We start from the raw sequence: 72,089 nt of genomic DNA on the forward strand, positions 1-72,089 counted from the left end.
TTGTGTATAAAGCACTTTGAGACATTTTGGGCAATGATTAGGTGACATATAATGCTTGTTTTTCTTTGTGAAAAGTAGATTTGATGATGGAAGTTGTTTTTACAGGAGATATACATATTCGTAACAAAATGTGTTTTGATACAAGAAAATTGTATTTGTCGTATTTATCAGCACACATAGATTAATTGATAATTCATCAGATGAAGACCTGATAGATTCAAATTTTCAGCTGAATACTTTGGTGAATAATTGAGTTGTTCAATATGTTAGCATATTTTTCTTTTGCCTCTTGATATTGGGTTCAATTCCAGAGAGATAGAATTAGAGTTTTTGCTTTCTATCACCATATGTTGATTTGTTCAGGCTTCTTCAACCCAGTTCTGCATAGATTTGGTTTTAAAAATACCCACAGACAAGCCCTAACTTTAAAATAGCACTTAAGAGATCCTGAGGATGGTTGGCATAGGCAATGGTGTAATCATGGACAAATGGTCAGAGCAACACATTAAACCTGGTCATTAAGGCACAAATTGCCTCAGTCCCACTTAGGTCCTGCCCATTGATGCAGTCCTGTTAAATGATTAGCTGCACTATTTTTTTCATTTTCATTGGCAAGTAGAACTGTCAATCACATTGTTTTTCTAGTGCTACTGTCACAGCCTCAAAGGACAAAGCCATCTAATCATCATGCTGCCAGTGGTATGAGAACAGAATCATTCCATTACAGCACTGCAGCCAAACATAGAGCTTTCACCAGGGGCACTGTAGGACAAATCAAGCAGGAGAGTATGGAAAGAAATAATTTTGATGTGTAGCAAGTCTGCTGTCACCTTGGTGCAGTTGTGCTCCAGATGCTGAGTATCAGAAGCTGAGTCAGCAGACCTGTGTTTTACTGCTGACTGAGTTTCACATTGAACTTAATGGCAAATAAACTCTGCAAATGCACGCTTGGGTGCTTGTGCAGACTTCCAATCACTGGGTAGTCAATTTTTTATGTCATGAGCAAATGGGTGAGAATGTCTGCTTTTTTTCTGCATTGTAATTACAACATAGAAACAAGCCCTTTGGCCCAACCAGTCCATGTTATGCTTTATCCTCCACCAAAGCAGTATCCTAATCCCATTTCCCATTCACCCTGTTCCCATTTCTCTTTATCCTTCTTTCCTTCAACTACCTGTCTAATCTATTGTTAAATGTTGGCATGCTCTCTGCTTCAATCGCTAACTCTGAAAGTGAATTCCACAGCCTTACAACCATCTGTGTAAAAACTGGTTTCCTTGCTCTTTGCCCTAAGTCTCTTACATTTAATTTTATATTTATGTCCTCTCATTCTGGGCCCCTCAACCACTAACAGAAGTCTTTTTCTACCATGTCCCATGCCTTCATAATTGTCAAACACCTCTGCCAAATCACCCCTTCATCTTGTCTGTTCTAACAATTTTTCAAGAAAATATTCTTAGTCTCCGAATCACCGAATTGAAAATGACTCCAGAAATAAGGGTGCAATGGGTCACCAGATCATCTTTAAAATATGATGTCACGTCAACTTGGAGTTCTATTGTGTTCAATGCAAACTCCAAAGGATATGACACTGCATGCTCAAGGTGGCCTCATACCTTTGGCTTTAGAGCACTCAGGTGTGTTGCTAACTTGACTTCTCTGTCAATTTTATATCAATACACATCTAAAATTCCTTTGCATTGATTAAAGAGTGGCAATATAATGGCTGAAACCAGTGACAAAATTAATCTTTAAATAGAGTCATAGAGTCATAGAGTTATACAGCACAAAAACAGGCCCTTCGGCCCATCGTGCCTGTGCCGGCCATACAGCACCCAACTATTCTAATCCCATATTCCTGCACTTGGCCCATAGCCCTGTATGCTATGGCATTTCAAGTGCTCATCTAAATACTTCTTAAATGTTGTGAGGGTTCCTGCCTCCACCACCTCTTCAGGCAGTGTGTTCCAGATTCCAACCACCTTCTGGGTGAAAAAATGTTTCCTCAAATCTCCCCTAAACCTCCTGCCCCTTACCCTAAATCTATGCCCCCTGGTTCTTGACCCTCCACTAAGGGAAAAAGTTTCCTCCTATCTAACCTATTAATGCCCCTCATAATCTTGTACACCTCAATCATGATCCCCTCAGCCTTCTCTGCTCCAAGGAAAACAACCCTAGCCTTTTCAGGCTCTCTTCATAGCTGAAATGCTCCAGCCCAGGCAACATCCTGGTGAATCTCCTCTGCATCCTCTCCAGTACAATCACATCGTTCCTATAGTGTGGTGCCCAGAACTGTACACAGTACTCCAGCTGTGGCCTAACTAGCATTTTACATAGCTCCATCGTAACCTCCCTGCTCTTATATTCTATGCCGCGGCTAATAAAGGCGCGTATCCCATATGCCTTCCTAACCACCTTATCTACCTGTGCTGGTGCCTTCTGTGATCTATGGACAAGTACACCAAGGTCCCTCTGACTCTCTGTACTTCCTAGGGTCCTACCATCTATTGTGTATTCCCTTGCCTTGTTAGTCCTTCCAAAATGCATTACCTCACACTTTTCAGGATTAAATTCCATTTGCCACTGCTCCGCCCATCTTACCAGCCCATCTATATCGCCCTGTAATCTAAGGATTTCCTCCTCACTATTTACAACACCACCAATTTTCGTGTCATCTGCGAACTTACTGATCATACCTCCTATATTTACATCTAAATCATTAATGTACACTACAAACAGCAAGGGTTCTAGCACCGATCCCTGTGGTACACCACTGGTCACAGGCTTCCAATCGCAAAAATAGCCCTCGACCATTACCCTCTGCCTCCTGCCACTAAGCCAATTTTGGATCCAATTTGCCAAATTGCCCTGGATCCCATGGGCTCTTAACTTCTTAACCAATCTCCCATGCGGGACCTTATCAAAAGCCTTAGAAACCCATGTATACTACATCTACTGCTTTACCCTCATCTACACATCTAGTCACCTCCTCGAAAAATTCAATCAAGTTAGTTAGACACGATCTACCCCTGACAAAGCCATGCTGACTATCCCTGATTAATCCCTGCCTCTCCAAGTGGAGATTAATCCTGTCCCTCAGAATTTTTTCCAATATTTTCCCAACCACTGATGTTAGACTCACTGGCCTATAATTACCTGGTTTATCCCTGCTACACTTCTTAAATAATGGTTCCACATTCGCTGTCTTCCATGGCTATGTCATTGCAATCAACTTATCAGACACTTATTTCTGGAGCAGTTTTCTTGAGAAGAAAGGAGCAAACCAGATTCTTGTTCTCACTCTCTGTACCAACATAAATAGCAGCAACTCAAAAATCCAGAACAGCAGCAACAAAGGAGATATTGTCACCACTACCAGCATCAGATAGTATTCCTCCACCCCAGACAAATAATGAAGTAGGTTTGATGCCATCAGCCTGTGAGAGCTTCCCATCGACTGAGGAAACTGATGGAGCAAATTTGTTAAAGTAAAAGCATTTTAAAACCTAGTTGCAGTTTTGAACACATAGTTATATAAAAAAGTAAAGCTTTTTTGTACCAATAATACAAAAAACTTCAATTTATATAGAACCTGATCACATTTTTCAAACAGCCCAAATATCCCAAATCATTTCAATGTACCAAAATATGTTGTCAAGATAATGGAAGGTTAATGAGCTCCTTGATATTTATTCATAAATGGTACAATCACCTCAGGCAAGGAGCAGATGAATGGTTAAATGTGAATATCCAAATGTTGCTTTTTGAGTTACAATGCTTTGTCATTCGCATCATGCGAATGACATCCTGTCCTCAGTCTCCCCTATTTGTAGGAATGTACTGTATTTTCCCATTAAATTTCTATTAAACACATCACAGAAAGTTGTGTCTTGTCATTATGATAACAGAAACTTGCAATTATATAGCACCATTAACATAGTAAAACATTCTAATGTTCTTCCCGGGAGTGTTAGCAAACCAAATTTGACAATGAGCATTATAAGAAGATATTAAGACAGGTAACCAAAAGCTTGGCCCAAGTGGCAACTTTTACGGAGCATCGCAAAGGAAGGATGAAAGAGGTAGAGAGGCAGAGAGGTTTGGGGAGGGAATTCCAGAGCACAGAGCCAAGACAGCTGAAGGCACTGCCACTAATGATAGAGTGATGAAAATGGGAGACATACAAGAGGCAAGATAACTCATACTCCTGGCTTGTGCCTTGGAGATGATGAACAGGCTTTAGGGAGTCAGGAGCTGAGTTACCACAAATTCCCAACCTCTGACCCACTCTTGTAGCCACTGTATTTTCATGGCTGGTCCCCCAGGATGTTGATGGTGGGGGATTCAGCAATGGTAATGCTGTTGAATGGCAATAAGAGGTGGTTAGATTCTCTCTTGTTGAAGATGGTCATTGCCTGGCACTTGTACAAAAGCATGCACAAGCATACACTTGTACCCAAGTGTAAATTCTCTGTTTAGCAATGTGGTAAGTTGACTACCAATCAACCTCTCTGGCATCAAAAATTAACTATTGCAAGTGTGGAGTCTCACTCCTTCAGATTTTTAATTTTTCAGAAATTTAAAAATGTCAAATGATATATGTAATTTTCCCTTTGTGCCTCTTTTCTTCTCTTTCTTTTAATTCAGTCTTTCTTTTGTGCTCTTTATTTTTCTTTCTGTACCTGATTTGACATTGAATTCCCCTCCTTTAATTTGCCCTCCTTTTCAGCCCTTCCTGTGTTTATTTCCCAATGCTTTAATCTCAGTGGTTAAAAAGAAACCCTGCTGGCTGCCCTGTTTCCCTCACTGAGCCATTATCAACTTTCACTTTCAGCAACTTGGTGGGCAAACATTTTTGAGCTGAAGGAGGCAGGGGCACATCTAACTAATGACAGTTGCTTTTAGATGCCCTGCTGCAGCAAATGTGAATTGAAGTCAATGGGAATCAGGGAGAAACCCTCCAATTGTCTGAGCCATACCTAGCACAAATGAAGATGTTAGTGGTTTTTGGAGGCCAATCATCTCAGCCCCAGGACATTGCTGCATGAGTTCCTTAGGGTTTTGTCCCATGTCCAACCATCTTCAGCTGCTTCATCAATGACCTCGCCATCTAAAGGTCAGAAGTGTGGATGTTCGCTGGTCATTGCACAGTGTTCAGTTCCATTCGCAATCCTCAGATAATGAAGCAGTCTGTGCATGCTTGCAGCAAGACGTGGGCAACATTCAGTCTTGAGCTGATTAGTGCCAGGTAATGTTTGTGCTTCACAAATGCCAGGCAATGACCATCTCCAATAGGAGAGAATCAAACCACCTTTCCTTGACATTCAACAGCATTACCATTGCTGAATCCCCCACCATTGACATCCTGGGGGTTACCATTGGCCAGAAACTTAACAGGACCAGCCACATAAATACTGTGGCTGCAAGAGTGGGTTAGAGGCTGGGAATTCTGAGGTAAGTAACTCAGCTCCTAACTCCCCAAAGCCTGTTCATCGTTTCCAAGACACAAGTCAGGAGTGTGATGGAATACTTTTCACTTTGCCTGCATGTATGCAGCCCTAACAACACTTAAGAAGTTTGACATCATCCACGATAAAGCAGCCCACTTGAGATGTCCCCATCCACCATCTTAAACATTCACTCCCTCCAGCACCGGCACACAGTGTCAGCAGTGTGTACCATATACAAGATGCACTGCAGCAACTCTTGTGACGGCAACTTCCAAAGCAGATAGATGAGAAAACCACCACCTGCAAATTCCCCTCCAAGTCACACATCATCCTGACTTGGAACTATATTGCTGTCACCTTACTGTCACTGGATCAAAATCCTGGAACTTCCTCCCTAACAGCACTGTGAGTATACCTACACCACATGGACTGCAGCGTTTTAAGAATGTGGCTGGCCACCACCTTTTCACGGGCAATTAGGGTTGGGCAATAAATGCTGATCTTACCAGCAATGCTTTCATCCTATGAAAGAATTTTTAAAAATCTGAGAATTTTAAGCTCATTCTGGATAGATGGATAAATGATCTAAGATGCAACATATGGCCTTATTTATCTGTCATTAACCTTTGGACCTATTTTTGGAGGTGTTGATTGAGGGATTAATGTTGGCTAGGGCATTCCTGGTCTTCTTTGAATACTATCATGGGAATTTTAATGATGAATTTAGACTATAACTATAACATCAGTGTGAAGCGATTTCACTGCAGACAGGACCCAGCTAGGTACAGGAATTTCATTCCATTTGGCTTTGGAATCAGTTTGAGCTTTAGCACCTGATTTACACTACATGGAATTTCTAGGGAGCCTCTCCTGATCTCTCCTGCTGTAACTTCAAAATGTATAAGCATTTACATCATTTCTCCTGCTTTTCTGCCAGTCTTCTGCCAAAGCTATGGTTGGAGATGGAGAGAAGCCAGACATTCCAGACATATACATTTAGCATTACTGACTGCTTTGCATGAATGTTAAACTTGTAAAGAGTGTTTTCCAAGAATGTGCCACTGGTGTGTGCTCAGAAAATGATCCCTCAAGTATAAATCCATCCTTGCATCTACGTGAACTGCTGGATCAGCCAGAAAGAATCTTCGTTCAATATCTCATCCAAAAGGCAAGACTTTTCCCAATGCATCATTCCTTCAGTACTCCACTGGAGTGTCAATGTGCTCAAGCCCTGCAGTGGGACTCAAAACACACAAGAATCAGAGACGAGTGTACTGCCAGATTAGGCGGACTAAGCCATGGCATGTTTTGATCATTGGCCTCTTCTGATTGTGTTTCAAAGTATTTCTTTGCAGCTTTCTTCTCTTTTGGTGTAAAACACAGTAACAGGTTGGAACCAGTGGTATTATTGGCTTGGGTAGTAGCTATCATAATGCAAACATGTTTCTATTTGTTAATTTTCCCCCCTAAAGTTTCAGTTTACAAATCCATTGTTGTAGTTCAGTCTACAGTTGGTGATCCGTAACAGAACTGTAAGAATTTCCAACCTTCTCTTTGTTCATTGTTCTCGGACTTAACACATGGATCAGAATTCAGTGCCTAGAGACAGCAGCTCAATGACCAAAAAAATCCTACATAAAATGTTGAGAGACATGCTGATGAGCAGCTGAAGTTCAGACTGATGCATTTTGGTTTTTGCTCTCTCATATGTACACCTCTCATACCTGCTTATCCTCTGTTCAAAAGCAAAATACTGCAGATGCTGGGTATCCGAAACAAATCTGAAAAACGTTAAAGCTGTTTCTCTCTCTACAGAAGCTGCCTGACCTGCTGAGTATTGTCAGCATAGACTCTGTGCTCAGAATGTTAGCACTTCATGTGCAAAACATGTTTGTAACTGCACTATTCAATGATGCAGTAAAAACTGAAACCAAACTTCCAAAATCTCCTTTGCTAACCCGCGTTAATCTCTTTCACTATTTCCTTTTTTAACTTACACCTCACTACTCCTTTGACATAACTTGCGCAGACAGATCTGAGGTTGTTACCACTTTCTATATGAAAAGAATTTGCCAGCAATGGCGGTGGGGTTGATGAAGAAATCCGTACATAATCGACAATTGTAACGTCGAGGAACTAGTGTATTCCTCATCTCTACAAACTTTCTCATGTTAGTGCTGCAGCGCTGTGACAAACTACGACTCTTCAAAGAGTTTCTTTTCACTTTCCCCCCTCTTTTTTTCCTCTGGTTAAACCAAACTCGACAGATAGCACACGGACATCTGACCAGATTGTCCTAATACGACTTTATGATGCTCGTTTACTTAACCTCTTCCTGGCAGCTTAACCTCTGTCACAGCGAACACATCACTTTAAATACATAGCACAAAATTAGAATCGTTTCTATTTATCAACCGTAGGGATTGTGATCTTATCCTGCACCTTTGATGGACTGGAGTCACGGAAGGCATCCTAGTAAGTACGAAACTATATACATAAATTTCTTGTGAAATTCCACTAGCTATCTTTCACTATATTCCTACCCCTTAAAGTGATATCTTTTTTCTGAAGTGTCATGCGGATCGACTTGTGGTTTGTACTCTGTAGGTCAGCGCCTTTCTCTCTTATCGACCCCGAGTGGATTGAATTTCTTATTTCCAACAAGGCTGACTGTGCCGATCGGCGAAGTCCGCCTATTCTGTGATACACAAACTATCCAACTGCCTTTAACTAAGTCCATTTTAACCTATTAAACACGTTGCCTTAATTAGAGTTAAACTTTTCGGATTAATTCGCCTGGGTTTATTAGCGCATCTTTCTCAGTAGTCAGACAAGGATGGCATTTGTTTTAATCCGTTCCGAAATGAGTTGGTATTAGATGTATGAGAAATGATTTTGGTTCATTTAATGCACCCTACAAACTCAGTTACATACGAAAAGAGACGCATATTTTAGCTGGTCCAGCGCGCGGGAAGCACATCAATTCGAATATGTTTGGTGTGAGGTAGGTCGAATTGACAAATTGTGGCTTCTGTTGATGATATGTAACACCGTACTGCATGCCACATTTCAAACATTTCAAATGCACCCTGAGTAGACTCTCGAAAATAAAGGTTTCAGCTTGCAGATGGGAAATGAGGAATCTGTTTTATGAGTCAGCTCATACTGGGAGCTACCCAGGAATAGTTATATAAATACAGACATCACAACCCAAATATTCCATTAGAAAGTTAGTACTCACTGCTGAGAATTATACAGCGACCTGGCATGAAGTGGAAGCACAATATAGTGCAAATCTGTCTCTAATACTGATCGCTGTATAGTGAGCACCAAAATTTGGTGCACACTTCAACAGATCGCAGTGTACTGCATCCCAATGAAAAAATGCAGATTCCAATGTATGTTTAGCACAGGAGCGCGCATATCATTGTCAGGGAATTTGCCCTATTCAATGCATATTGTTAATGGCGATCACTGGAGTGAACGGCACCATTATTTCTTTTTTCTTTTGGGCCTCCTTATCTCGAGAGACAATGGATACGCGCCTGGAGGTGGTCAGTGGTTTGTGAAGCAGCGCCTGGAGTGGCTATAAAGGCCAATTCTGGAGTAACAGGCTCTTCCACAGGTGCTGCAGAGAAATTTGTTTGTTGGGGCTGTTGCACAGTTGGCTCTCCCCTTGCGCCTCTGTCTTTTTTCCTGCCAACTACTAAGTCTCTTCGACTCGCCACAATTTAGCCCTGTCTTTATGGCTGCCCGTCAGCTCTGGCGAATGCTGTCAACTGACTCCCACGACTTGTGATCAATGTCACACGATTTCATGTCGCGTTTGCAGACGTCTTTATAACGGAGACATGGACGGCCGGTGGGTCTGATACCAGTGGCGAGCTCGCTGTACAATGTGTCTTTGGGGATCCTGCCATCTTCCATGCGGCTCACATGGCCAAGCCATCTCAAGCGCCGCTGACTCAGTAGTGTGTATAAGCTGGGGATGTTGGCCGCTTCAAGGACTTCTGTGTTGGAGATATAGTCCTGCCACCTGATGCCAAGTATTCTCCGAAGGCAGCGAAGATGGAATGAATTGAGACGTCGCTCTTGGCTGGCATACGTTGTCCAGGCCTCGCTGCCGTAGAGCAAGGTACTGAGGACACAGGCCTGATACACTCGGACTTTTGTGTTCCGTGTCAGTGCGCCATTTTCCCACACTCTCTTGGCCAGTCTGAACATAGCAGTGGAAGCCTTACCCATGCGCTTGTTGATTTCTGCATCTAGAGACAGGTTACTGGTGATAGTTGAGCCTAGGTAGGTGAACTCTTGAACCACTTCCAGAGCGTGGTCGCCAATATTGATGGATGGAGCATTTCTGACATCCTGCCCCATGATGTTCGTTTTCTTGAGGCTGATGGTTAGGCCAAATTCATTGCAGGCAGACGCAAACCTGTCGATGAGACTCTGCAGGCATTCTTCAGTGTGAGATGTTAAAGCAGCATCGTCAGCAAAGAGGAGTTCTCTGATGAGGACTTTCCGTACTTTGGACTTCGCTCTTAGACGGGCAAGGTTGAACAACCTGCCCCCTGATCTTGTGTGGAGGAAAATTCCTTCTTCAGAGGATTTGAACGCATGTGAAAGCAGCAGGGAGAAGAAAATCCCAAAAAGTGTGGGTGCGAGAACACAGCCCTGTTTCACACCACTCAGGATAGGAAAGGGCTCTGATGAGGAGCCACCATGTTGAATTGTGCCTTTCATATTGTCATGGAATGAGGTGATGATACTTAGTAGCTTTGGTGGACATCCGATCTTTTCTAGTAGTCTGAAGAGACCACGTCTGCTGACGAGGTCAAAGGCTTTGGTGAGATCAATGAAAGCAATGTAGAGGGGCATCTGCTGTTCACGGCATTTCTCCTGTATCTGACGAAGGGAGAACAGCATGTCTATAGTCGATCTCTCTGCACGAAAGCCACACTGTGCCTCAGGGTAGACGCGCTCGGCCAGCTTCTGGAGCCTGTTCAGAGCGACTCGAGCAAAGACTTTCCCCACTATGCTGAGCAGGGAGATTCCACGGTAGTTGTTGCAGTCACCGCGGTCACCTTTGTTTTTATAGAGGGTGATGATGTTGGCATCGCGCATGTCCTGGGGTACTGCTCCCTCGTCCCAGCACAGGCATAGCAGTTCATGTAGTGCTGAGAGTATAGCAGGCTTGGCACTCTTGATTATTTCAGGGGTAATGCTGTCCTTCCCAGGGGCTTTTCCGCTGGCTAGGGAATCAATGGCATCACTGAGTTCCGATTTGGTTGGCTGTATGTCCAGCTCATCCATGACTGGTAGAGGCTGGGCTGCATTGAGGGCAGTCTCAGTGACAGCATTCTCCCTGGAGTACAGTTCTAGGTAGTGCTCAACCCAGCGGTCCATCTGTTTGCGTTGGTCAGTGATTATGTCCCCCGATTTAGATTTGAGGGGGGTGATCTTCTTGATGGTTGGCCCAAGAGCTCTCTTCATGCCATCATACATTCCTCTGATGTTTCCGGTGTCTGAGGCCAGCTGAATATGACTGCATAGGTGTTGCCAGTAGTCGTTTGCGCAACGCCTAGCTGTTCTTTGTGCAGTACTTCTGGCTGCTTTAAGTGCTGCGGATGTTAAATCGCTGGGGACTTTCTTGTAGTTCAAAAGTGCAATGCGCTTAGCGGCTATGACAGGTTCCAGCTCTTCATTATGAGATTGAAACCAGTCTGCATTTCTCTTCGCACTTTTGCCGTAGGTGGTCAAAGCTGACTCATAGATGGCGTCTCTGATGTGGGCCCACTTGGTCTCAGCATCCCCTGTGGGAGTGTTTTGAAGGGCTGTTACAAGTGAATTTAGAAATTTTTGTAACAGCTGTGGGTGAGAAATTCTGCTCGTGTTGATGCGCGGGTGGCCCTTCTGCTTGGAATGATGCAACTTCTTTGGTCTGAGTCTAACCTTGCTGCACACCAGGGAGTGGTCGGTGTCGCAGTCCGCACTGTGGAAGCTGCGTGTGATTTGAACACTGTTTAAGGCGGCTCGCCTTGTGACAATGAGGTCTAGCTGGTGCCAACGACGTGATCTTGGGTGCCTCCATGAAACCTGGTGACAGGGTTTAGTGTGAAAGAACGAGTTGGTGATGCAGAGGTTATGATAGGTACACAACTCAAGCAGTCTCTGCCCGTTCTCATTCATCCTTCCAGCGCCATAGCGCCCAAGGCAGGAGGGCCATGAGTCATGGTCGGCCCCAACCCTGGCATTAAAGTCCCCCAGCAGGAATAGGTGTTCGGTGTTGGGGATGCTGCTAATGATGTTATGGAGTTGTTCATAGAACTGGTCTTTAGCTTCAGGTGCGGAACAGAGTGTTGGAGCATAGATGCTGAGTAGGTGTACTGGACCAGAGGTGGTGAGCAGTCGGATGGACAGTATGCGTTCCGAGCCATTTGAGGGAGGCTCTATCATGCTGAGCAAGGAGTTTCTGATGGCGAAGCCCACTCCATGCTGTCTTGGTTCTTCAGGATCCCTGCCCTGCCAGAAGAAGGTGTAGTCTTGCTCTGCTAGAGAGCCACTCGCGGGGAGGCGAGTCTCCTGAAGTGCTGCAATGTCCACATTGAGTCTACTGAGCTTGTTGTTAATGATGGCGGTCTTCCGAGAATCGTTGATTTGTGTAAGGTCTTCCGACAGGCCAGGACACATAGTTCTGACGTTCCAGCTTGCAAAGCGAAGGGCTGGTACCTTCTTTCCTTTTTTCATGTTGTTTGGTGCGGTGTATCAGTCCACCTTTCGGGCAATGACCCTGAGCTCCAAGCACCCATTGAAGCAGGCAGACTGTGGCGGGACAGAACCTTATTGACCGGGGGCTGCCCGGTTTGAGGCGGGCGGTAGCTGTCCAGTGAGGTGCAATGACCTCTCCCACCGACAAAGGCAACCCGTGGCGCCCAGTTTCTACGCCAATTTATCTGGACTTATAACCCGTAACTCGCCTTCCGTGTTGTTTCAGTCGCTGTGAGGCAACTATGGAGTGACCTCTCCATGGCGCATGCCTGGGCAAATTTATGGAGGTTGAGAGTTGCCCAGTCGTCAAAACCCCCCTCTCGGCCTTTCTGGTGGGGTCCAAAGGAGTGCAGGACACGACGTTTGGCACCAGTATGGCTGCAGGAACTGCCGGAAACATGCCAAAGGTGACACATGACCGCCTACGGGGTTTTTTGCAGTGGTTTAAATAAAGGCATGCAGCATTGCCGACAGTGCGCTGCAGATGCTCTCCGAGCCATCTCCCGCGGGCGCTTTGAAGTTGCGGCCGGGGGGGGTGCCGTTCGTGGATGTTTTGGGTGTTCGGGGCACCTTTTCACAGGACTTCTCTCGGGTCCCGCAGCTCCTTCTTCACCTCAATGGACTTACCATTATTTACCATTACAATTAACAACTGAGCATTCAGCGTCTATCCAAGCGACAGCGTTTTTGCCAATCTTTGTTTTACTAATGGCGCACTCGTTTATTTTTAGAATGTCCATACAGCTATAAAATGGCATTCCTGCAATGTAGTAATTACCGTGAGCATATAACAGATTCAACATTCATTGCTCCATTAGTCTGTATCCTTGTAAACCACAAGAGCCTCCTTGCCGATACGTCCACTTCGAATCTTACAGCACAGAAGGACGCCATTCGGCCCATCGTGTCTGCGCTGCCTCTTTGAAAGAGCTATGCAATTAGTCCCATTTCCCGCTCCTTCGCTGTAAACCCTGCAAATTTTCCCTGGAATATCTTTGTAAATTGATGTTGATCAACCGAATGAAGCAATGCGATCATCTCGATTGGTTAGCGCTGAAGCTGTTACAAAATAACTTCATCTTCTTCCTGAAACTGGTGGAAGTTTGGTCTTGCAGCCTAACATAACTGCTCTAATATTGGGGGGGGGGGGGGGGGGGGGAGCTCTGGAGACAGCAAAATGGATATACATTTTATAAGACAAACGTGAAAAATTGCTTTACTTGAGGACAAAAATAAAATTACTTTCAAACCGGTTTATAAAGGATGTGCTGATCATTTAATTGTATGTAGCACGCAAAACTTTTTAATAAGTGTTTATGAAACTTCTCGATTGAAATAGGCTATAACCAGTTAATAGAAAACGTCAGCCTATGTTATCTTCTATCGTTTCTTTCTAAACCTACAAAAAGACGGCAGAATGGGCCATCCCAATATGTTATTTCCCCCATAGACCACTGCTGCTTTTAATAAATTCCTCGGGACACGGGGTTACGTCTTATTTTCACTTAGATAGGATCATAGGCTGTGAGGTTGAATAACTTGATAGCTTCCTCAAGAGAAATGATGCTGCTGAAATATGTGTTAAACGACTGCGGTCACGTTCGATCACCATGTCCACTCTTACACAGCGTGGTCCTTGCAGCAGGAATAAGGCATCAGCCCCAACCAGTCACTCAATCATATCACCGCTTGGAATTTCCTCGCTCCATGAACTTTTGTGCTTGTATCTCCTTCCCCCTTTCTGGTAGGCGATGTGCGCTTGAGCCACTTATATAACATGTGAGTGATCTATAATCCATATTCTCTCTGGTTGAACTCGAAAGGAGGCTTTATTTTATGGCTGAATTCCCATTCCTTTGTGAACGATGGTATACAAAGGAAAGCTAGTTTTAAATGGCGTAATCTAACACGATGCCCTGGTTCATCTACCGAATGGGGCAGGCAAATACGGTTAAAAGTGACTCTAAGACAATGTCGAAAAGAACTGTTCGGGGGAAAATGAATAATGTTTTTTGGTTCTGATTGGAGCTTTTTTGATTAAATATTGCTATTAATATATATAAACTGGTTTCACAAATAATGCAAATTTGTGTAGTCCCCATCTCTGCTTGTTTCCAAACTATCGCTTGCAGTAACCGACGCGGGTGATCTTTACCAGATCATGAGATTTCTGTGCCCCACACAGTGGAATTTAAGAGCTTCTACAAATTGTCAGGGTGCAGTTCTAGTGTAACTACTGCTCTCAGACTGATGAAGTGTGACGTCTAGTTAGCAGAGGGGAGATCTATTGCCGGCTACATTTTGAAGGAATTTGGTAGATAGGGAGAAATTATTTCTACTGGCAGGAGGATAGATAGTAAAGGACACAGATTAAGCTGAGTGGCAAAAGAACCAGAGACGGGATGAGGATTTTTTTTTCAATACAGGGAGCTGTTATGGTCTGAAAAGCAGGCCTAAAAGGGTGATGGAAGCGGATGCAACTGTAACTACCAAAAGGGAATTGGATATATTCTTGAAAAGGAAAAAAATGCAGGTCTATGGCGAAAGAGCAGAAGAGTGGGACTAATTATTTCAAAGAGCCGGCACAGGCATAATGAGAGCGTGGCTTCTGTCTGTGCTGCCTCATTCTGGGCTAAATGCTTCCTCGTTTTAGGAAGGCCAACATGGAGGTAGAATTGGGCATGCGGATCCGTGCACTTCCCTCGTTCTCGCTCATTTGGTATTGAGGCCCACCCAAAGCTGCTTTGGGTCAATGCGAAAATAAATATTCCAGTGCAGCCTTACAGTATTACACTTGTAGATCCATTTTTCTTATTATTAGCTTTAAGCAGCGGAACATAACGTGCTTGGCAATAAATATGAGAACCATTGGGCAAGCCTTGTCCCTGCAAGAGACTACATCTTAAAGTGAAAACTACATAAAATGCAGTACTACCCTTCTTGAAATAATTATTAGAGTGTCGAACCCATCGTGGAAAACCGAGATTTTATTCCTCAAAATAACGGTTACAATAGATAAAACTGTAAAGCTGAAATATCGAAGCCTATACAATTGTATACAGTTTTAATAAATCTATGTCCATGGCTATTATACACATATAAAACTGAGCTCTGTTTAGTGGATTCTCACCTCTTGTGTTATCTATAAACAGATAGATGCAAACAAATATTTAATGTATAATGTTCTGATGAATGGTCACTGGCCTGAAACGTTAACTCTCTTCCCCCTCCACAGATGTTGCCAGACCTGCTGAGTATTTCCAGCATTTCTTGTTTTTATATTAAATATTTAAGGTTTGTTGACTGTGTGCCAACTCCATCTGCCAAAGGTTGGAAACTGTCATCAAAATTCCACAGAATTCGAGGCAATGAAATTGGTGGGACGGGCTGCAGCATTGGATTTAAAGTCTCAATTCTGATGCAATGTTATATATTTACTGAAGGTCTGAATCAACCAACTAGAGAAAACAGTTTTTACATCGACACAGACATGGAAAGTAATTATAATGACCAGCCATTTCGATGTCTAATAAATTAAGTATTTGATCAAGTGGACTTCTATTTTCCAAATCTGTGAGCTCCATGTTTGTGTCTTTGCTATTATATAATTTACTTGTATGTCTCTTATCTCGCCAAATCATGTTAGTGTGTATACCTGAGTGTGCTTATGCTGTGACGGTAGCCACAGAATCTATTCCAGTTTAGCATTGCCAAGTTATGCTTCCTGGTTCCTAAGCGAATTATCAGGAGCGGGAATGAGTTTTGTTTCTGTGCATTTACAGCTATACGCAGATCTTCGTTCTTGCATTTTAAATATTTTAAGTGGTGAAGGAATATTCGCTTATTCATACCTTTATTTTAGTATTTCCTTCAGTTTACAAAGTGCCTCGCACGTCTAAGGATCCCTGAATACTTTTAAAACTGGTTGGCGCCGCCCTTGAATTCAACTCCATGCGGAGTTAATTTGAAGTATGCGATTGCCTCTTTCAAGGCGTCTCACACGGCTCAGCTTATTATTCATAAGTGCGATTCAGCATGGGTGAGAAAAAAGGGGAATCTCTTCAGTTCTCGTACCACTTCACTCTGATGCAAAAAGTGGCAGTAGAACTGCGCCCATAGATGTTTTGAGACAGACGTGAAAATGATTACACCCTGTTCTCATTCATATTAAATCTCATGCTTATTCTAAATAAGCCTCATTCTGCAGATTTTAGCTGATTGATCGACTTTCATCTCAATGAACTCGTATTTTTTTTTCTTTTGCTCACAGCTTTCACTTGTCTATTGTCTATGTCCCTATAACTTTTAAACGCCTACAATGTTGCTACTAACAGGATGCCAAGTATCGATCAACTTTCATTGTACCACTACAAAATCATTTCATGCATCGCAGAAAAATCAAGTCAAAGTATTCAAGCCGTGTAGAAATGGTGGTCAGTTAGGAGTTCGAGTTATATCATACCTTATAAAAAATATCATGTGTGTACTGGATGTTTACAAGGAGATGTGACCTAAGTCATTCCAGGATTTCCGAAACATTTTCAGTATTCTGTATCGAATACACGCTTATACTTTAGTGTAAAACTATTACTGTGTAATTAAGATTTTAATGGTTTTAAAAGTACTCCTTTACATATTTTATGTCCCAGTACATAAGTTCACGGTAGATACTTGTTAGGAGCTTATGACAATTTCATAACCTAACGGCAGAAGTGGTTAGCAAATAAATCTGTATAATATTCGGGTACTGTGTCTTTCTTTGACATATGGAAGTATCACCTAACAGAGAACTGAATTGCCAGAATTGTCAGTGGAAATTATATTAAGTAGTTGCGAGTGTGAAAAGGGCTGAATAGCCTAAGTACAGGTCTTCCTTCCTTGTGTTTATCTAGCTTACTTTATATTAGTGGCATGATTCTGACATTGAGTTGAAATTTAATTTAAAAGCCTAAAAATGTTCAATATCAATAATTAAACTGTTTAATTACATTAGCAAAGAAGTGTTATAAGCGACCAAAATTTTAAAGCATGATTGCTGGTTACAATCTGGCAGCTGAAAAGGCCTATTGCTTTTAATGGTTGTTGATGACTGGCCTGATATATTGCAGCCCACACAGGGTTTGTAACGCTTTCGGTCGCAGTGATTCACATATAATGAAATAAAACACGAATCTGAAACATGTGTTTTCACAATTGTAAACAATTAGTTAATAAAGAATTTGGAGCGATGCTGTATCGGTTTCTCTATTTCAAAACACACGTTGATCACAGCCGTTCGCCATTGAAAAATTCCTAGTCCTATAATTGAACTGGTTTGCTCTCTGCCTGTATGTTTTACAGCTGCCCCGCGTACTTCAGTTTCATTGTAAAAGCGACTCATGCCAGATTTGTAAAATTATTGCTGTGCTGTCAATTTTTCTCCTGCGCACCAACGATCGATATTTTATTTCCGTCAAGGTTCAAAAGTAAAACCTCTTGATTGAAAATTCAATAGGAATGGCGGCGTTTTAATACTCATGTCTAGTTAAACCGGTCTCCCTTGTAGTATGATACCGAATAACCTTTTCAAGTCAATGTTTGTAATTGTAATGCATATATCAACATTGAAAAGCAGTTTGGATTCCAATGGTTTCATTTTATAAAGCCTATATCTGTAATTGTTTTAACATTAATTAGTTTTATTGATATATTTTATTTTGTTTGGCGTATGAGAAATAGCAAAGATGTATATGTAACGATTATTCCATTACAAAAATGGAAAATTCATGTAAAACATTGATATATTTCCCTTGCGATCACCTCATAAATATTTCCATTAAGAGACTGAGATAAAAATCCAAAGCAATTTTCCATCTGCCACTATTATGTTAATTTTCCCCATCAGTGTCTAAGGTATAAAATCTCAAGATTTCACATTTTTCAGTTATTTAAACATCAGGTTATGTACATTGTGGTCAACTCCTACATGCGCAGTCATGCTCCAATAAATTAAAGGCTGAATAATTGCTTTGAAGGACAAGTCAAACCATAACAAGTAATCTGCAAGTTGGCATTATACAGCAAACGTGGCACCTCCTTTATGAGTATTTCATTGTGAACTCTTTATGTGTGGCTATACCCGCTTGAATATTGAATCTCCGCTCGTCATGCTGCATAGGATTGTATTAAATTTAAACCCCTTTCTCATGCTGTTGGGGAATCCTAGAACATTCTGCATAAAGGAAATAACATAATGTACACATGGAATAAACACTTAAGTTTATTTACGATGAAATATTTCCCTTCCTCTTCTGTTTTAAGCATGATAGACCATCCGAAACCAATTACTATTGACGATCATTGAGCATTTGCAATTATCCTCCTTGTTACATTAGGACCCCAAATCTATATTTGTAGGAAACAAATGCAGCCTTACAAATATTTTCACTTATAGCGCCGATGCTTCTGAAATATAATTATCTTTAAATACAATTTATTGGAAGTGACAATTAACCGGTTTTTGCGAGGAGCGCTCTCGCACGCATGTGAGCACGGATTGAATTAGACAATTGCGTGAGAGAGGAGAGGGCAAGCTCGGGCCATCAGAATGACAAATAACGTGAAGCTGCAGTGCCCCAAGGTTAAAACAATTCTCTGGTGCGCGCTATTTTTGTTATTAAAGCCGTTTCAAGAGTGCTTTATATCCCCAGTCTTTCCATGGAGTTACTATAACGGTGCAGTTCGGAGAGAAATATTTGCATCATACGTTGTAATTTCTTTTAATCTTTTGCAAATATGAGTGATATTTTATTTATTCCTGGCGTGGATTTCAAAGACTTTAGACATTTATTATCGACTCTTTTCTAAAGTTAATTTATCTCTGGTTCATCAAAATCATTACAGTTTACTTCACTGTCTTCTGAGTGTCAGTTATTTCTAGAATTTGGTATGAACGTTTAAACAGCCATTAAAGTTTTTTATTGATAGTTTTAACAATTTCTTGGCAGTGGTGCAGATATTGAACCCTTAAATTAAAATAAAATATAATTTGCAAACCCACGTAAATCTATGCATAGATGGGCGGCACAGTGGCGCAGTGGTTAGCACCGCAGCCTCACAGCTCCAGGGACCCGGGTTCAATTCTGGGTACTGCCTGTGTGGAGTTTGCAAGTTCTCCCTGTGTCTGCGTGGGTTTTCTCCGGGTGCTCCGGTTTCCTCCCACAAGCCAAAAGACTTGCAGGTTGATAGGTAAATTGGCCATTATAAATTGTCACTAGTATAGGTAGGTGGTAGGGAAATATAGGGACAGGTGGGGATGTTTGGTAGGAATATGGGATTAGTGTAGGATTAGTATAAATGGGTGGTTGATGTTCGGCACAGACTCGGTGGGCCGAAGGGCCTGTTTCAGTGCTGTATCTCTAATCTAAAAAAATCTAATCACATATAAAGTATCTACCTGCTAATATTGATAGCATCAATGTTTTTTTTTAAATTAATTGATTTTGTTCAAAACAAAAAATGCTGGAAATACTCAGCAGGTCAGGCAGCATCTGTGCACGGAGAAACAGAGTTACCTTTTCAGGTCAGTGACCTTCCGACAGAACATCGACCTAAAACGTTCATTCTGTTTCTCTCTCCGCAGATGCTGTCTGTCCTGTTGAGTATTTCCGTAGTATGTTGCTTTTGTATCGGCACTTTAAAATATACAAAGACATTATGCATTGTGGCTCTTTCTATCCATTCCCAAGCTACCTTCCATTGATTAAATTACAGCAAGTGCAAAAATTATCAATAGGTGTGATTAAACATGGTAATTGATTTAAGTGAAGTAGAGATAACCTACACGTTTCTATTCTTGCTAACTACCGGTAGCCGCAGGATGGTATGGCTATATAGAAATATAACTTTCCATTAAATACAATAAAATACAGCATCACACGCTTTGTAGGCGTCGAAAACAAGCAATTCTTCCGTTAATCAATGCACTACACAAATGTTTGAAAGTTTAAGAAGAAATCTTAGAGGTTCAAATTCATCTGTATTCGATCTTTTTTTTCAAAAAAACTATTGCTTTATCAATTTATAAATATGACGATCGATGTGCAATCGGCCGTTTACTAACCATGTTAGTTTATGCTTGTTCACTGTTTAACACAATCAACCTGTAAATGCGAAAATCTTGCTGAACCGGTCCAGTCATTTTTGTTACGCTTCAAGCACTGCACGTTTTAAAACAACGGTTAAGCAGTAACACTTACAGTTCAGATGCACTCCACCATTAGATGTCCGTATTTTAAGGCTATTTCGGATGAGTATATTGGATTAACTTTTGAAGCTTTTAACCCGAAAGAATGTGTTCCACACGTGAACTGACGAGTAGCCAAAATTTCGCTACAGGAACCTGGTGAACTGGTAACGATACGCCTATGCCGAATGTCTGACTCGACTAGGCATTGGTAATAAAAGATTGAGACATCGAGAAATCGGTATCTTAAAAACATATTCAGACAGAATAAATACTGTGGTTGTGTTGCATTCTTCAGAACAAAATGCATTTCGAATTACACTGTTACCAGAATGACGGTTAAATACCTAATTTAAATAGAACGCATCAGTTCTGTGAAAGGTATAAACTTTATTTTCAGAATCATGGCTAAATTTTCCATTATTACATTGCTCGTTTTTTTTAACCAACACGAAGAAAACTGCAGTATTGACTCAAAACAATGTACAGTATGATCACCGGAATGGTGGTATGGCAGACACTGGAATGAATACAGATTACATTTGTTTCCAAAAGCACCTTATATCACAAATAAAAACAGAAAATGATGGCAAACCCTCAGCACGTATCACTCTGTCGACAAATGCTGGCTGACCTGCTGACTGTTTTCCAGTATTTTCTGTTTTTATTTCAAATTTCTAGCATCTGCGGTATTTTACTTTTTTAATTATATCACAATCTCTGGCTATGTTTATCCCAGGATGTTTAGCGAAAGGACAGGACTCTTATGCATATGTTAAGTTTCCTTCTGTAATTTTCAAAGTCTGTTTAGTGATGTCAGAATTATTTCCTATTTTGTGGAGCGAGGAATCTGAGTACGAGGGAACCATGTCATGTCATGTGCAACAGTCAGGGTCATACCAAAAAAATGTTTAAAACTAGACTTGTATATAACAGTGGTAAGTCTCAGTATTGACCAGAAACGATTGCTTAGATCGGATTGGCATTCACGCAGGACTGACTGGGTTAAAGCATTAACGATATGACTATCGATCTAGTTCACGTTGGCTCGTTGCACAAACCCTGCATGTAGGTGATGATATTTTTGTTTTGTTTTTCAGAAGCAGGCATTCTAAAAGTGATATTCCTAGCACCATCGAATATTGAAGGACCAACTAATAGAATTTGTCTGGGATAGATTTGTGTTTATAATACACTCTAAGGAAAAATTGAAACTTGCTAACGAAGTTCCCTATGTTTGTGTTACTGTGAGACTCAAGTTTAGAATAAAATTAAACAATCCTAATTCTATAATTGTCCAACAAGGCATAAGACAGGAATGAGCCGTCCTGTGGGAGTAGTGCCCTGTAGTATGGTACAAATGTATTTGCATACAGTGAGGCGGCGGGTTGCATTAAGTCGCCCCAGATGGGCAGAAAGCCATCCCGCTCATAGGGGTCCAGAGCCTGCGGCTCGGCGTCGAATTGTGCAATTTCGAGTTCAGTGGCAAGCTCTCGCTTCCATTTATTCCGTCGGTTCTGAAACCAGATCTTGACTTGGGTCTCTGTTAGCTGAAGAGCGGCGGCTAGCCCAGCCCTTTCCGCGCTGCTCAGGTACCTTTTCAGGTCAAACGTGGACTGCAGCTGAAAAACCTGATTCCGAGAGAATACCGTCCTCGCCTTCTTCTTCCTCTCCTGCACGTTCCTCTCTTTGTTCTGTTTTCGAGATTCGCAGGCTGGCTCAGTCTTTTCACCCTCAGCCTCCTCCTCCTCCATTACTGTTAAAATATTCACAAAGCGTGTGATGCTTGTTACTATGGAACTGTACGGTTACTATAGTACGGTACTGCATTGGTACTGAGGGCCACTACGGAACTGAACTGAATATGTGCCCTTCGCCAGAACGTAAAGATTGCAGAATACTTCCGTTAAGACCAAACACTAAAACGAGCAGGTATCATTCCAACAGAGCCCTTCCTAAACCGCTGTTCGAAACTAAGCACGGAGTAGGAGGTTGTCAATACTACGCCAGACAGCTGAATGGAGAAGAGAAGGAAAACTGAAGGAGATAAGGTTAAGATTGTCTACCGCATGCATCTAAATGCGTAGGAGGGACGATATAAAGAGAGGCTGAGGAACCCCGAAGCGAATGGATCTATGGAAATAGTGCGTAGATGCCCCCTTAAAATAAGAGTGAAACAAAATATATTTCAGTAGTACAGCCGTACTTGTCTCTTACCCGAGTGTACAAGGATCTTTGCTTTGATGCTATTCTGCAAGGTATTCTCTGAATATCTTGTTGCATTTTCTGCACTATTCCCAGACTCTCCTAAAATGCGATTTATGGAGAAGAGCACGGAGGAAGAGATCTCAGCAACCCGCGACTGCTCCATCCCAAGACAGCTTTCATTCCAAGCAGCGCCTTACGTGCCTTCTCTTTGTATATAAACGCGGTGCACTTCATAAAATATGTACAAAGCTCGGCGTGGACCCAGCCTGAAGCTCAGGGAGACCACTGGGTAAAAAGATATTCGTACAAACCATCGATTTACGATTTGTGAAGTTACTGGGTTAACATACAACAATAGTTTTCTAGGTGTCTATTTGTTTCGCCAGAGGGAATTGGCAAAAAGCTTGTGAGCTATTAGCAAGTGACACTGAATCAATAGCAGCAATACAAAAAAGGCGCCTCTGCGCGGCTGTGTGCAAATTCAAAATATTTTTGCAGTTGCCAAGTTTGCCAACAAAATTGAAAACATGTCTGGCATCCAACTTGTAATGGGTTAGATTCACACCAATAAAAGCACGTATGTGATTGAGTATGAGTAATAATTGTGCAGGGTAATTTTTTGGAATTGTCCCGTTGACTATAGCTTTAACAGCAGCTAGAATTGCAATGGATGTTCCCTTCACGGTTAGAACGAGATGGGAAATGTAAAATTGTTCCAAAAAAATTCAGTAGTGTTTCAGTGTTCAGCACCAATCTGAACAAGGGTTTATTTCATGAAAATTTCTTTCTGTTTTTCTAGTGATTCATTTATTGTAAATGGTATGATTTTTAATTGGGCGTTGCAAACGTTTTAATTAGTCGATTAACAAGCACTTGGATATTTGAAGACACAGGGAAGGGCACGATTATAATTTCAATTCACTTCCATATCCCTATACAAAGAACAGGCCATAAGTTGGCCAAAATTGTTCCTGTGAAAGGAAATGGTCAAAATTATCGTTTTTATGTTGCTCCCTGATTTTAAATAAACAAAGAAAAACCGATAATTCGACGACGCCCTTTCACTCCAGTGTTTGGATATCAATCCAGACCTGACTTCTTTATTTTTTTTATGTAACTGTCCGATTTTTGACTGCAAGTTAAGGCACAACCTTGAGCTGATGGTTATTTGGACATTAACCCGAACAAGTTTGATCAGTGTAAGAAATCAGAAAATTTGCAACAATTACGATTGCAAACACATAGAGGTACCCTAGTAAGTTATATTCATTTTCGGAGAATGGGTGTTAAGCGAAGATTGATGAACATATAATGTGGACTCACTGCTCAATAAGCAAGTTTTCAAAAATAAATATTAAAATATATTACATAAAGGAGTGATTGCAATACTTCCACGTAAAATATGTATGAATACGACACAATTCTGATTTTCTAAAAGTTTTATTGAGCTATTGCACGGAATGATAATGTATTTCAAGTGATTTTTTTCATAAAACGAATGTAACTGCATAATTTAACTGCAGTTTTGTATTTAAACGTTGACACTTTGAAATGATTTATAACTATAAAGCATTCGGCAGTCACTGTAATGCAAGATAAATATTAATCATTATGAGCTGCCAAAAATGTGTTTAACTTGATCAGTTTCAGATGTCTTACAACGGCATCAGGACGTGATTTGTGTTATGAATGGGTTGCAGGAAGCATTTCTGGAAACCTCATTTGACTACATAGTCCTGTTCGTCATTACTTTAATTAACCTACTTAGCAATAGTTAAAGTGAGTTTTACTGAATTTGAACACGGACAGACTTTTTCGTATATTTTCTTAGTGCTGATGCAGTTTATTCAAACGGCCTATAACACGGGAAATATAATTCGATTGTTTATTAGTTTAACCTGACCATGAACGGTATCAATTGATTAATGCAGTTTTAACAATGATTATGTTCGATATAATTTTAATTTTAATTCTCGTGATGTTGTCGGTCGTGTTTATGTGAAGAGGACCGAGCGGAGTTATATTAGATCTTTATTGGGTCTTGTAAATGTGCAGTGCAATGCATAGGGAGAGATATGTGTTCAAACTGTAAACACGAGTTACAGCACATGCTGTATATTTGTGTATATTATATTTATATACAATATATATGAGATTACTATATGGATAAAACGTAATATATTGATATATTGCATTAAAGAAAAGTAAGAACTTTATTTGTTATAATGTCTATTATAAACTAGATTGCCGCCGAAAACGACCTTGGAATCTTATCCCACAGTCTGCGGGAAATGTGCATCAAGCTGGTACATCCTACTACACCCCATGTAAATCAACATATATAAATCGAATATATATATAATATATGTTGTTTATATATACTATCTATTGTGTCTATTCTATTTAGACATGTTTCATGCCATTTACAAATCTCTTGTGCAAATTCATATATTTTCAAGTCTTAAACTTATCACTATATCTGGGATATTCTTCATACAGTAATTTATCCACTTGACTGAATTTGATCTAATGTGATTAAACTTACATGGCAACAGAGAGGATATGCAAGCTAACCAAAAGCGACATAAAAGATGAAAGAGTCTTGTCTTAATGCGTGCCTTGAGGATAGCTGGGTACCCCTGAGCGGCTTGTTTTGCTAGTTTTTGTCACGCAATTTCTCTGTCGTTGTGCAGAGAATGCTGAGTGCTCTATCTGCTCCTGTGACCTGAATCTATTCCTTGTGACAAGGTGAAAGTGATTTTTTTATTGCCACTAAGTTAGCGTGTACCAATAAAAACAATTTCTGATTTTAAGGCATTTTAAAGTGCAGTTGATTTATTGTGGCTGTTTCGTGCATTGTTCCACCAACATTTTGTCTTTTTCCCCAGAAACTCTGCGCGCAAAAGTATTTGTGGCTTATTTTCCAAAAGAAAAGTCAGGGGTAGAGCTAAGAACCTTTACATTGTTAAGTGCATTTTGCCTTATGTCTGTTTCAACGTTTTTTTCTTTAAGGAGACCGGCAACTATTTATGCTGGCGCCATAAGCGGTTGGTTGAAAATAATTATCGATGATACTAGCAAAATATTATAAAATGAATATTAGCAATTGGTTGCCAAAACTGCTGAGGTTGTACTTATGTCAGGTGCCACTTGTATCAAAGTAAATATCAATTTTTAACATCATTCAGTAAAACAGCTACAAATCGATATTTAAGCCTGATCGATATTGTCAGGAAAAGGAGAGAACAGGATTTCGTCTATCATATGAAACCAACGAAAATTGGGATATCTGAGGATCTGGAAATCCCAAATTGGCCAGCCTTGTCTCTGAAGGGTTTTCTTTTCACTGACTGGTATCTGTCGTTTATTCACATCATATATCACAAGTTTCAATGTTGTTTCTGAAGCTGCTCTCGCAGCCGCGGTGAAAATATCCATTATCTTTTTTTTTACTTGTTTTATGTTCGCAGTCACAAATTATGCCTTATTGTGTAATTGGGTGTGGCTTTCAATTTACTAAAATACAGATTAAGAGACATTACATTTAGCAATTCCACCTCTAACGAACCACACGTAAAGTGGAGTAACTTAATTTTCCAAAAAATGCAGCGAGGTGAAGGGTGGTTCCATTTATCCACATTTATATTTAAATTTGTGGCAATATATTAGTTATCGTATAGATCTGCAGTTACTAAATTTTTGTTACTTTATCTCAAAGCATGCTAGAAGTCTCTTGCAAAATTGCAGCTAATGCTAACATGCTATTTAAAGTTGCTATTCATATGAGCATGCAGGTTCTGCTCTAAATGCCCTGTTATGCAATCTCGGTAAGACGGTAATACTGTAATATATAGCCAGAGGTGATTGTGGGTTGTTGCTGATATGTCTGCAGAAATGGTACCATCGGATGATTTTTTTAAAAATAAAAGGCATAACGCACCGTCAATGCACAAGGCAAATGTGGAACTTACGTTTATTGCACCACAAAATATTCCTTTTCATTACAATTGGCGTTCCCTTTACCTCAATATGCCATGGTGCACCGGGCCTCGGCTGATTCCGGTCACTTCAATAGTCACCTATTTAGTTTGGAAATTTTTGCCATATTTTTAAGTAAGTATATGAGCAATAATACACTTTTTAGTTCAAATTCACAGACTTGAAGAAAAGAAAAAAATTCAAATATTCGCATTATTTTCATTCAGCGCGCTGTAGCTAGAGATTTCCGTTAGTATTTTCAATATTTTAAAAATAATTTCGTGTTTAGTTGCAGCAGCAAATAATACCACTCAGACCACTCTCAAATTTAAAAAAAACGTTGTAAGGTAACTGTACAAATCTTTGTAAATTTGGGTAGTGCAAAGATTTCAAAACACTAGGGTAGAGTCCAATTTATTTTTTTAATATTTAAACAGCATTAGCTTTCACGTTGCTCACGGACGAAAAAAAATACTTTGTTTAAAAAGGTGTTAAACAGAATAGTAAAGTAACACGTTTTTCTTTAATTGTTTGTATTTCCAGATACATTTTAAAATGTGTTTTTCACCATTTGCAAGTCTCGTTTACTTCTGCGTTAAAGTGATTGCTGTTTTCATGGTTCCTTGTCGTGCTCTAAAATTTGGTTACTTGTAAAGTCTACATTTATCTTTGTATTTACTTGTTTATGGTTTTGAAAATAAGATCTCAATTCCTTAATAGCATAAACGGATGAAATCTATCTAAGTGTTTAGAACTAGGACAGGATCCAAGGCTGAGCGAAGAGGGGTGCTGAGGAATGGATATTGGGAGATCCAGAATTAAAATTGAAAGGGAGAACGATGGGATTGGGTTTATGTAAATGTACAGAGTAGGACCAGTAAATTGAGAAGGGAGCGGTTGGTGGGCGGGGGGTAGGCACTGGGGTTTGAGGGTGGAGAGAAACAAAGAATGTTGGGCTTCGGCCGCTGTTGGGTAGGAGAGAGGAAACTGGGAGATCAGGAGCCTGGTGCTGAGAAACGACTTCTGGGAGTTTTATTATAGTTGCTTAGTTATATGCCAACTTCAGTTTCCCTCCTTGCATGTGTATTCTGTTGGAGGCGGGACCATGCTGTAACTCATGGGAGCTGTCGTGCAGTCTTTGCCTCAGGACACTAAACCTCGGTTGGACGGGCTGGGCCATGAAGTATGGCAGCAGCGTGCACCAGAGGTTGGGGCGTGACAACTGAAGCAGCTGAAAAATGGGATGAGCAAAATTGTGATGCTCTGATCCATTGTTGCTTTTATTTGTGTTAATAAATGATTTGGGGGATTATGTCGTCAGGTGAGGAACTGTGGCAGCTGTTTCTCCGAGAATTTTTTTTTCTGGTATATAACTGGACAGACATTTTGGTAGAATGTGATTGAGGAGAAAATAAATCTCAGAGAATGGTGAATACCGAAAATATAATAACAGTGGGAAATAATCAACTGGAAAGGAGAGAAAAAAAAACAACACATTTTTGCCGTCCATGTCTTTCGTGTAAGTTTCTGTAGTGAGGGCTATCTACTTGATAAAAGGCAAATTACTTGATGCTGGAAACTTGAAACAAGGATAGAAAGTACTAGAATTACTTTGTGGGGAAACCTGCTGCCAGGCAAAGCTTTGATTTGAAAACTTATCAAGTCCCTGAGACTGTGTGCAGGAAATATATCAGACCTTAGGCAAATTATAATAGCACCATTGTTCGGAGGATATGATATCCAGAGCTGGAAGGACCAAAAGTCAGGTGGAAAAATAGGTCATTCGGAGGTTACTGTGAGTTAGCTTGATAAAACATTCAAAATAAACAATGTTTACTATAACGGCCAGGCCTCATGGAGACAGCATGATAGAAAGAATCTTCTAAAAGCACTGAATATGCCTGTGATAAGCTACACATTTAGACAGATAGTCAGACGATAGATATATAATTCTGGAAACTAAAAGCCTAAAATATTTGTAGACTGCCTCCAGAAATAACAAAAGATAACTTTGAGAAATATATGAAATATAATGGTGAGTATATTTGCTTTGTAATTCATACCAAGGGATTTTTGACCTTGTCGCCACATTTCATCCCCAATTTCCCAGAGGAAGTTGTCAGAGCTCATTAAGCCACGAGGGTCACTGGATCTCTTCTGAAGGTTGCATCCAAATGGAAATGATTTTTAGTTTCTTGCCTATTTCTTTAGATACAAAAACATTCCTATCAAATCCTTAACAGGTCTGGCCTATATGTGACTCCAGACCCACAACAATGTGATTGACTCTTAACTGCTCTTTGAAATGGTTTAGCAAGCCATTAAGTTACATCCAAGAAGCTGGCCCACCACCACCTTCTCAACGGTAATTAAGGATGGGTAATAAATGCTGTCCTTACCAGCGACACCCACATCCCGTGAAAAAATGACAAGAATGTTGTTAATTTTTTGAATTGTAGATAAAGAGTTAATGATAGAATGAATGTTCAAGTGTGTAAGTTAACTGTGGATAATTTTTGATAATCAAGAATATATTGATCTCGTCAATACTGTTAACATTGGAATGATGTTGGGTGTGATACTTATTAGGCCGGAATTTGCTGGAGCATGACATCTCATGATATTTCTGGTAAGTTAGACCTTTTCCTGCATCCTTCAGCTCAAAAATGTTTTGCCCTGTAACTTGCTGGAGGTTTGGCAAGAACAACAGGGCATCTAGGATTTTGGTGAATGATAGGATATACATCTTTAATCAATGAGACTTAAAGATTAAGAAATAAACAGAGGAAGAACTGAGAAAGAGGGTGAAGTAGAGTGGCTGAATTCAATGCAAATAAAGATAAATAAGGAAAGATTGGATTAATACAGAGCAAGAGAAGAAACAGAGACTAAGAATAAGCATTTTAGTTAAAATTTTATAATTTGACATATTCAAAATCTCCAACAATTCACTACCTGAAGGAATGAGACTCTACACTTCTAATTGTTCACTTTCTGGGCCAGAGAGGTTAATTGGCAGTCATGAATAAGTCAAGACAATAAATTAATCCAGTTAAACAGAACTTTGACAATAATTTGGTTAATTTTGTTTAAAAATAATATTTTGAATGGAGAGTATGCACTATGTTGATGGAAAAGCTACTGGAGGAAAAATAAACCCATCACATTTGGCCTCAGATGATAGACACTTGGTAATATTTACACGACTCAAAGCAGGCAATTTCTGATGAACATAGAAGTCCTGCTGTTCTATTTTTGTGTGTTTGCATGCACGTAAAAGATAAAAACAAAGCAACACAGAAAAAGCAGTCATTAAAACATCCTCAAAATGGTTCTTATGCTATTAATTAACAGACTTAACTTTCTGTTGTGAGTTTTATGTGCAATTAACATGCAAATTGACCTCTAAATTGTGGAAGGGTAAACAAACAGGTTTTCTTGTACTCTTCTGTTTTCCTCTACAGTGCTAGGAACAAAAGAAATGGCCACATTTAATGCTAAGGAGTTTGTGCAGCAGGGAGAGATATCCCATGATACAAACATACGAACACGAATTATTTCCCGTTTGTCTGGCAGTTCAGATCCCAGACAAGCCCCCAATTGGTTACGGCCACCTGGTGAGGGTGGTTTGCACTGTTCAACTCCCACCTGACTGCAGCAAGTATTTTTTGGTTATGAGGGTATAACCCTAACTTGTTTTATTTGTCAAATGAACAGCTGCCTTGTGGGCGTCTCGGGAGAGACCACGGCTAAGGGAGTAAACCCTAACAGAAAATCCGGAGTGGAACCCCGTAGGCGGTCATGTGTCACCTTTGGCATGTTTCCGGCAGTTCCTGCAGCCATACCGGTGCCAAACGTCGTGCTCTGCACTCCTTTGGACCCCACCAGAAAGGCCGAGAGGGGGGTTTTGACGCTTGGGCAACTCTCAACCTCCATACATTCGCCCAGGCATGCGCCATGGAGAGGTCACTCCATAGTTGCCTCACAGCGACTGACACCACTGACCACCTCTAGGCGCTTACCCATTGTCTCTCGAGACAAGGAGGCCAAAGAAGAAGAAGAAGAACATGCAAATGCAGCAACTTCATGAAACTGAGGGGAAAGTTAAGGGTGAGATGCTGTTTTTGCAAAGCTAATGGTGGAGTGGCGCAAATGATCTAGCAATTTGTGGCAATTTGCACTTCACCAGCTATCTGTTCCTCATCACAAACTGCTGGCCAATTTATGCATTAACAATAGTGTGCATCATTCACAGATTAATTTTTTCACCAAATTCCAGCCCATTGTGTTCAGTAGGGATTGTGCAGCTTGACTAGTAATCCAGAGGCCTTGGCTAATGCTCTGGGGACATGGGTTCAAATCCCACCATGACAGATGGTGAAATTTGAATTCAATTAATAAATCTGGAACTAAAAGCTAGTCTAATGATGAACATGAAACCATTGTCGATTGTTGTAAAAACCCATCGGGTTCACTAATGTCCATAATGGAAGGAAATCTGCTGTCCTTACTTGTTCTAGCCTACATGTGACTCCAGACCCACATCAATGTGGTTGACTCTTAAGTGCCCTCTGAAATGGCCTCGCAAGCCGTGCAATTGTATCAAACCACTACAAAGTCTACTGCAGCATTTCAAGAAGGCAGCTCACCACCACCTTCTCAAGGCAATTAGGGATGGGCAATAAATGCTGACGTAGCCAGCAGTTCCCACATCCCATGAACGAATAAAAAAAATCCATTTAAACATGCAGGCCTGTGTATATGTTTAAAAGTAAGGTGCATCACAATAAGTCATACTTTGAAATCTAAGTGGGCGAATTTCAGTGGTAATGAGTGGCACCTGAGGGCCCACTTCCATGGTATTTTGCCACTGTTTGTTTTCAGTATTCAAAAGATTCATGGCAGTTTATTGAACACAATAACTTAAAAATGGTTTGTTAAAGATTTGCCAAACTGTGAGCCACAGTGAAGTATTTATGTGCATTTGGAGTAAGATTAATACCATACGTATGCTGCTTGTAAATAACCATGATTCCAATTCAGGTGTAGTTGTATTAAAATGACATTAAAATGTGTTCACCAGTTATGTCTATTCAGTGCCTTGTATTTTCTCATATGTAAATATAATAAGGGGTCTTTGGCTACAGTTGTACTCTGATTACTGATGAGAAATTGGTGTTGCTGTCTGTAAAATAGACCCTTCTTATGCTGCAGACCAACCTTTCTGGTTCCAAAATGCAACAACAGTAGAATTCTGCATAGGCTTGCTTTACATACAGAGCTCCACTCCACCCAACCACCCCACCACGCCCACCCACCCCTGCAACCGTAACCTCCCTACCCCCATGCTCCACCCCAGGCACAGTTCATTTTTAATCAAAATGCAAAATAATGTAAATTCTGGAAATCTGAAAACAAAACCAGAAAAAGGTGGAAATATTCTGCAGCTTAGACAGCATCCATGGAAAAACAGAAGTCTTGAACTTAGAAGTTTTAAAAATTAGACCTTTCTTCAGGAAGATATTACAGATGAACAGCATTGAAAAAGGAACAAGGTAAAAGAGACAAATGGAAATTGTATCATAAAACAGGAGCTGAACTTCTGCAAGGTAGACATCCCTGGAAGAGTAGTCAGTTTGCTCATGAGAACAACTGTTTTGTCCTAATATTGGAAAGATTACGCCTAAAGTTTTAAAACTTTCCAGGCAATTCCAATCAACAACTTGGGCACTTTTAAATTGTGGTTTTAGCCAGGTTGTAATTATACCACAACCAGTGTGAAATTGAACCTATATGAAAGAGCCACACGAAGGGAATCACACACCATTTGTCAATAACGTGCTCAGGTTTCAGATCACTGAAACCAACTTTTCATGTCATTATTTATCCAAACTGCAAAAGTGACAGTACAACTGGATTCTTTGTTACTGGCAAGCCTTAAACATTGGATTTCCATTGTAGGCCCAAACTTTGGGGAATTGACAAACGTTAGAAAATGTTTCTCATTGGCAGCTCCTTGCTAATATCATTACTGCTGCACAGCCACTTAGAAGGATTGTGAGGTCAGTTGTCCCAACATGTTTTTCCATTCGTCTGAGATCTTGACATTCTTAATAACTGCTCAGAATTCTGACAGGTAGTTTCCTATTAGAGAATATTTTCCCACAGGCTATGTGGAGAATTTAAAGATATTTGAAAAATCAATAGGAATTATTTTCCTGCTGTACATTGGCACTGTATGAGATATCATAGGGTGGTAGGAATGAGTCACGGCTGTGCTTCCCCATGTTGATGAAATGTGTTGGATATCAAGTGAAAATATTTCATGTAACAGCTTGCAAAACATCAGCAGTTAATTATCATTAGTTTTATTAACAAACTATAAAACAGGCTTTTAGCTGCTTACAAAGTTATTAAATTATTATCTTCTTGACATTAATATGAATAGTTTTGCTTTTCTACTGGTGGGAAAATTAACTATTTTGCTGACTATAAACATATATGGCATTTTAATCCAATAATGCAAGACCTCTGACCTAAACTCCTCTTAGCGAGTTGTCAATGTTAGCCATTTTATCTGGGGAATGTACAGAATGGAGGTCATGAACTTCCACTCAGAGGAAGAGAACGCTGAAGAATGCATTGCCCAGATTGATTCTATGCGTACCACAAGCAGCCTAGGAGCAGGTCACATGCTCACTGTCTCAGACAATGATTAGTGGATGAGGTAGAGGAATCAAAGAGGAAAATTAATTGAACATATTCAAAAATAACAAGCATGACTTTGCTCCTTACATTTACATTAACAATTACTTTCTTCCGCCAAAGGCGATGCATTGGCACTGGATATTGGAGTGCCAATCCATGGTAACATGCAGGAGAGGGATGCAGATATGATTATTTCCTTTCCATCCCTCCCCCAATCTCCCCTGATTTTCCTACCTCAGTCATGCAGCTTCGAGTCAGAGTAGGAAAGCAGGAATTTTACATGGGGGAATGGAGAATCTTCATTGTGCCACTGTTGGACCTCAAGGCGGCTGATTCAAAGTGGTGTTGGTTGATGGTCAGAAGCAGGTTACATGTCTGGAGACAAAGCTGAGGGATCCTGCATGAACATGATGAACCACAAGAATAACAACAACAACTTATATATATATAGTGCCTTTAATGCAATTAAAACTTCACAGGAGCATTATAAAACAAAATATGACACCGAGCCACATAAGGAGATGACCAAAGGTTTGGTCAAAGAGGTAGGTTTTAAGGAGTGTCTTAAAGGAGGAAAGCATGGTAGAGACATGGAGAGGTGTAGGGAGGCTATTCCAGAACTTAGGGACTAGGCAACTAAAGGCACAGCCACTAATGATGGAGTGATTAAAATCGGGTATGTTCAAGAGGTCAGAATTAGAGCAGCACAGATATCTTGAAGTGTTGTGGGTCCGGAGGAGAGTACAGAGATAGGGAGGGGTAAGGCCATGGAGGGATTTGAAAACAAGGATGAAAATTTTAAAATCAAGACATTGCTTGACTGGGAGCCAATATAGGTCAGCAAACGCAGGGGTGATAGGTGAACGAGATTTGGTGCAAGTTAAGATATGGACAGCAGAGCTTTGGATGTCCTCAATTTTACAGACGGTAGAAGGTGGGAGACCAGCCAGGAATGCTTTGGAATAATCAGGCCTAGAGGTAATCAAGGCATGAATGAGGGTTTCAGCAGCCAATTTGCTGAGACAGGGGCAAAGTCAGGTGATGTTACAGAGGTGGAAATAGACGGTCTTAGTGATGGCACAAATATGAGGTCAGAAGTTCAACTTTGAGTCAAATGTGACACCAAGGGAGAGGGATGTACCTGTATCTAGGGAATGGTGTTTGGAGTGGCGACTGAAAACAATGGCTTCAGTCTTCCCAATATTTAATTGGATTAAATTTCTTCTCATCCAGTATTGAATGTTAGATAAGTAGTCTGATAGTTTAGCAACAGTGGAAGAGTCGAGAGAGGTGGTGGTGAAGTAGAGCTGGGTTTTGTCAGCATACATGTGAAAACTAACGCTGTGCTTTCAGATGATGTCACTGAGGGGAGCATGTAGATGAGAAATAGGAGGGGGCCAAGGATGGATCCTTGGAAGACACCAGAGGTAACAGTGCAGGAGTGGGAACAGAAGTCATTGCAACTGATTCTCTGGCTCCGATTAGAAAGATAAGAATGGAACCAGGTAGGTGCAGTCCCACCCAGCTGGACGATAGTGGAGAGGTGTTGGAGGAGGGTGGTGTGTCAACCATGTCAAAGGCTGCATACAGGTTGAGAAGGACAAGGACAGAAAGTTTACCTTTGTCACAGTCGCATAGAATGTCATTTGTGACTTTGCTAAGAACTGTTCCAGTACTGTGACAGGAGTAGAAACCTGATTGGAGCGATTCAAACATGGAGTTCCGGGAAAGATGGGAATGGATTTGAGAGACAACAACAGGTTCAACGACTTTGGAGAAGAAAGGGAGGTTTGAGATAGGACTGTAGTTTGAAAGAACGGTGGGATCAAGGGTTGCTTTTTCAGGAGAGGGATAATGACAGCAGATTTATAGGAGAGAGGGACAACACCTGAAGAGAGAGAACTGTTAACAATATTGGCTAACATGGGAACAGGAGGGGAAATTGGGTGATCAACAGTTTAGTGGGAGTAGATTCAAGGGAGCAGAGGTGGGTCTCATGGGCAAGATGAGCTCAGAGAGGGCATGAGGGAAGATAGGAAAGAAATTAGAGGAAGATGCAAGTTCAGGCTAGGGCAGGGGTAGCATTAGAGGCAGTTTGGCTTGGCGGACTAATGAAAGAGAGGGACAGAAAGCCGTTTGAATGGTCTTGATCTTAGTGGCAAAGAAGTCCATGAGCTGTTCACAGTTATTGTTGGAGATGAAAATGAGGTATCCAGTGGCCCTGCAGTGGAGTGATCAGAGAAACTTGCTTCTAACTTTTCCAGAAGCTCAGCCCATTTGAAAACTCTGTAATGTGATGTGATCACCTCTCTGTGGCAGGTATATAAATCTTCAGGTTTCACTGATTTCTATAATCTGGACTTAGTCGTACAATTATTTTAAGTGTCATTCACTGCTGGTGATCACCTGGATTCCACCAGTTGTGTACACATTGCACAGAGCTCTTTAATATATTAGAATAAGCCGTTGCATTTTCTTTATCATTTTAATTGTGCTGTTTCTTAATTATCGACAAACGTTTCAAATTGCTGAAGCACATATTAATCATTTTACAAAGCTGCACACTTATTTCTTTAAATATCCACATCAATGTCACATAGCTGCCCAAAACAGTACAAAATACATACTTTATACAGCTATTTCCTCTAAATTGCTGTTAGGATATTCATTATATGATGTGAATGTTGCAGAGAGGATTCTTGACTCCATTGCTAAGAGCAAGCAAGACCTATTTTATCATGGCTCAAAGAACATTCTCTAAACAAGTTAGCCAGAGCCAAGCAGTTACAAGCAGTTGATTTTGGTAAGAGTACATTGCTCTCTCTAGACCTATGTAACCCTTGACCCTATTCCATAACTTTAGGCCCTGCAGCTTTTGACCTCACAGCCTGTAATCTTTAGAATAGTCAACATACATGAATTTGGACATAGATTTCATTCAGTAAAATTCTTCTTCATGAAATTTTGTTAAAGATAGAAGACAGTGTCCATTGATGTTCATCATTGGAGGACTTTATTTTAAAAGCATTCATTCAGTAAACCATTTTTTACAAACAAGGGGAGTAAATTTCTTATGTGTGGATAGATAACACAAAAGGCAGGTGTGGCAGCTCCACTAATTTCAATAAAATTTTAATTTAAAACAAAATACACTGTAGGCTTTAACTGCAACATTTCTTTGTTAACTTCTGAACTTGAATTTTTTTCTTGACTTTCTCTCTTTGTCTTCCCCTGAATTTGTTATATTCCATTCTTTGTGGGTACTAAAGATTTATTTTGCTACCAGAATCATTTTATATTGATTCTGTTTTCATATATTTCTCAATTTTCTAACCATAAGCTTCAGTTTACACCCTGACATATAATTGTATAATGTTTACCATTTATACAAATGTCAAAATTGTACTTGTGTTGGAGGGGTTACCCTTTTAATTATATAACCGCAAAATGAAGAAACAGTGGTCAGAATTTCACCAGCCCCTTGGCAATGGGCTAGGAGGCAGAAAGGCTGGTAAGATGGTACAGGAAGGTGTCAGGGGACGTGTGCAACATCTTCCTGCTGCCATGCTATTTTGCCAGTGGCAGGAAAGCTGGCAGACTTGCTGCCCATTGGAAACCTAATGGAGCCACTTAAGTGGTCAATTAAGGGCCTCTTCCCATCTGCATGGGCATTTTGTTAGTGGTGGGGGGTCCACTGCCACATTGGGAGACTGTCCAGTGCAACCTGGCGGCTTCCCAGCAGGCTCCAGGGGTGGGCCCTCAGATGGGCTGCCTGGCAGAATTGGCCACTCCCACAGCAATGGCGCTGCCTGCCCTCAGAGACCACCATAACCCCCTGCCCCAATCACCGGGGTCTGCTTGCCTGGCCCCAGCGTCTCCACACCCCACTTACCTGTCTTTGAGAGTGCACAGCCATCAATGAAACCTCGTCCTGCAGGTGCAGCCCTAGCAACAGCCACAGCTAGCGGTGGCGCTTCTGAGGCTGCTAGCCGCTGGCCTTCTGATTGAGCCAGCAGCTCTTAGGGCTGTTTAATAGGGATGCAGCTCCAGCAGTGGCCACTTAATTGGCCATCACTGGGAAGTTGCCTCTCTGGGTCCCGCCAGCTGCCTAAGCGGGGTCATGTCCCTCTTTCAGCCTCGGCAGCAGCACCTCAGCTGTCCCGGTAAAAATTAGCCCAACATTTTCCTTTCTACATTTCCCTTGGCTTTATCTTCTAGAATTCCAGCTATGAAATGACTCTCGGATTTTATAATATGTTCACACTGCTCTCCAGAATTTCATCCCTTGTTTCGATCCCAGAGCGTCCTTGTGTTAGATTTTCCTCTTTTGTGTTTGGGCGTTAAGTAATTGCTTGGACAGAGCAGATAGTCGAAAATTGAATGGGGAGGATGGCACATTATTAATGTAGCCCACCTGATTTTTCCATTTATGGACAGAAAATTATAAGGGCTCCCTTACATGCAAACAATCTAGGTTTAAAAATTGCCAATGAAATTTTAAAAATTGGCCTTTCAACCTCTTCTGCACTTTTTAAGCCTTCTTTAAAAAGAGGACTCAGCCACCTACACTCTCTAAATATTTAAGTTTTAGTTGTTGGAAGAGGATTTTTGTGCTGGCACGTAACTATGCAGTCTGATACTAGTAGTCAAATGCAGCATTAAACATTTCTTAGCATTCTGTTGGAGTATGAGCAGTTATCAATAGTTGTGGCATGAGAAAATTGGAATTTAGTTCAGGAGAGTGTCATCTAAATGCTAGACATCAGGCAGTATGAAGAAAATAAGAAAATGCAAAAAAAAAACCCTGCCTGCTAAAATCCTTTAGCAAGTATCAGAAGAACACAAATGGAGACAAAAAAGGCCAAATCCTTAAAATATGAAAGAGAACTAAATGAGTAAGAAACAGTAGATTAAGTGCCACAATGCCACTATGGTGGGATCCATCCCACTCTGACCACTTGCTCGAAGGTTAAGACTTACAACATTTGCCTTAGAAAGAAGTGAGAAATTTGGGAACCTGAGAGGAGAACATGAAGGAGGAGTGGTAAAGATGGAACAGTGGGGTTGATCAAAAGGAGTGGTTTAGAGGGCTGGGAGGAGGAGAGTAAGTGAAAGGACAGGTACAATATGGGTAGAAGTGGTGTGAGAAGGTGTAGGGATAATAGTGGGGTGAATGACAGAAGAATATATAACTAGCAGATATGAGGTTAGCTGCTGGGTAAGTAAACTTTAAAAATAAACTTAATAAGATCCACCTGTAGCTCCTCATAGAGAAAAAACACAGTTCGAGGCATAGAAACAACCCATAACATTAGGAGGATTGAAAGGTAAGTATAATGGTAAGTAGCTGTGACACCCAATCTTGACACACTAGTTGTGACGAAAATATTTGTGGGATTGAAAAAGAAGGGAAGGTAAATGTATATGTCATATGCAAAACACATAGATAAATTTAATATATTAAACTTTGTCATTTTACTCAAAAGCATTGGAGTTAAAAAAATGAATGGGAAATATATGAAATAGTATACTAAATGTATTCATGTACTATATATGGAATTTATTTTTCTTCTTGCTCTTGGGTTTATAGGAATGCATGGGCACAGTGATTTTATGCATTAAGCAGATCCTGTCCAATTTTCCATCAATTTAAGTCAATGAGTAGAAAACTGTCAAACTCTGCTATGGGCATGTGATCCTCCTCAACCAAGTTTCCTCTATGCATAGCGCCCTGGTAATTCTTTATGTCCAAATGCAAAAAGGCGGACATCTATCCTGAAGTGTGTGCATATATATATATATGTGTGTGTTGTCATGGCACAGTTTTTGTCTCTCCTCTATTTAAAAACAATGTGCCTTTAAGACTCTGTTTAAAAACAGTGTGTCTTTAAAAACCAAGGGGCACAGTGTGCCAGCAGCTGCACCCATTTCCTAGGCAACAGCAGGAGAGCGAGGAGGTCACATGTTATTGTAACTTCTGACTGTGTGTAAAAGTTTGGCTTAAACCAGTTTGATCTGGAATCCAGCAAAATGTGCTTACTGAAGAAGGTTCTCTGAAATAAAAAACAGAAAGTGCTGGAAATACTCAGGATCTCTCTCTCTTAGAAGGAAATCTACATCCCTACATACTGTGCTATTGCCTAAGGAAGGAAAAACCCCACAAATGAATATTTGCATTGTTGGAGGTAGCAAATTCCTTTTTTACTTCCCAAACTCTAAGAGGTCTTTGCCTCAGAAGTGACTCTCTGTTGTCTGTTGGTGTTTGCTGGAATTCTCAGTAAAGCTTCTACTGAAAGACTACCAATTTTTCTAATCCAAATAGACTTACTGAAAGAACTGTGTGACGCCTGCTGCAACCGAAGTGCTTTGAATGCCTATTCTTCGGGTCTGTTCGTCAAATTCACCTGGAGACTTCGAGTGGCGTTTGATTCTGTTCCCAACCAAGAATGTAACCCACAAAGACTTATGACCCAACTACCTATTTATTCCTATGCATCCTTTTTTGTAGTTCAGTTCAACAATTGACTTTTATTTCATAATTCCTCTAGTTCATTTCATCTTTCATCACTGTTCCCTTCGTGAGCGTGACATCAAGTAAAAAAGGTTAGTGACCCCTTTGGTTAACCTATTGTAGCTCTTGGAACTCCAGGGGCAGCAGATTTGTGTTCCATGGTTGCTTTTTTTTAAATCACTGTTATCCTTAAAGGTCACCTCATAAAGCTTTGAATGATTTTAACGTTCAGAATCATCTAGCGATCCTACCACTTTCGTCATATCATTTTAAAGTAAAGGCCATAACAGTGATGTTCTGCTCTTGTGACAAAGAAGCCCCCATGTGCGGTATTCCATTGTACTCTCTCTGCAATGGGGTAAAACCAATAGGAACTTTCCTGTTATTGTGTTCCTGGAGATTGATAGCAGCTGCAGTCTGCCTCTCAAGTTTCTGAACTTACTCCTGTCCTTGGGAGGTTGGTTTTGGGATGCTGCCCATGTTGATAACAGATACACTCCTGAAAAAAAAATGTAAATATATAAAGAGGGTTTTAAAGGAGAGGTGTGAGAGATGGAGCAAGGTGAAGTGTTCAATGGACATAAGAAATAGGAACAGGAGTAGGCCAATTAGCCCTTCAATCTTGTTCACCATTCAACAAAATCACAGTTGATCATCTATTTCAACTCCACCTTCCTACACTATCCCCAAATCCCTTAATTTCCTTAGTACCAAAAAATCTATCGCTTTCTTGAATATACTCAAGAACTGAATATCCACAGCTCTCTGGGGTAGAAAATTCCAAAGATTCACAACCCTTTGAGTGAAGAAATTTCACCTCATCACAGTCCTAAATGGTCAACCCCTTATTCTGAGTCCGGGGTCCCCTGTTCTAGATTCCTCAGCCAAGGGAAACATTTTCTCAGCACTACCCTGTCAAGCCTCTTAAGAATTTTATATGTTTCAATTAGATCACCTCTCATTCTTCTAAACTCCAGGGAATAAAGGCTTAGTCTACTCAGTTTCTCCTCATATGACAATCCCCCCACGTCCCCCTTCCCCCCCCCCCCCCCCACCATCCCAGGAACTAGTTTAATGAAACTTCTTTGCACCGTCTCAAGGACAAGTATTTCCTTCCTTAGGTAAAGAGACCAAAACTGCACACAGTACTCCAGGTGTGGTCTCGCCAATGCCCTATATAAGTGTAGTAAGGCTTCTTTATTTTAATACTCCAATCCCTTTTAAACAAAAGCCATGATACCATTTGCTCTCCGAATTGCTTGCTACACCTTCCTGTTAACTTTCTGTGATTCATATACATAGACACCCAGGTCCCTCTGAGTACAAATATTTCAGTCTCTCACCATTCAAAACATATTCTGCTTTTTTTTTATTTTTCCTACCAAAGTAGATAACTTCACACTTTGCCAAATTGCATTCCATCTGTCATGATCGTGCCCAGTTTATCCCTCTGCAGCTTCTTTGCATCCTCCTCACTGCTTCCTTTCCCACCAAACTTTGTATCGTCTGCAAACTTGGATATGTTACATTCAGTCCACTCATCTAAGTCATTAATATAGATTGTAAATAGCTGAGGCCCAAGTAATGATCCTTGTGGTACCCCGCTAGTTACCCAACCCAAAAACGTTCAGTTTATTCCCAGTATTTGTTTCTTTCCATTAGCTAATCGTCAATCCATGATAATATATTACCCCCAATCCCATGAGTCTTAATTTCATGTAATAACCTCTTGTGTGCTACCTTATCGAATGCTTTTGAAAATCCCAATATACTACATCCACTGCATCCTCCTTATCATTCTTATTCAAAAAACTCTAATAGATTTGTCAAACATGATTTCCCTTTCATAAATCCATGTTGACTCTGTTTAATCATATTATGATTTGCTAAGTGCCTTGTTGCCACATCCCCAATAATAAATTCTGCCTATTTTGCCTATTACTGAAAGTAGGCTAACTGGTCTATAGTTCCCCTTTTTCCATCGTCCTCCTTTCCTAATTAGTGGGGCTATGTTTGTTACCTTCCAACTCTTGGCAACTGTTTTATAATCTAAGGGATTCTGGAAGATCAGAACCAATGCATCCACTATCTCTGCAGCAAACTCTTTTAAAACCCTCAGATGCAGGTAGTCGGGTCCAAGGGATTTGTCATTATGCAGTCCCATTAATTTCTCCACTACAATTTCTTTACTTATACTGATTTCTTTAAGTTCCTCATTCTTGGTAGATGCTTGGTTCTCCATTATTTCTGGAAAGTTTTTTGTGTCTTTTTCCGTGAAAACAGATACAAAGGGCTGGATTTTTCCGAGATTGTCAGGACCCCAACGTTGGGACCATTTCTGGGTCCCAACCATGCTCAAAGTTGTTGTGCGATGTCTGGTTGAATTTTGCGGGAGGCGACCAAGTGGATCGCCTCCACAATATCCGTCCAAATAGGGAAAGCCGGTGCAATCAGGAAGTGAGAACAGGACATGGTGCACCCCATTTAAAGGACACCATCAACGTGGCTGCAGTAAAACTGGCTCATCGCTGAGGGTGCAAGAGATCATTGCATCAACATGGCAGCCTGTCATGGAAGCGACACCTCCCTGGAGGTCATGCTAGAGAATGGAGTAATATCTTATTCTTGTAGAATGCAACAGGACACCAGCCAGACAAACTAAGCAGGCAGGGCTGGAGGCTGGAGATTTACTTCTTTTTTGAAAAGGATATACTTGCCAATTTAGTGAATGTTTAACTGTTTACACACTGTGATCAGATAAAGAACTGATCAGACAGGTTTTCTTGAGTGCAACAAAGAAAGCGGTTAGCTTTATTATACTTAAACTGATCTAAGCAAAATAATAAAATATGCTCTGACTTTCACATGCTCGCGCACAAATAGGTTACAGAGTGGGAAAGGATAGATTGGTCAAATTAGAGTTCAGAAAAATAAAAGGGGTATACAGTCTGTGCAGGTTGGTGACTCGGCTGGCTTCAGGTTGAATTTGGTGGTCATGCAACTTTCCCTCAGTGGTCCTAATGCTTCCGATTTGAAGATGTGGATGGCTGATTTGGCTGCTCTCCTGGAGACAGCAGTGTGGGGTTGATTTCCTTTGAGGAGTCTCTGTCTGCAGCAGGGGCATCCCTGGGTGGTCACTGTCAGCAAACAGGATACAAAGTTTGCATGATGGGGTGCAGAGAGAGAGGGAGGAAGGAAGGACCCCACTCAGGTATTCTCTGGTCTGCATCTAGCTGCTTGTATCTTTATTGCAGAGAAAACAGAAGCTTAGGCACACAAAGGGTCAGCCAGTCACATGACCGTCACCCAGTGATTCAAACATGATCATTACTGGTGTATTCCCCTTTGCAAGTTAATTAGTCCATGTCACCTTCTCACAGCTAGGGTCCCATTGTCCAAGTGAATAGGTTCAGTGGTTCATCTCCACCAATTGAATACCTCAGATGATTGCTTTGTTGCCTTGCTCTTGGCGACAGGAAATGTGGCTCATTCAGATACCCCAGGTGATTGTCCTTAATGGGGCTTTCCATACATGGTGTATCCATCTCAATGGATTGGAATGTGGAAGGTACAGTGATGCAAATTGGGGTAGCCATCTATAGCTGCAAGCATCGAGTCACATTTAGTCTCTGTTTTTCAAAAATTTACTTCTGCTTTCCAGCCAGTGGATTAAAAATCATCATTTGACATAAAGCACATTTCCATGACAATGTGAATTTCTTTTATTTGGATGTGGGCATCACTGGCTAGGCCAGTATTTATTGTCCACCTCTAATTGCCCTTGAGAAGGTGATGGTGAACTTCCTTCTTGAACTGCTGCAGTCCTTGGGGTGTAGGTACACCAACAATGCTGTTAGGAAGGGAGTTCCAGGATTTTGACCCAACGACAATGAAGAAACGGTGATATAGTTCCAAATCAGGATGGTATACGGCTTGGAGAGGAACCTGCAGGTGGTGGAGTTCTCATGTATCTGCTGCCCTTGTCCTTCTAGATGGTAGAGGTCACAGGTTTGGAAGGTGCTGTTGCAGGAGCCTTGGTGAGTTGCTGTAGTGCGTCTTGTAGATGGTACACACTGCTGCCACTGTGCATCAGTGGTGAAGGGAGTGAATGTTGAAGGTGGTGGATGGGATGCCAATCAAATGGGCTGCTTTGTCCTGGATGGTGTCAAACTTCTTATGTGTTGTTAGAGCTCCACCCATCCAGGCAAGTGGAGAATATTCTAATGCATTCCTGATTTGTATCTTGTAGATGGTGGGCAGGCATTGGGGAATCAGGAGGTGAGTTACTCGCTGCAGAATTCCCAGCCTCTGACCTGCTCTTGTAGCCATGGTATCTATGTGCTGGTCCAGTTCAGTTTCTGGTCAATGGTAACCACCCCAGGATGTTACTTGTGGGGGATTGAGTGATGGTAATGCCATTGAACATCAAGGGGAATGGTTAGATTCTCTCTTGTTTGAGATGGTCATTGGCTGGCACTTGTATGGCACGAATGTTACTTGCCACTTATCAACCCAAGCCTGGATGTTGTCCAGGTCTTGCTGTATTTGGACATGGGCTGCTTCAGTATCTAAGAAGTCACAAATGGTGCTGGACATTGTGCAATCATCAGTGAACATCACCACTTCTGATCTTATGATGGAGGGAAGGTCATTGATGAAGCAGCTGAAGATTGTTGGGCCTAGGACACTATGATGAGGAACTCCTGCAGTAATATCCTTGGACTGAGATGATTGAACTCCAACAACCACAACCATCTTTCTTTGTGATAGGTATGACTCCAACCAGCGGTGAGATTTCCCCCTGATTCCCGTTGACTCCATTTTTGCTAGGACTCATTGGTGCATTACTCACTCAAATGCTGCCATGATGTCAAGGGCAGTCACTCTCACCTGACCTCTGGAGTTCAGCGCTTTTGTCCATGTTTGTACAAGGATTGTAATGAGGTCAGGAGCTGAGTGGCCCTGGCAGAACCCAAACTGAGCATCACTGAGCAGGTTATTGCTGAGCAAGTGCCACTTGATAGCACTGTTGACAACCCCTTCCATCCCTTTACTGATGATTGAGAGTAGACTGATGGAGCGGTAATTGGCTGGGTTGGATTTGTTCTGCTTTTTGTGTACAGGACATACCTGGGCAATTTTCCATATTGCCGGGTAGATGCTAGTGTTGTTGCTGTACTGGAACAGCTTGGCTAGGGGTGCTGCTAGTTCTGGAGCACAGGTCTTCAGTACTTTGCTGGACTGTTGTTGGGGCCCATGGCCTTTGCAGTATCCAGTGCCTTCAGCTGTTTCTTGATATCACATGGAGTGAATCAGATTGGCTGAAGACTGGCATCTGTGATGCTGGGGACCTCAGGAGGAGGCCGAGATGGATCATCCACTCGACACTTCTGGCTGATGATGGATGCAAATGCTTCAACCTTGCCTTTTGTACTGATGCGCTGGGTTCCCGCATCATTGAGAACGGGGATATTTGTGGAGCCTCCTGTTAGTTGTTTAATTGTCCACCACCATTCACGAATGGTTTTGGCAGGACTGCAGAGCTTAGATCTGATCCGTTGGTTGTGGGATCGCTTAGCCCTGTCTATTGCATGCTGCTTCTGCCCCCGTCCTGTGTTGTAGCTTCATCAGGATGGTACCTCATTTTTAGATATGCCTGATGCTGCTCCTGGCATGCTGTCCTGCACTCTTCATTGAACTAGGGTTGGTCCCCCAACTTGATGGTAATGGTAGAGTGAGGGATATGCGGGCCGTGAAGGTACAGATTGTAGTTGAATACAATTCTGTTGCTGCTGATGGCTCACAGTACCTCATAGATGCCCCGTTTTGAGTTGTTAGATCTGTTCGAAATCTATCCCATTTAGCACAGTGGTGGTGCTACACAACATGATGGTGGGTATCTGCAATGTGAAGATGGGCCTTTATCTCCACAAGGACTGTGTGGTGGTCACTCCTACCAATACTGTCATGGACTGATGCATCTGCGACAGGTAGACGGGTGAGGACAACGTCAAGTAGGTTTTTCTCTCTTGTTGGTTCTCTCACCACCTGCTGCAGGCCCAGTCTAGCAGCTATATCCTTTAGGACTCGGCCAGCTCGGACAGCAGTGGTGCTAAAGAGCCACTCTTTGTGATGGACATTGAAGTCCCCCACCCAGAGTACATTCTGTGCCCTTGCTGCTTCTTCCAGTTGGTGTTCAACATGGAGCTGACTCATCAGCTGAGGGAGGGCGGCAGGTGGTAATCAGCAGGAGGTCTCCTTGCCCATGTTTGATCTGATACCATGAGACTTCATGGGGTCCAGAGTCAATGTTGAGGACTCCCAGGGCAACCCCCTCCCGACTGTATACCACTGTGCCGCCACCTCAGGGAAGGTGATGGCGGCATCAGGGAAATTATTAAGTATGATTTGGTGAGTATGATTATGTCAGGCTGTTGCTTGACTAGTTTGTGGGACAGCTCTCCCAATTTTGGCTCAATCACCAGATGTTAGTAAGGAGGACTATGCAGGGTCGACAGGGTTGGGTTTGCCATTGTTGTTTCAAGTGCCTAGGTCGATGCCAGGTGGTCCATCCCGTTTCATTCCTTTTCTTACACTTTGTAGCAGTTTAATACAACTGAGACACAAACAAGAAATGTTGGAAATACTCAGCAGAGTTAATGTTTCAGGTCAGTGACCCTTCATCAGAACTGGCTGTTATTAGAAATATAAAAGGTTTTAAGCAAGTAAAGTGGGGGTGGGGCAAGAGTTAACAAAAGAGAAGGTGTTGATAGGGCAAGATCATAGAGAATAACTGACCAGAAGGTCATGGAGAAAAGGCAAATGATATGTTAATGGTGTGCTGAAAGACAAAGCATTAGTAAAGAGAGGGTGTTAATGGACAGAAAACTGAGCAGCCTGGCCCCAAGCACAAACATGAAAAAAACAGGGGGTAGGCACAGTAGAAACAAACTAAACAAACTAAAATAAAATAAACACATAAAAAAAGGAAAAAAGAAAAAAGAAATAAAAGTAAAAATAAAAAGGGGGGCCCGTCATGTTCTGAAATTATTGAACTCAATGTTCAGTCCGGCAGGCTGTAGCGTGCCTAATCAATAAATGAGATGCTATTCCTCAAGCTTGCGTTGATGTTCACTGGAACACTGCAGCAATCCTAGGACAGAGAAGTGAACATGAGAGCAGGGGGGAGTGTTGAAATAGCCAGCAACTGGAAGCTCGGGGTCATGTTTTCGGACTGAGCGTAGGTGTTCTGCAAAGCGGTCACCCATTCTGCGTTTGGTCTCACCAAAGTAGAGGAGACCACATTGTAAGCAACGAATACAGTATACTACATTGAAAGTAGTACAAGTAAATCACTGCTTCACATGAAACGAGTGTTTGGGGTCTTGGATAGTGAGGAGAGAGGAGGTAAATGGTCAGGTATTACACCTCCTGCGATTTCAGGGGAAGGTGCCATGGAAAGGGGATGATGTGTAGGGGGGAATGGAGGAGTGGACCAGGGTGTCACAGAGGGAACGATCCCTTCAGAATGCTGACAGGGGAAAGGAGGGGAAGATGCATTTGGTGTTGGCATCACACTGGAGGTGGCAGATGATCCTTTGGATGTGGAGGCCGGTGGGATGGAATGTGGACAAGGGGAACTCTGTCGTGGTTCTGGGAAGGAGGGGAAGGGGTGAGGGCAGAGGTGTGGGAAATGGGCCGGACACAGTTCAGGGCCCTGTCAACCACAGTGGGGGGGAATCCTCAGTTGAGGAAAATGGAAGACATATCAGAAGCACTGTCATGGAAGGTAGCATCAACAGAGCAGATGCGTCGGTGATGGAGAAACTGGTAGAATGGAATGGAGTCCTTACGGGAGGCAGTGTGTGAAGAAGTGTGGTCGAGATAGCTGTGGGAGTCGGTGGGCTTATAATGAATATTAATAGACAGCCTATCACCAGAGATGGAGACAGAGAAGTCGAGGAAGGGAAGGGAAGTGTCAGAGATGGACCATGTGAAGTTGAGAGAAGAGTGGAAATTAGAATCAAAGTTGATAAAGTTTTCCAGTTCCAGGCGGGAGCAGGAAACGACACTGATACAGTTATCAATGTACCAGAAAAAGAGTTGGGGGAGGAGGCCTGAGTAGGACTGGAACAAGGAATGTTCGACATATCCCACAAAAAGACAGGCATAACTAGGACCCTTGCGGGTACCCATAGCGACACCTTTTACTTGAAGGAAGTGAGTGGAGTTGAAGGAGAAGTTGTTCAATGTGAGAACAAGTTCAGCCAGGCGGAGGAGGGTGGTGGTGGATGGGGACTGGTTGGGCCTCTGTTCAAGGAAGAAGCAGAGAGCCCTCAAACCATCCTGGTGGGGGATGGAGGTGTCGAGAGATTGGATGTCCATAGTGAAGAGGACGTGGTTGGGGCCAGTAAACTGGAAATTGTCAAAATGAAGTAGGGCGTCAGAAGAGTCACGGATGTAGGTGGGAAGAGATGGACCAGGGGAGAAAAGATAGAGTCAAGATAGGAAGAAATAAGTTCAGTTGGGCAGGAGCAGGCGGACACAATGGGTCTGCCAGGACAGTCCTGTTTGTGGATTTTGGGAAGGAGGTAGAAGCGGGCTGTCCGGGGTTGCGGGACTATGAGGTTGGAAGCTGTAGAGGGAAGATCACCAAAGTGTCTTGTGGACAGTCGCTTGATGTTCGGTGGTGGGGTCATGGTCCAGGGGCAAGTAGGTAGAAGTATCTGAGAGTTGGCACTGAGCCTCTGTAAGGTAGAGGTCGGTACACCATACAACAACAGCACCACCCTTGTCTGCGGGTTTGATGACAATGTCGGGGTTAGATCTGAGAGAACAGAGTGCGTCAAGTTCAGAGGGGGACAGGTTAGAGTGAGCGAGGGGGGCAGAGAAATTGAGATGGCCGATGTCTCGCCAACAGTTTTCAATGAAAAGATCAAGAGTGGGTAAGAGGCCAGAGGGAGTGGTCCAGGTAGAGGGAGAATGCTGGAGGCAGGTGAATGGGTCTGCTGGTTGGGGGGAGGAGTCCTGGTCAAAGAAGTGAGCTCGGAGGTGGAGGTGATGGAAGAAGAGCTCAACGTTATGCTGAGGGCGAAATTCATTGAGGTGGGGGTGTAAGGGAATAAAACGGAGTCCTTTGCTGAGTACAGAACATTCAGCGTCAGAGAGGGGAAGGTCAGACGGTAGAGTGAATACACGGCAAGGGGTCAGATCAGAAGGGCTGGGGTCAGAGGGAAGTGAAGGGAAAGAAGGATCTGGAGGGGCATTAGTACCCATTAGCTGCTGGAGTTTGCGTTCCTTAACACCTGAAAGGAAGAAAAAAACTTTTTGTTAATGCGTCGGATAAGACGAAGGATGAAATGAAACTGTGGAGTAGAACAGCTTTGAGATAAGGTGAGGCAGTGCTGCTGGAGAGAGAGGTCCAGTGTGTACATGTGGCGGTGCATGGCACTGAGTGTGGATCTCAGGATGTGGCGAGAACAGCAGTCCGAGGAACGTTGCATTTCTCTGAGATACCTGTAATCCTGGGTGGATTCAAAACATGATGAGTGAAACTACAGTTGGAATCCACGTGGAATAAGTCGGAGCTGGAGACAGTCACTGAGGAAGGAGATGTGGCTGGGAAATAGAAAGCAATGAAGGTGAACAAGGTAAAAGAGACAAACGAAAATCCTGTCAGAGAGAAGAGCAGAACTTCTTCATGGTAGGCATTCCTGGAAGAGAAGTGGCAGTGAATTAAACACTAAAATAAAAGCAAAATACTGCAGATGCTGGAAATCGATTTCCAGCATCAGCAGTATTTTGCTTTTAAGACAACTGAGTGGCTTGTTAGGTTATTTCAGAGACCATTTTAAGAGTCAACCACATTGATGTGGGTCTGGAATTACATGTAGGCCAGACCAGGTAAGCACGGCAGATTTCCTTTTCCTCTCAAGGACATCAGTGAATCAGATGGGTTTTTACAATAATCAACAATGGTTTCATGGTCACCATCAGACTAGACTTATTAATTTATTTCAAATTTCACCATCAAATTTGTTGGGATTCTAACCCATGTCCCCAGAGCATTAGCCTCGACATCTGGATTACTAGTCCAGCGACATTACCACTACGCCACTACCTTTCCCAATGTGCATCATTATGACCTGGTGGGAAGTTCCACTATCATTAAACTCTTCACCCTTACGTTACAGGAGAAAAGAGCACACAATGCCCACGAGAGGTGTCCTTCAGAGGGTGGAGTGGCCAACCTGGCAGTATTGACATTAATGACGAAGGAGGAGGCACTTGACCTTGGCAGGGTGGCCGCAGTGCAGCCAGTCACCAACAGCAAGACTAGTGTCAGGCAGAGCAGCCACCTCATTTGTGCAGGCGTATCCAGCAGGTCTCATTTGATGGCAGATGTCTGATGAAACAGCTGCTGAGAGATAGGACGGCAAATAACTGATGTGTTCTCTCGTCTACAGGTCCGATGCCAAAGGAGCAGCAGCAGCTAAATTTGGAGCCACGGTGACCTCAGAGGATGAAGTGCACTCTGAGGATCCACTGTCAGAGGAATCAAGCGCACCATCCCCCAGTGCAGGTACATGCACCTCGGTGGGGCCTCAGGCATGTACAGAATCGATGGCACCATAGAGTCATAGAGTTATACAGCACAGAAACAGGCCCTTCAGTCCATCGTGTCTGTGCCGGCCATCAAGCACCTATCTATTCTAATCCCATTTTCCAGTACTTGGCCCATAGCCTTGTATGCTATGGCGTTTCAAGTGCTCATCTAAATACTTCTTAAATGTTGTGAGGGTTCCTGCCTCTACCACCCCTTCAGGCAGTGTGTTCCAGATTCCAACCACCCTCTGGGTGAAAAATGTTTCCTCAAATCCCCCCTAAACCTCCTGCCCCTTACCTTAAATCTATGCCCCCTGGTTATTGACACCTCCGCTAAGGGAAAAGGTTTCTTCCTAGCTACCCTATCTCTGCCCCTCATAATTTTGTATATCTCTATCAGGTCTCCCCTCAGCCTTCTCTACTCTAAGGAAAACAACCCTAGCCTATCCAGTCTCTCTTCATAGCTGAAATGCTCCAGCCCAGGCAACATCCTGGTGAATCTCCTCTGCACTCTCTCCAGCGCAATCACATCCTTCCTGTACACAGTACTCCAGCTGTGGCCTAACTAGCGTTTTATAGAGCTCCATCATAACCTCCCTGCTCTTATATTCTGTGCCTTGGCTAATAAAGGCAAGTATCCCATATGCCTTCCTAATCACCTTATCTGTCTGTGCTGCTGCCTTCCGTGATCTATGGAAAAGTACACCAAGGTCCCTCTGACCCTCTGTACTTCCGAGGGTCCTACCATCCATTGTATATTCCCTTGCCTTGTTAGTCCTCCCAAAATGCATCACCTCACACTTCTCAGGATTAAATTCCATTTGCCACTGCTCTGCCCATCTTACCAGCCCATCTATATCGTCCTGTAATCTAAGGCTTTCCTCCTCACTATTTACGACACCACCAATTTTCATGTCATCTGCGAACTTACTGATCATACCTCCTATATTTACGTCTAAATCATTACACCAGGTGAGCATCATGTCTCATGTGAGCAGCAGCAGGTGATGGAGGCAGCAGTAGCCGTGGGCAGTCCCCATCGAAGGATGGAGGATAACTCCAGCCATGCTCATCCGGCCAGAGATGAGGTATATCAGGAGCCATACACAAATGGATGCTTATGGAGCTGCAAAGAGAGATGTATGGCCATCTGTCAGAGTTCCCTGAGGCAGTGCGGACCCTTGGGCAGAGAATGGAAGAGGCTATTCATGACATGAACACTGCAATGTTTCAGGCATATGAGTGCATGAGCTCCTCCAATGACAGAGTGGCGACGCTCATGGAGAGTCATATGCAGCAGGCCACCGAATGGATCCAGGAGCAGTGAACTGGCATGAGCAGAATGTATGTTGCATTCGGTAGCTTTGACTCATCCATTGCAGTGATGGTGCATGGATGGGCAGCCAGGTACTGTCCCGCTCCTGGTAGGTGCGGATATGTAGGTGGCCATGAAAGGACTGAGGCAGGGAAGGATGATGTTGATTGTGTCACTACTCAAGGGGCTGCATCCTCTGCTGCCGACCCCTCCACTCCCTGACTGAGATACATGCAAAGTCTCAAGCCCCCACGACCAAGGCTGCCCCTGCACAAATGCAGCTGGCGCAGCCTGTCGTGGTGGCCTCACGCACACCATGACCCCAAGGAAGGGCGTCACGGGCATCTCAGCTGCCAGGACACACGTTTGATTGGCCCACCTCCACATCTGCTCCAGCCACAGGGCGAGTACCCCATATGAGCTCTCATAAGAGGACAGAGAAGCTGCAGTAGCATCACTTTGGTTTTCACTTGCTTGTAGATCTTAAAAGTTTCTGTTCAATGCCTGAACTTTAATGAAATGAAATGAATTGTGTTTGATCCATTACTTGTGTCATGCCCTTATTGTGAAATTGGCACCTCATAATAAGGTCTTGTGTGTGTTACATCTCTACATGTGGAAGGAGCCAATGTGCAGCCACTGGAGATGTGATGTATAATGCAAGCTAAACCCCAGGGAGGTGTATTTGCCATTGGCCTCTTGATAGCCCCACTAATTATGAAATAGATGTCCGGATCGCATAATGCACTGTAGCATCTGCTATGCACGGGAAAATCATTCCTGGATCAGGGTGTCCTGGGCTTCCCTGCCATCCTGGTCAATGTGTTGTTGCATGAGGTCGTGCTCTGGATGGTCTTGCTGGTCCGCATTAACTTCCTCCTCCTCCTCCAACGAGGCAGTTTACTGTTCCCATGCCCTCTTACAGATCCTCTCCTCTCTGGATGGTCATGTTGTGCAGAGTTCAGCAGACCACAACAATTCAGGTACCCCTTGAAGGGCCATCCTGGAGGGCGCCCCACCGACCAATCAAGGCTCCAGAACTGAACTTCAGGAGGCCGATGGCCTGCTCAATGGTGGCCCTTGTACTGATATGGTAGTGGCTGTATCGTCTCAGTGTAGGGTCAGCAGCTATCTCTTTAAAGGGTATAACTTGTCAGCCAGGAGCCATCCACGGAGACTGTCTGGTGGCATGAAGAGCAGCAGCATCTGCGACTGCCTCAGAATGAAAGAATTATGACAGCTGCCCGGAAATCTAGTGCACACGTACAGGAAGCACTTATGATGGTCACACACCAGCTGCACGTTTAATGAGTGGAACCCCTTCCAGGCTGAGATGACAGGGTCTTGATGGTAACATGTGTGCCGTTAATCACACCCTGCACCTGAGGGAATTCTGCCATGGAGGCAAACCACACAGCTATCTGTGCCTTATTGGTTGTGTTTGTGGTGAATGTAATGAAGTCCAAGGCCCTCTCAAAGTGTGTATCCATCAATTGAATTATGTTGCTGTGGGTGTCCAATAGCGAGATTCCACAGAGGTCCAATGCTGACCCCTGAAATGAGCCAGAAGCTAGAAAGTTCAAGGTTACTGTCACCTTGACAGCTAACGCAGAGGGTGTCTTCTCACACCTGAGGCCTAAGGTCCTCTCCCAGGAGTGCACACAGATCAGCTCCCACCTGCTTGATAGGTGCAGCTGTTGGCGGCACTGATGCTCAGGCATGCTCGTGAAGCTGAGTCGTTGGCAGTGCACTCGATGCTGCAGGTATCACCTTCCTGTGCCTTGCCCAGCACCTCAGCACCAGAGGACTGCTTGTGTTGTTGAGGACACAGCTCCTCATCACTACTCCAGGCCACCTCTGAGTAGGTGGCTCCATGTCCTGAAATAGCCTCAGCCACAAGCACCTCAGGCGCAGAAATTACCTGGCACCTTATTGCGACCAATATTGGCCACAACTCCAATAACACCCCTCTCTTTCAGCACTCCCAAATCTGACGGCTCTGCTGAAAGTCTGTGGCAATCCATGAGTTCCTCTTTGCATTTTCTACCTCTTAAACAAACTACCTCAATGGCCTCCCACGGTGCAGCCACCTCATCTGCTTGTATAAGTATCTGACACAGCATGGAGCCTGTGCACCGTTGACAAAATAACACATGTGCTGCAAAATACCCCCCCAGTTGGCTGCCTAATGACCTCATTTGATTGCCATCTCTGGAAAATTCTGCATGAAATTGCCGGCATGCCCGCCTCTGATTCCACCTCCAGGGCAAAATTAAGCCCAAAGTGTTTAACAGTTCTGTCATTTCCTTATTGTCCACTTTGGCAGGAAGAATAAAAAAGAAGCATATTATCTAAATGGTGAGAGATTGCAGAGCTCTGAGGCGCAGAAGGATCTGGGTGTCCTAGTGCATGAATTGCAAAAGGTTAGTATGCAGCTATGTAATTAGGAAAGTTAACAGAATGTTACTGTTTATCGCAAGGGGAATTGAATACAGAAGTAAGGAGGTTATGCTTCAGCTATACAGGGCATTGGTGAGACCACATCTGGAGTACTGTGTACAGTACTGGTCTCCTTATTTAATGACGTATATAAATGCGTTGGAGGCAGTACAGAGAAGGTTTACTAGACTAATATCTGGAATGGGCGGGCTGTCTTATGAGGAAAGATTGGACAGGCTAGGTTTGTATCCTCTGGAATTTAGAAGAGTAAGAGATGACTTGATTGAAACATATAAGATTCTGAGGGGTCTTGACAGGGTGGATGTAGAAAGGATGTTTCCCCTTGTGGGAGAATCTAGAACTAGGGGTCACTGTTTAAAAATAAGGGGTCACCCATTTAAGATAGAGATGAGGAGAAATTTTTTCTCTCAGAGGGTCGTGAGTCTTTGGAATTCTCTTCCTCAAAGGGTGGTGGAAGCAGAGTCTTTGAATATTTTTAAGGCAGAGATAGATAGATTCTTGATAAGCAAAGGGGTGGAAGGTTATCGGAGGTAGGTGGAAATGTGGAGTAATCAGTTCAGCCATGAACTTATTGAATGGCGGAGCAAGCTCAAAGGGCCAAGTGGCCTACTCCTGCTCCTAATTCGTATGTTTGTATTCCCCATCATAAGTTCATATGTCTCTGCCTCTAATGGGCCCACGCTTACTTTCACTAATCTCTTCCTCTATACATACCTATAAAAACATTTACAATCTGCTTTTATGTCTCTTGTTAATCTACTCATTCACTTTTCTCTTTCCTTATCAATTTCTTGGTCCTCGTTTGCTGAATTCTAAAATCCTCCCAAAACCTTAGGCTTAGTACAATTTTTGAGAACATTATAACCCTCTTCCTTCGATCTAATACTATTTTTAACTTCTCGTTAGCCACAGCTGGACCACTTTTTCTGTGGGTTTTTGTGCCTTAAAAGAATGTATCCTTGTTGCAAATTATGTACTAATTCTTTAAATGATAGCCATTGCTCGTTTAATGTCATATTTTTTTATGTATTTTCCCAATCTACCTTAACCGACTCGCTCCTCACACCTACGTAGTTTGCTTTATTTCGATTCAAGACCCCAGTTTTAGACTTAAATAAGTAACTTTCAAATGCAATATAAAATTAAGCAAAGCTTTTGACAAGGTCCCACATGGAAAACTGGTTAAAAAAAAATCCCATGGGATCCAGGGAAATGCAGCAAGGTGGATACGAAATTGGCTCAGTGGCAGGAAACAAAGGGTAATTGTTAACGGGTGTCTTAGCGACTGGAGGGCTGTTCCGCAGGGCTCAGTATTGGGTCCCCTGCTTTTTGTGGTATATATTAATGATTTGGACGTAAATGTAGGGGGCATGATCAGGAAGTTTGCAGATGACACAAAGATTGGCCGTGTGAAGAGGATAGCTGTAGGCTGCAGGAAGATATTGATAAGGTAGCAGGACAGGTTGATAAGGTGGTTAAGAAGGCATATGGAATCCTTTCCTTTATTAGCCAAGGTATAGAATATAAGAACAGGGAGGTTATGCTGGAACAGTATAACTCATTGGTTAGGCCACAACTTGAGTACTGTGTGCAGTTCAAGTCACATTATAGAAAGGATGTAATTGCACTATTTATTTAGAGATACAGCACTGAAACAGGCCCTTCGGCCCACTGAGTCTGTGCCAACCAACAACCACCCATTTATACTAATCCTACATTAACCTCATATTCTCTACCACATCCCCACCATTTTCCTACCACCTACCTACACTAGGGGCAATTTACAATGGCCAATTTACCTATCAACCTGCAAGTCTTTGGCTGTGGGAGGAAACCGGAGCACCCGGTGGAAACCCACGCAGACACAGGGAGAGCTTGCAAACTCCGCACAGGCAGTACCCAGAACTGAACTCGGGTCACTGGAGCTGTGAGGCTGCGGTGCTAACCACTGTGCCGCCCACTAGAGAGGGTACAGAGGAGATTTATGAGGATGTTGCCAGGACTGGAAAAATGCAGCTATGAGGAAAGTTTGGATAGGCTGGGGTTGTTCTCCTTGGAACAGAGAAGGCTGAGGGGAAATCTGATTGAAATGTACAAAATTTTGAGAGGCCTGGATATAGTGGAGGTGAAGGGCCTATTTACCTTAGCAGAGAGGTCAGTGACTAGGGGGCATAGATTTAAAGTGATTGGTAGAAAGATTAGAGGGGAGTTGAGGAAAATTTATTTCACCCAGGGGGTGGTGAGGTTCTGGAACTCACTGCCTGAAAGGGTAGTTGAGGCAGAAACCCTCAACTCATTCAAAAGGAGGCTGGATGTGCACTTCAAGTGCTGTAATCTGCAGGGCTACGGACCAAATGCTGGACAGTGGTATTAGAATGTGTGGATCGTTTTTCAGCCGGCACAGACAGGATGGGCCAAGTGGCCTCTTTCTGTGCCTTAAACTTTCTATGATTCTATGGCCATTCTTCCCTAGAGGCCCCTTTACTACAAGATTATTAATGAACCCTTTCTCATTGAACAATACTAGATCCAAAATAGCCTGTTCTCTCATTGGTTCCTTGACATACTGATCTAGAAAATTATCTTATATACATTCCATGGTCTTGTTCTCCACACCATTACTGTAAATTTGGTTTGACCAGTCTATAGGAAGATTAAAGTCCCCCAGGTTAACTGTATTACCTTTATTACACATGCCTCTAATTTCCTGATATATACTCTGCTCGACACTACAACAACTGTCATGGGCCTGTAAACAACTCCCACCAACATTTTCCGCCTCTTGCTGTTTCTAAGCTCCACGCAAATTCATTCTATTTCTTGATTTTCTGAGCTAAGAGCCTTTCTCTCTACTGTCTATATCCCAACATTTATTATCAGGATGGCCCCCCCTCCTTTTCCATTTTGCCTGTCTCTTTGATCGACATTGATCGATTTCTGGATACTAATGACATCAAGGGATATGGGGATAGTGGGGAAAAGTGGGATAGAAGGTAAATGATCAACTATGATCTATGACAGAGCAGGCTCAACAGGCCGAATGGCCTATGCCTGCTCCTATTTCCTATGTTCCTATTGTGACGGAAACCACACCAATTCCCTATTCACCAACAGTTCTGAACCTTACCGTCCCTCTGTTACTGGCGATCATAGCATTCGCTTCCACAATGCAAAAATAAAAGCCACCACAAAATAAACATTGCAAATCAAATTTATACATTGCATATAAATGGCAATTAATCACCTAAGTGCATTCCCTTAGTACTGTCGTGTGGGCACCTTTGCCTTTCCTAGTGCTCCTACCCAGTGCTACCGCAATGGCTGTAATGTGGCTGGTGCAAAGCTGCTGACATTCAGTGGGGGAGATTGCAGATGGTCTTGCAGGATGATCTCAAGCAGTTCTGGCCCTAGAAGGCCCAGCTGTATGCTGTACCATGTGAGCATAGGCAGCAACAGTCTGAGCTGGCTGGCAAAGAGGCAACAGTTGGGGGAGTGGGGCAGTGGCAGTGGTGGAAGCACAAATCCTATCATCCTGAGAGACCTTGTGCTCCACGGAGCCACTGTCATTCCCCAGAATGGCACCTCATCAACAATAGCAATACTTTGGAGGACAGACTGTTGGACTGCTGTGATACCCTGCATGTCCCTTCGAACACTGGTACCGGCAGCTGAGTTTGCAGGACTTCATTCTGAGCTTTCAATGCAGGACCCAGACATTGCCTGGTTTCTGCTTGTGCTGCAACGGAAGCTGAGACATTGACCATTGGACAGTGCATCATGGAGTTGGCCACCACTGCCACACTGGAAATGATGGCCTCCAAGGTCGTGCAAAGGCCCGTTCCAAATTGGTGCCTAACTCCTCCATGCTTTTTGACATTGCTGAAAGGCTTTCTGCCAGGCCTGCCAATGCACCCAGAATTGTATTGTATTGTTATGACCAAGGAGAAAGGTGTCTAGGGGTCACTTTCAGCCTTCCCCTGGTCTTACTGTATTTTAAACACACCGTGTTTGTAGCTCCCCCTTGGTGAATCCTTGTTCACCGCTTTCCAATTATAAGGCAAAGAAACCAGCACAAACAGGCTTTCTTAGGTTTAAAGAAGAAAAGTTTAAATTTATTAAACTTAAACTCTAATTCAGTTGACACCTATGGATACATGACATGCCCACGCTAGCATGCATATGCGATACACACATGCAAATAGAGACAGAAAAGAGAAGAAAAATAAAGTGGAAAAGTTTGAGGCAATATCTGAAGAGTTGTTGCTACGGTTCTTCGAGCTCACTGTAGAGTCCTTGATTGTAGGCAGATCTTGCTTTTCGTTGGGGCCCAGTATTCTTCTTGGGGTTCAGGTGTCTTCAGTGAATTCAGAGGCTTGTGAGAAAGAGATGGGAGCAGGCTGACCGGAGAGATTGTGGCCAGTCAGCCAGGAGAGATCGTCTCAGTCCAGGAGCATTCTGCTTTCTGCCCAAACTATTTGTACAAATTCAAAAAACTCAGGTTGCCCACAGGTTAGTCATATGACTAGTTGGTTTGACCATGTCCATTTGTGTATTCGGCCATCTTAGCAGTCAACCTGGAATGCGAGCTCCCCCACCTTCAATGGTGATCAAAAGTCCATTGTAGGTTGAATGTGTCAGGAAATGGTCCTTTGTCCTTTCCAAGCACTGTCTGTTAATATGCAAATGCCTTTCCAGCCAAGATCTGGCAATTTTTAAAGCAAGTCCTTTCTTCACTTCAACAACAGTTTGAAATTTAATGTGGCGAAATTAATATGCCTCATGCTTGGTAGGTGGGGGCCTGCATGACAGCATACTTCGGTCTTCTTCAAACTTCATTAGGCCACCCCATCAAAATCTGCAACAGAACTTGTGTGCAACCTCATCCTCCAGCGAGCTGACACTTGCGCTACTCTTGTGGCCTGCCCTGTGTTTCACCACATGCATATTCTGCCTCTAAGCTGCGCCCTCTAAAGTATACAATGTGTCAGTTTCTGAGCTGGTGATTGCAAATGTAAGATTGAGTGACCGTGTTTCTTCTTTATCACTGTCTTCCTCCTCTTCGATCGCTTGCTCTTTCACCACTGCCTGGCCAGGTTGCAGTTCTTGAGTAGCTGAAAGGGCATTCACTCCCTCCACCACAGGCACACAGTGGCAGCAATGTGCACCATCTACAAGATGCAGTGCAGTAATCCGCCAAGATTCCTGCGAAAGCACCTTCCAAACCCGTGATCTCTACTACCTAAAAGAACAAGGGCAGCAGACACATGGGAACATACCACCAGAAAATTCCCCTCCAAGTCACACACCATCCTAATGGAAATATAACGCCGTTCCTTTACTGTCACTGGGTTAAAATCCTGGAACTCCCTCCCTAACAGCACATGGACTGCAGTGGGTCAAGAAGGCGGCCCACTACCACCAATTAGGGATGGGCAATAAATACTGGCCTTGCCAGTGATGCTCACCTCCAATGAACAAATTAAAATAAAGAATGGCACAATGGTAGGATTGTCATGAGCTGGGGGCATGGGTGGGTGGCACGGAAAGCCAAATGTGCATTCGTAAATCAGAAGAGATCACAGGATGATGGGGTAGTTGGATGTGTGAAGCAGAATTAGATATGAGCACATCGTCAGTTCAGTCCCGCTGCTGTCCACAGCCTCAGCATAGCCACTCCAATGATGGAGAGCACCATCTCCTACATGGGGGTAAGGACATGCTGCTGTGTCTACCCCCCACCGGTTAGGTGCAACCAACTTGTGCTGCAAGAGAGAGGGAAGTGTGTCAGTGAGTGTGGTGCAATATGTTTGGGTGATGTGGCTGTACATGATTGAATAGCTGGCAGTGTGTGCAAGCTGTGAGATGTGGGTTTGAGGCGTGCAGCAGTGCTAAGTGTGTGAGGGTGAGGTGAAGCTATGAATGTTAGTATGAGTTGTAATTTACAGAGATTCACAGGTGAGTGATGGGGCGTTGAGCGCTGTCTGAGGCTAGTGGTGCAGTTGGTGGGATATGACATCATAGAACCACAGAATTGTTACAGTGCAAAAGGAGGCCATTCAGCTCATCATTTCTGCACCGGTTCTCCTAATGAGCATTTCACCTAGTGCCGCTCCCTGCCTTCTCCCCATAACCCTCTACATTCTTCATTTGCATATAACTGTCTAATTCTCTTTTGAATGCTTCAATTGAACCTGCCTCCACCACGTTCTCAGGCAGTGCATTCCAGACATTAACCACACGCTACGTGAAAAAGTTTTTCCTCATGTCACTTTTGCTTCTTTTACCAATTACTTTAAATCTGTGCCCTCTCGTTTTCAATCCTTTCACAAGTGGGAACAGTTTCTCCCTATCTACTCTGTCCAGACCCTCATGATTTTGAATACCTCTATCAAATCTCCTCTCGGCCTTCTCTTCTCCAAGGAAAACAGTCCCAACGACTCCAATCTTCATAAATGACGTTCCTCATCCCTGAAATCATTCAGGTAAATCTTTTCTGCACCCTCTCTAATACCTTCACATCCTTCCTAAAGCACAGCGCCCAGAACTGGAAGCAATAGTCCAGGAGAAGCCAAATTAGTGTCTTATACAAGCTCAACATAACTTCCTTGCTTTTGTACTCGCTGCCCCTATTAATAAAGCCCAGGACACTGTATGCTTTATTAACCGCTCTCTCAACCTGTCCTGCCACCTTCAATGACTTATGCATGTATACACCCAGGTTCCTCTGCTCCTGCACTCCCTTCAGAATTGTACCCTTTATTTCATATTGTCTCTCCGTGTTCTTCCTACCAATATGTATCACTTCACATTTCTCCTCATCTGCCACCTGTCTGCCCATTCAACTTGTCTATGTTCTTTTAAGGTTCTACACTATCCTCCGCACAGTTCACAATGCTTCCAAGTTTTGTATCATCTGCAAACTTTGCAATTGTGTCCTGTACACCAAGGTCTAGGTCATTAATATCTATCAGGAAAATCAAGGATCCCAACGCTGATCCCGGGGAACTCCAATACAAACCTTCCTCCAGCCCAAAGATCATCCATTAACAACTACACTTTGTTTGAGGATGAATTTACTGACCTTGCCATGCATGTAAGGCCATTCAACTTCTTGTACCACTGCTTCTAGGTTCTCAGGGCTAGTCACCTGACATTGACTGCCATGGTTATCTGGTCCCACTGCCTTTGCAAACCTTATCTGGATGGCCTCCTGGCCCCCCTATGGATAGATGGCATCTCTCCTTCTCTCAACTTCCTGCAATAAGGCCTCCAGTGCAGTGTCGGAAGACCTTGGAGTTCACTGTCCGCCATTTTGTGCCATTCTTATGTCTTTCACAAGTCAATATCACTTTCAGAATGAGTTCCAGCGCCTGTTGCAGCCATGGCTTGCTTTATGTAGCGCAGGCTATCTTTAACTTGTGCTAGCCTTTCACAATTTTGCACGCCATGCTAGGCTGCTGCCACTCAACAGCAGGCAGCATGAAGTATGGGTGCTGCCTGTATCAAAAGCAATGGGCATGGGTTAATAATACGTCGTGATCCCTCCACCTATTTTCGGGGGTTATCGAATTTCGCGGCTTATAATTCTGTGATTAAGTGATATGGAAGAGAAGAGGAATTTGAGGGTTCAGATCGCAAGTGGTTAAAAGATGCACTTCAGGTGGATAAGGCCATAAAAAAACTAATGGAATACTGGGTTTTATAGCAAGAGGTAGTAGTGGTGATCTGCCCAAGGGGACAGGTCCTCTGCTGATTTCTCCATGTCTCACAGTCCTGCGCTTTCCTCTTCAGTTGCTCGTAAGAGCCTCCCATTTTTTAATTTCCATGAGAAATGAGTAAAATGACTAGGGAAAACGTAGATGAGGTGGTTTCCCATTGCCTTCCTCATGTGTGCTTTGAAGGAAACACAAGTCCTCTTCCTGAAGGATCCTCCGGCTATAAGCAGCCGTTGTTCCTCGAGGTTCTAGCTCTTCTGCCATCACCAATGAAAATTCACTGTTTCCGCCATTGGCCATGGCTCGTAACCCTGAGCATGGGACCCTTACCTAGGCATCTCACGAAAGGGCAGGGACGACCACCCCTGAGGTCTCAAATGACCCTGCTACTCTAATATAATAGCAAGAGGCATGCAGGATAAATTCTGAGCTGTAATGGTGAATGTATTTAAAACCTTATGAATGCAGTTGAAGTTCCAGGCTTCAGAATATAGGAAGGGTGTTGAACCAAGACAGGGTACATTGCAGATTCACTAGGATACTGCATGCTATGAGGAAAGAAAAACATGAATCAAGACTTGAACAATTGGGGCTATTTTTATTAGATCAGAAGAGATTATGGAATGAATTGATAGGTGCTTAAAATTTGGCAATTCAAGATTTAGTACAGAAATACAAAAATTGCACCAAATACATGCACAAGTTTTGAAAGTTTGTCACGCTTACCAACAAATTAAAAAACATTTGCTACATTCTCCTGTTACGACCCAGTGAGAAAGGTGTCTAGGGGTCACTTTCATCCTTCACCTTGTCTTACCGTAACAGGGTTTAATTTTAAACACACTGTTTTTAGCACCCCTCCTTGGTGAATCCTTGTTCACTGCTTTCCAATTATAAGGCAAAGAAACCAGCAGAACTAGATTTTCTTAGGTTTAAACAGAAAAGTTGAAATTTATTAAACTTGAAATTAAACTCTAATTCGGTTGCGCCTACGGACACATGACGCGCCCACGCTAGCATGCATACGCGATACACACATGCAAATCGAGACAGAAAAGAGCAGAAGGTAAATAAAGTGGATAAATTTGAGGGAATATCTGAAGAGTTGTTGTTACGGTTCTTTGAGCTCACTGTAGAGTCCTTGATTGTTGGTAGATCATGCTTTTCGTTGGGGCCCGGTATTCTTCTTAAACCTTGTTCGCTGTAGGAGACTTTTCTTTCTTGGGGTTCATGTGTCTTCAGTGGATTCAGAGGCTTGTGAGAAAGAGATGGGAGTAGACAGGAGCGATCTTCTCAGTCCAGGAGCAAACAGTCTTTCAGAGTTCAAACTCTCTGGGGCTAGTTCAAAGGCTGTGTTTGCTGACAACACAACCCCTAGGTGGCACTGCATTGGCACATGCACAAATGCAGCCTGTTCAACTAAAACATCACAGTCAGCGACGTTTAGGCAGCTGCCAGCACTAAAGATGGCGTTGCTCAAATAATCACACAAAGGCAACGTAAACACATGGCAGCACACAATGGCTGGAAAGATCAGGTGGGGGGGGGGGGGGGGAATTGCCGGAGAGAGTGGACGGGGGTGGGGTGGGGGGGGAGTTGGCAAAGAGAGCGGGGCGGGGGTGGAGAGGAGGAGAGTGCACCCGCCACCACCAAGTTCTTCGGCCACTCTTGCTCTCCCCCTGCATCCCCCCCCCCCACTCTCAGCCCGCTTCCCCCCCGCTCTCTCCCCGCATCCCTCCCCTGCCCTCTCCCCGCTTACCCCCGCTCTCTCTCCCGCATTATGCGATGACATCATCTGCGCATGCGCAAACCAGTCCTGGCAATTTACGTGATGACGTCATCTGCGCTTGTGCCAACCGGTCCTGGTAATGCAGAACACAGCACTGGGGCAGAGAGCAGGAGCCCGGTTGTGCATGTGTGCAGGTTGGCGCAGTCGGATGATGTCAGCGGCCGGCTGCATTGTCAAGAATCACTTTGTAGTTCAAAAGACCCTGGAGCAATCAGTTAGTCATGTGACCAGCTGGTCTAACCAGTCCTGGATTGTATCACCTTAGCAGTCTCTAGAATGCTCCACTTACACACAATACCTGGTGATCAAGGTCCATTGTGGGTTGAATGTGTCAGGGAATGGTCCTTTGTCCTTCCAAGCACTGTCTGTTAATATGCAAATATCTTTTTCCAGCCACAGCTGATCTGTTTAACAAGTCATTTCCTCGCTCCAGTAACAGTTTAAAATCAATGTACATGACAAAATTAATGTGCTTCATTCTTGGCAGGTGGGGGCCTAGCATGACACTCCTTAGGAGTGACATCCAATTGAAAATTGAACAGTACACTTAACTGTGTTGCTGGCCAAGTGAATCAGAAAATGCTGAAAACACTCAGTCGGTCAGTCGGCATCTGTGGAAAGTATATAGAAACCAACATTTTCCACTGATTGAGGGGCTAGAATGAGCAACAAAGGCAGAATCCAAGAGATTTATTACAGGCGGCAGGAAAAACTCTTTTACGCAGAGAGTTGTGGGGCTGCACAATGCACTACTGAAATTAGTGATTGATGCAGAGAAAATGTCAACATTAAAGAATAGGTTAGAAATGTGTGGGAGTTAAAAATATGGGAATAAGGGAGGCATGTAAGATTAGGATCACTATTACTGTAGAGAAAAAGATGAAAATGGACTAGTTGGGCCAAATGGCTTGTTTCTGTGTTGTAATCTCTATGTAATTCTATCAATCTACCAGTGATTAAATTGTGGAAGATCTTTTGCTTTCTCTGTTCCTGCCAGGAATGTTTAAAATGCTTTTCGGTATGGAATTATAAGGATGCATTTATAAACCAACTTTAGCATTGCAGTGAAATAGTTTCTGCTAAACAGAAGTTAGCCAAAGAAATCTCACGATATTATTATGTTTATTACATAAATAAAATATTTTTTATAGATTGCACCAGCACCAGTGAAATTCCCAGAAAGTGTGGTTTATACATTTGAACTGCAAACTCCAGATCACAGTGTAAATGTGGTCTTCTGTGGTCTGGTTTCAAACATGCATGAGGTATGATCCCTAAGCATTATGCTATCAGCTGTTTGTACTGCTCCTTCTACCTGAAGCTGAACCTTTTGTTTGATCGAAGTTTGGCAGATTGGCAGCAAAAGTGATTATTCTGTCTCTGAACCAATTCCTTACAGATTTGCACATAACTTGGCAAGCAAATTACTGCAGTTGCTGTAAATCTAAAACAAAAAACAGTGCGGCACAGTGGCGCAGTGGTTAGCACCGCAGCCTCACAGCTCCAGCGACCCGGGTTCAATTCTGGGTACTGCCTGTGTGGGGTTTGCAAGTTCTCCCTGTGTCTGCGTGGGTTTCCTCCGGGTGCTCCGGTTTCCTCCCACATGCCAAAAGACTTGCAGGTTGACAGGTGAATTGGCCATTATATAAATTGCCCCTAGTATAGGTAGGTGGTAGGGAAATATGGAATTGATAGAATCCACAGGTGGGGATGTGGTAGGAATATGGAATTAGTGTAGGATTAGTATAAATGGGTGGTTGATGGTCGGCACAGACTCGGTGGGCCCAAGGGCCTGTTTCAGTGGTGTATCTCTAAAACTAAAACTAAAATACGAGAAACATTCAGCAGGTCAGGCAGCATCTCTGGAGAGAACAGATAAGTTAATATTCTGACAAAGGGTCCATACCTGAAACATTGGTCCTGATTTTAATGGTGGTGGGGCAGGGGGGTGGGATGGGTGTGAACAGCACGAGCCTCGGAGAGGTGGGCACTACCACAGAAACTGGTGACCTGGAGGCTCTTCTGATCTTATCAGCAGGGCCTCAATAACATAAAAGTTGTCAAAGTTCCATCCTACACCCAGCAGGTGGGAGTGGCAATTTGGTGGCAGGAGGTCACAACCTGGGACTTGTGGGTCACCAGCAGTCAGCATGAGGAAGGGTCTGAAGGCAATTCAGAATCGTGGGGAATTCCACCATGATTGGGGTGGGCCAAAACTGGGGAGACTTAAGGACATCTTGTGGAACACTGGGGGAACACGTCCTGGCCACAAGAAGTTGTAACAGGAGTAAATTTTTAATACTTACCTTGGCCTCTTCTGACCAGTCAGTGCCTCCTGTAGTGGTTTTGCTACTAGCCTGAAGACAGTGCAGGGCTTCAAGATAAGATTACATTGCAGTTAGCAACGGGCCGCAATCTTTGAATGTTTAGTAAGCCCCTACTTGCCTGTACCAGGAGCCGCAGCTAACTTGAACATCAGTGAAGATAACATAGCTGGGTGAGAGGGGTTAACGGATGTTCTCGCCACAGATACTGAATATCCTGCTGAGTATTTCCAGCATTTTCAGTCTTTGTTTCACTTGGCCAGGTGAAAGGAACAATAAAGTGGTAGCATTGCAATTTGCAGTGTTAACCACTGGAGGGAAATGTAGCTGGTACTGGCAGCCTCCACTGATCACTGAAACCTCATCATGAGCCAAATATATGCTACATTTCCCCCAAGTGGCAGACATTAGGAAGTGCAGTGCCACAGATTTATTGCTCCTTTGATCTTTATTTAAAATGGCTGGAGACAGTAGGCAAACCCAAACTTTTCTAGGTTCAGCCATGTCAAGCTCAAGATGAGCTGGGAATGCAAATGAGCTTTTAACAAGAGAGACCCATTGCAAGATTGTACCAAGACTTTGTCCTTCTATGCATGGCATTTCCTAGTAATAACAATTTATATCTATAGTCTACCTTTAACATTGTGAAATGCTCCGAGGAGCTTCATAAAAGAAGGGAAAATTGAACTCTAAGCAGGAATTCAGTAAAGAGGAGAGGTGATCAAAGCTGTAGTGAAAGAGGTAGGTTTTTAAAATGCATTTGAAGGTGGGATGAGATGAATAAATGCAACAGGGTTTAGGAGGTAATTTTAATTGTGGCCTAAGGCTGGCCACCAATTGTGGATCTGAGAGAGGAGGGTTTATAACAGACCAGGCACAGGGAATAAAGGGTGCAGTGACCTAGAAGTATGATTTAGCTGAGTGAATTGAAGAACTTAGGGTTACTGTTCAGGTATATCTGGCCCAGGCAGCTTCTCACACAGTCAAGCAATGGGAGTAGACATCTCCCTGGGTGACAGCAGGCTGAATCAGAACTCCCAAAATGGCAGAGTTGAGGTTGTGTCAATAACCCAAACCACCTTGAGTCCGCCCCCTTCTCATTTTAACCAATGCACTCGTGGGAAGCAGGTTGATCATTTAAATATTATAATAAGGCTGCCTGCCTTCATTTTAACAGTCATTCTATTTTTAGCTCACAGCCAGGTTTCCCAGGCCTTCAGAAACTTGGCAGGTACAAGGAAGTGAGAATGGCTCAATCCATAAGGTAGGTGTCTTTACATCACTGCTTGTGGACCAAGAGTGCTTCCTCCATGCCCAACAAGTTACCCAGTAAACCTTGCACCTCCAACCCCCAACTGCTCCACCTCCCGACCACCATCTGCTCCACCTCCCAACCGCCATCTGCTCCACCTTCCGATGAACATTGGAACGCCCTAACTCCGGCAACTATCAGCCCTCACCCTGCCATCAGACCAAGCCCCAACAACCATCAGCATCCCATCACCGTCCCTGAAATCAGGCCCTCCCATACGATTGGGATCCCCCCTCCACCCACAATTAGGAGCTTTCTCCTCACCCCACCTCCCCCCAGTTGGGATCCCCTCAGTCTTGATTGGTTCCCTCCACAATTGGAACTCCATGATCTCTCTCACTGCCCCACTACACCTACCTTCTATCGTAGGCTACAGCCTTGTGTAGCAGGCTTCCAGCCCAAAAGGCCTCTGACCTGTCAATCAGGCTGCAAGTGGGCGGGAACCTAACAGAAAAAAAAATTGAAGGAGCCCTGCAGTTAAAAACCATTTGGAAAAATATTCTTCCAAGTGTTCCGTCCTCACGACAGCCACCCCGAATGGCACTCGCCTCTAGGCTAAAACACAGGCCAGTTCGTCTGAACTCTAGCCAATGACTGTCCTGATGTTAGATAGCCAACTGAAGCAGACTGCCTTGGCAGCTGCCGAGTTTCTGCAGTCTGCATCTAGGTCTGAACTGCCTGAACTTCTAGAGGCCACTGAGCATGAGCGTCTCATGAACCCTTTAACTGAACCACAGCAGTCTTCCTTACACCTCTGAAACCACTGGGGGAGCATCTCATAGAATATCTGAAGTTTTTTGTCTCTATCTTCACAAATGAGAGGGGTGATGCAGACATTGTAGTAAAAGAGGAAGAGTGTGAAATATTAGATAAGATAAGCATAATGAGAGAAGAGGTACTAGAGGGTCTGACATCCTTGAAGGTGGATAAATGGCCAGGGCTGGATGGATTTGTATCCCAGGTTGTTAAAGGAAGCCAGGGAGGAAATAGCAGATGCCCTAAGGATCATCTTCAAATCCTCACTAGATACAGATGAGGTACCAGAGGATTGGAGGTCTGTGAACATTGTACCATTGTTTAAAAAGGGTGTGAGGGATAGGCCAAATAATTATAGGCCGGTCAATCTGATCTTGGTGGCGGGCAAATTATTAGAATCAATTCTGAGAGATAGGATAAACTGCCACTTAGAAAGAACAGATTAATTAGGGACAGTCAGCATGGTTTTGTTAAGGGTAGGTCACGTCTTACTAACTTAACTGAATTTTTTGAGGAAGTAACAAGGAGGATTGATGAGGGTTGCGCAGTGGATGTGGTTTACATGGATTTTAGTAAGGCATTTGACAAGGTCCCACATGGCAGACTGGTCAGTAAAATGAAAGCCCTTGGGATACAGAGGAATGTGGTAAGTTGGATCCAAAAGTGGCTCAGTGACAGGAATCAAAAGATAGTAGTCAACGGATGTTTTTGTGAATGGAAAGCGGTTTCCAGTGGCGTTCCACAGGGCTTAGTGTTGGGTCCCTTGCTGTTTGTGGTATATATTAATGATCTGGATTTAAATGTGGGAGGCATGATTGGGAAATGCCACAAAAATTGGCCGTGTAGTTGATAGTGAAGAGGATAGCTGTAGATTCCAGAATGATATTAATGGTTTGTTGAGTGGGCGGAAAAGTGGCAAATGGAATTCAATCCGGGGAAGTGTGAGGAGGGCAAACAAAGCAAAATAATACACAATAAATGGGAGGATATTGAGAGGGGTAGAAGAAGTGAGAGACCTTGCAGTGCATGTCCACAGGTCCCTGAAGGTGGCAGGACAGGCAGCTAAAGTGGTGAAAAAGGCATATGGAATGCTTTCCTTTATTGGCCGAGGTATAGAAGACAAAAGCAGGGATGTAATGATGGAACTGTATAAAATGCTGGTTAGGCCACAGCTGGAGTATTGCATACAATTCTGGTCACCACAATACAGGGAGGACATAATTGCTCTGGAGAGAGTACAAAGGAGGTTTACATGAATGTCGCCAGGGTTTGAAAGTTCCAACTATGAGCAAAGATTGGATTAGCTGGGGTTGTTTCCCTTAGAACAGAGGAGGCTTAGTTGAGGTGTACAAAATTATGAGGGGCCTAGATAGAGTACACAGGAAGGACCTGTTTCCCAAAGCCTGGCTCGGGTATAAAATTAAAACCCGACCCGGGCCCGACCCGACCACAGCCAACCCAAATCTGACCCAAGCCCGAGCCCTTTAATTTTTTTTCACACCCGAACCGACCTGACACGAATCTCCTTCATCTGTTCCGACAGCAGGCTATTCCTGCAGCTGAAGTTGTGGGGAATCACGGGTAAGCCTCATCTCGTGACTTTCGGGAGCAGTGTCCAGCCTGACCTGACCCGAGCCCGAATGCTGGATTCTGAATTTCGACCCAACCCGACCCGACCCGAACCCGACACATGTAGTCGCGTCTAGTCAGGTTCGGGTTGGGTAGCCAGCTTTGATGTTTCCCCTGGTAGAGAAGTCAGTTACCAGGGGGCACAGATTTAAGGTGATGGGTTAAAGACTTAGAGGGGACATGACGAAAAACCTTTCACCCAGAGGATGGTGGGTGTCTGGAATTCACTGCCCGGATCAGTGGTAGAGGCAAAATCCTTTGACTCATTTAAAAGATACCTGGACATGCACCTGAAGTGCTGTAAGCTGCAAGGCTATGGACCAGATGCTGGAAGGTGGGATTAGATTGGGTGGCTAGTTTTTTTAGCCAGCAGAGACACGATGGGCTGAATGGCCTCCTTCTGTGCCATAACTTTTCTATGGTTCTACAAGCACTTGGAGTTCATACTGGGGTGATAATTAGTGCACAGAATTTGTAGAAGCCAATGAAATGATCATCCTTTTTAAAATTGTTGTGGATAGAGAGTGGCCCTATAGTTGCTAATAACCCTGAAGTATTAATTAGCATAAATATTAACACCAGTTTTGAACATACGCAATTTATTTGAGTCTGTAAGGATTGGGAGAAATGTTGGACATGACAGTTAAAGCAGGAGAACAGGCATGGTTCAGTTGAACGTCTCTTCAGTGGGGCGCTGTCAAAGAGTTGCAGCAGCAACTCATGGACAAAAGAGCTGAACTCAAGAGGTGATGTGAGAGTGATTGCTCTTGACACCAAGGCAGCATTTGACCGAGTATGGCATCAAGGAGCCCTAGCAAAACCGAGGTCAATGGGAATCAGGGGGAAAACTCTCCGCTGGCTGGAGTCATACCTAGCGCAAAGGAAGATGGTTGTGGTTTTTGGAGGTCAATCATCTGAGCTCCAGGACATCACAGCAGGAGTTCCTCAGGGTGGTGTCCTGGGCCCAACCATCTTCAGCTGCTTCATCAATGACCTTCCTTCAATCATAAAGTCAGAAGTGGGGATGTTCGCTGATGATTGCACAATATTCTGCACCATTCGTGACTCCTCAGATATTGAAGCAGTCCGTGTAGAAATGCAGCAAGATCGGGACAATATCCAGACTTGGGCTGATAAGTGGCAAGTAACATTCGCGCCACACAAGTGCCAGGCAATGACCATCTCCAACAAGAGAGAATCTAACCATCTCCCCTTGACATTCAACAGCATTACCGTCGCTGAATCCCCCACTATCAACATCCTAGGGGCTACCATTGACCAGAAACTGAACTGGAGTAGCCATATAAATACCGTGGCTACAAGAGCAGGTCAGAGGCTCGGAATCCTGAGGCGAGTAACTCACCTCCTGACTCCCCAAAGCCTGTCCACCATCTACAAGGCACAAGTCAGGAATGTGATGGAATACTCTCCACTTGCCTGGATGGGTGCTGCTCCAACAACACTCAAGAAGCTCGACACCATCCAGGACAAAGCAGCCCGCTTGATTGGCATCCCATCTACAAACATTCACTCCCTCCACCACCAACGCACAGTGGCAGCAGTGTGTACCATTTACAAGATGCACTGCAGCAATGCACCAAGGCTCCTCAGACAGCACCTTCCAAACTCACGACCTCTACCAACTAGAAGGACAAGGGCAGCAAATATATGGGAACACCACCACCTGCAAGTTCCCCTCCAAGTCACACACTATCCTGACTTGGAACTATATCGCCGTTCCTTCACTGTCGCTGGGTCAAAATCCTGGAACTCCCTTCCTAACAGCACTGTGGGTATACCTCCCCCAAATGGACTGCAGCGGTTCAAGAAGGCAGCTCACCACCACCTTCTCAAGAGCAATTAGGGATGGCAATAAATGCTGGCCTGGCCAGCGATGCCCACATCCCATGAATGAATAAAAAAAAAAGCATGTAGATGTTGGACATCCCCACTTCCTCATCATCCTCTATGTCATCAGTGTCCTCTTCACCAATCTGCTGAAGGCTTTCATCTAATGTGCTGTCCGCATTGTAGAGCAAAGCTATGCAGCATACAGCAACTGACTATGATGTAGGGCACTCTTTGTGGGCTGTATTTCAGAAAGTCATCAGACCTGTCCAGGCATTGGAATTGTTGCCTGAGGACTCCAATTAAAATGAAAATTGGCTGGTTTCTGAAATATGTGGATCTGAAAGGGTTAATCTTGAGACAGTGTAAAGAATACCTCCTACAATGATGATGTAAGAGATCACATGTGAGAGATATTTGAAGCTAGATGCTGTGTGACTTTGGTGGAGTCAGACAAACTAGTGTGAAGATGTATACAGTTCCAATATA

The 72,089-nt window shown here is 43.2% G+C and overlaps 1 protein-coding gene across 1 annotated transcript; it reads right to left on the reverse strand.

The window, feature by feature from the left end:
• Positions 1-21,713: 21,713 nt before the first annotated feature.
• Positions 21,714-22,196, reverse strand: LOC137370143 (homeobox protein HMX3-A-like). The gene has a single exon (XM_068032405.1). It carries the CDS (start codon positions 22,194-22,196, stop codon positions 21,714-21,716), a length of 483 nt encoding a protein of 160 aa, XP_067888506.1.
• Positions 22,197-72,089: the final 49,893 nt, after the last annotated feature.

The sequence above is a fragment of the Heterodontus francisci genome, chromosome 1 (assembly GCF_036365525.1).
Source record: "Heterodontus francisci isolate sHetFra1 chromosome 1, sHetFra1.hap1, whole genome shotgun sequence".
NCBI lineage: Eukaryota > Metazoa > Chordata > Chondrichthyes > Heterodontiformes > Heterodontidae > Heterodontus > Heterodontus francisci.

What these genes read in the sequence shown, in the direction of transcription:
- LOC137370143 (XM_068032405.1), bottom strand. Translation starts at nt 22,196, where the DNA reads ATGGAGGAGGAGGAGGCTGAGGGTGAAAAGACTGAGCCAGCCTGCGAA.